General features: G+C 32.6%; 3 protein-coding genes and 1 long non-coding RNA gene across 4 annotated transcripts; all 4 read right to left on the bottom strand.

Moving 5' to 3' along the window:
* Positions 1 to 11173: 11173 nt before the first annotated feature.
* LOC134269065 (neurocalcin homolog) lies at positions 11174 to 17361 on the bottom strand. The gene is made up of 3 exons (XM_062751283.1): positions 17268 to 17361; positions 13688 to 14162; positions 11174 to 11685 (listed from the first exon to the last, which is right to left on the bottom strand). The coding sequence occupies exons 2-3, from the start codon at positions 14063 to 14065 to the stop codon at positions 11500 to 11502; spliced, it is 564 nt and encodes a 187-aa protein (XP_062607267.1). The 5' UTR covers positions 14066 to 14162; positions 17268 to 17361; the 3' UTR covers positions 11174 to 11499.
* A 5302-nt stretch (positions 17362 to 22663) lies between these two features.
* LOC134269067 (uncharacterized) lies at positions 22664 to 25177 on the bottom strand. Its single transcript, XR_009992493.1, has 2 exons — positions 24956 to 25177; positions 22664 to 24050 (listed from the first exon to the last, which is right to left on the bottom strand). It is a non-coding gene; the product is annotated as an uncharacterized LOC134269067 (long non-coding RNA).
* A 621-nt stretch (positions 25178 to 25798) lies between these two features.
* Positions 25799 to 28662, bottom strand: LOC134269066 (perlustrin-like protein). Its single transcript, XM_062751284.1, has 3 exons — positions 28315 to 28662; positions 27850 to 27945; positions 25799 to 26222 (listed from the first exon to the last, which is right to left on the bottom strand). The coding sequence occupies exons 1-3, from the start codon at positions 28512 to 28514 to the stop codon at positions 26162 to 26164; spliced, it is 357 nt and encodes a 118-aa protein (XP_062607268.1). The 5' UTR covers positions 28515 to 28662; the 3' UTR covers positions 25799 to 26161.
* Positions 28663 to 41591: 12929 nt separating this feature from the next.
* Positions 41592 to 56102, bottom strand: LOC134269068 (peroxisomal acyl-coenzyme A oxidase 1-like). Its single transcript, XM_062751285.1, has 16 exons — positions 55927 to 56102; positions 51530 to 51692; positions 50871 to 51025; positions 50352 to 50459; positions 49779 to 49898; positions 49130 to 49245; positions 48406 to 48575; positions 48138 to 48300; positions 47477 to 47667; positions 45842 to 46006; positions 45343 to 45448; positions 44116 to 44262; positions 43742 to 43812; positions 43404 to 43539; positions 41734 to 41802; positions 41592 to 41696 (listed from the first exon to the last, which is right to left on the bottom strand). The coding sequence occupies exons 1-15, from the start codon at positions 56084 to 56086 to the stop codon at positions 41737 to 41739; spliced, it is 2037 nt and encodes a 678-aa protein (XP_062607269.1). The 5' UTR covers positions 56087 to 56102; the 3' UTR covers positions 41592 to 41696; positions 41734 to 41736.
* Between the last annotated feature and the right edge of the window lie 923 nt (positions 56103 to 57025).

Here is a 57025-nt window from a genome sequence, read left to right on the forward strand (position 1 = left end):
TTTAATATGACCTTCTTGCACTGAAATTTGTGTCTTAATTAAAAATTAAATTTTTGACGTTTTCCCTCCAATATTTCTATCCAATTAAAGCACGAAACAAAATGAACTCTAAGTTTGTTTTAAAAAAGACACTTAAAAATTGTGACTAAGAAAAAGTTTCAAATTGCTTCGCATAATCAATTACTTGACCTTTCTGCACTAATAAAAAGTGATTTTTCTGGCATTGAAAATTTAATAAGCAAGAAAATTATTTTAAAGTCTTAAACTTTTTTCTGATTTTAAGCAAGTAGGTCAAATATATCTTGAATATTTAGAAAAGAATATCAAAAGTGGGGGTATATGATGTAAATTTTCAGATATTACTATAAAAATGTCAATTTTATGTTTATCAGAATATATTGACTATATTTGTCACACTTTGTTGATAGAATTTATAGGAAATAATTTAATAGATATTTCAGAACCAGCATAACACATTTCACTGCAAAAAACAGCTTTGTGTGCAACCAGGATGGAAAAATAGGAATCCAAAATTAACAGTACTGTTAAAGTTCAAGATGGAAAAACCGATTATTTTCGTCTAAAAAACCTTCCGCCACAAAATATAGTCCCTAGCATAATTCTACTTGAATGGAAATTAATCACGGTTTTTTCATTGGATATAGTTAAATTTGCACTGTAGAATTCAGATTTAATGTTAGAACTTAAAAATGATGCAGAATTTTATAAATAAAGGCCCTGACCAAAATACGCTCAAAATCTCAGGATCGAACGTCCTTAAAAGCATTGTTTATTTTTTGAATTATTATCAAGTCATTAATAATTTCGGTAGATGTAGAAGTCGATAACTGACTTTAAGCGAGGTTTTTGCTCTTGGGGAAAAGGAAGCAATAACGATTTTTCAATTGACAATGAACCAAATTCTTTAGTTTAATTTCTAATTGGTATATTGTTTTCTCATTGTTTTCATCTTTTTTCATGTACTCTAATTTATTGAGTGAAAGAACTGTATGTCAATTTGTCATACCAGTTATGTAAATACATATTATTTATTTGGTTAGGAAAGATTAAGAGTTGGGCTGATTTTGGAATCTACATGCCTCATCCTCGTTCTTGGTGAGGGTTAAATTCAAAGGCGGGTCAAACGTCGGTGCTACCACCACCCCCGTTTAAATTATATTTTACATGCAAAAACACCTCTTTTTGTAAGAATTTGTCAGCTTGAAGTCCCTGGACCCCCCCCCCCGCCCCCCACCATGGCGTTGTCCTGGACCCAGTGAGGGCTTCAGTACTTCCCTTAGATCTCCTGCCTTCTACTGCGCCCACTCTCCTGTTATGAAATTCCTTGATCCGCCACTGCAGATTAAATCATGTTTTTCGAAAAAAAAATATAACAAAAAATAAGTCCAGAACTTTGTTTTTTATATATTTTTTTCAAAGTGCGTTACATATAAGTTTTTCCATGGTAACAGATGTTGATGTACACTCATTACTTGACGTTGATTTTTTTGGTCTCAGATATAAGAACCCTCTCTACACTGCACACTAAAGAGTTCTGATTCTATGGGTTTTTTTGCAGTTAGAGTGATCTGCCCTTAGATCTAAATTCTTAAAATTAGAAATTCACAGTTTATTACACAATTTGTAATCAATTCAGGTATTCTTAACATTTTAAAAGGATGAATTAATTGGACATGTTATTTACATGTATTTTCTCTATGGCAGTAAACAACAGTGATTTCTATTCACTGATACTGTGTTGTGTTTGATTATTTTTCCTGGGGGTAAATGCCATGCACCATATGTTAAAAATCATATAAATAAGCTCAATACTAACACCTTTATAGAATATATTTTTCTCAATATCCAAAAAACATTTTGTACTTGTGTAGAGAGGGTCCATATGGCACTTTGAATTTGTGCGTTAATTGTTTCCTAATTTTAATACACTTTGGAAATTTTTTTCAAAGCGTGTAATTTTTTCAAAGGGCGTTGCCACAATGCTTTCTATAGATAAGCTAATAATAAAATAGTGAAACGGTTATGAAGTATTTAGTTTGCCATTATTATTCATGTAAATGAAAAACATTAAACTTATTATTTATTAAATTTAAATAGCGTAGGTCAATTTAAAACGATTATATACTGAAAAATTATTTTATATTTATTCTGAATGTTTATGACGCTGTCTGTCGTCCTTAATATATTATATTTTTGTTATCATCTGTTTGGATTTTTAGCTCACCTCACGAAGTTGGGGAATAATGGACCAGGTTAAAGTTATGGAAATAGGTCTATTACCAAGAAACTATAAGGCCTATCTCCAAATGTGCTTCGATGATGCATCAAGGGAAGACTACTCTCTAACTTGCTTCAAATACGGATTTCAATCAGATTTTCTTGATGGTGACTAGTTTAAAATTTGGATAAGTCTATTCCAAAGTAACTGCAAACCATATCAGGTGCAGATTTCCTAAATGTTTCATCTTAAGATATAAACATCTAGATTTATTTATTAGTTTGATGTGGGACTTTGTGGTGAGCTCTGTAATCTCTAGTTACCTATGTTTTTCCTTCTTTTTCGTTTTGTACTATATTTTATTGTATTTGCACCTCTGAACAGTTGGTTTGAAATGTATGTATGGTATTGATGTACCTCATGCTATTTTGATTTGGGGAATAAAGTGAACTTCAACTTGAAGATGTTAATTAAGTCATATTGTCAATTGGATTCATGTAAATAAATAAATAAATAGAACTCGATGGTTCCGATTTTATTACATCTCGCCTACAAGGTTTGGGGGGTCTAAACCCAACAGACATTAGTTTAATGTTCTATTTCTGATTATTCACTAACAATTATCTTTATTGATTACTAAAATTTATGCGTGCTATAAGGAGGATTAGTCCAAACTTAAATTATCCTTGTTGAAATTTATTGTTTCGAAACATTGCATTGTCATTATTTTATGTAAGATTTTCTGCTGAAAACAAATAAGGTTTATCTTGAATGAAATATTTGGAGATAACAAACTTTATTTGAGCTCAAAAGTCCATTTAACATTACAAAATAGAAGCAGGGGCAAACGGGACCTACAAAACATTATATAAATATTGCATGTAGTTGAGTGTAACATTGCATATTTTCACCCCCCGAAAACCATTGTCAACCGAGGCGCAGCCGAGATTGACAATGGTTTTCGAGGGGTGAAAAATTGCAATGTTACACTTAACTACATGCGATATTTATTATATTATACTGAATGTTTTATACAAATACATATAACAGTGAACCGTACGCGCATAAATTCTGCGCAGTCGCTATTTTTTGGAATATCACCCGTCGTCAAGCACTGTTGACTGTTGCTACGCTGGAGGGCGTGGCTTCATTATTCAGCGGGTAATAGTGTTTTTTAACAAATGTTTCTCGACCAATCAGATTCAACTAATTTACATGAGTATAATATTACAAAATAGAAGCGGAGCAAACGCGGACCTTCAAAACATTACAGGCGGGATAAGGTGCCATGGAGGAGTGAGTATCCCATGCCGACCGTACACACCCGTCGTGTGCCCCTTGTCATGATCGGGAAATAATGGGGAAAAACATTATATTTATTAACATTATAAACCGAAATATATTTCTACCATGATCATTTTAGCTTTCACTGACGATATCATAAAATCAAAGTTCATTAATTTTGGATGGACATGTATGGTCTACCAATTGCAGTTACTACATAATTCAAAAAGGAACGTTACAAGTATTTTCGTGAAATACGTTAACCTTGATCTTCGATCTTTGTACAATGGACTATATTTTTATGATTCTTTTTTTAATGAAGTCAATCATTATACACATCTTTGATGTCTTTTATTTCGAGTTTAAAAAGGATATATCAACCAAACGTAGGAAAGTAAATGAGACTTGTCCATAAATAAAATGTCGTTGATAGAATGAATATAAGGCCACAGCAAGATAGTGCGATAAATATATATCTGACACATATATTGGACACATTTAATTGGCATAGCCGGTGATAACCTTAATCTTGGAATTAACTTCCAGAAGAAGAGGAAGATGACCACGAACCACGCATGCTGTTCGAAAATCATCATACACAATTAGATTATAATAAGTGAACTGTGATTGCTTTTAAATTATTTAAGCAACTGGGGATTTTCTTAAAATAAAAAGGGAACAGTTTCGTGGTCCAATTGCGATCTCGTGGGCGAAATGAACTGTGTCCAAGTTTAAAATCGTATCTAAGAATTGAGAAATTCCCACAGTGGGATAATTTAAATTGCTTGAGGAAAAATATGAACCTTAAGGGTTGAACACAAATATTATGTCTGATCATGTGAAACTCGGAATATATTTTGATCAGTTCAGTTATTAAAATGAAAATTAGTAGAGACATTAAAATAAAAAAACCTATCAAACCATAAATAACATCAATGTTGTGCATTTTTATATTTTTGACTTTAATTACATAAAATGGAATTATAAGGAAAGAACAGGTTGGATAAGGAATGCATTATCTTTTCGGATCTATCTTAAATGATATTCTAGGGAATTATTATTAGCATTCTGTATATACACGTAGCAATAATAAAGTCTAAGAGAAAAAAAAACATGCCATATAAATTATTAACAGATTGCAACTAGAAACAGGAAATAGCATTGTAATAAAGGGGCGGGGGAAATACTAGTCTAGAGTATTTTGAACAGTTTCTATGTTGTTTTAATTAATGTCAACGAACAATCCTACATTTAAAGTACATACTCCTTTTGAGGTTGATTATTCAGAACCTCTTGCTGATTAAAAACAACATTTCTCAATGATTTCCAGCAAGACTAAATTGGATGATGCAATGCCTCCTATTGCTGGGTTTTTTTTGAATAACTTCATTCAAATATTTTTGACGTTTGTTTTTATGCTTCGTAATCAAGATTGATTTCTTTATTTTTTTCCTCCATTTAGAGAAAAAAATAATGCCAAGAAATTATTAAGCGTTACGCAAAATAATGTGTTTTCTGACTGCATTGTTATTTTTCACTTTAAACCTTATTATTCAATATAAGCTATTGGTGTAGATTGATGTTTAATAGAATAACAAAGTGTATAGCAGTTTCTATTAAACAGCTGTGACAAGCAAAAAAGGACAACTTACATGAAATGAACGAAATAACTTTAATTCAAGCTTGAAATCCCTACTATATACATTGACAAGTCCAGCGAAGCTTTCCAGGCCCCTATCTTCACTCCTCACAAGACTTGTAATTAATGTGCTGTAAAGCAGAACTTTCAGAAGTGGTGTAATGAAAAATGTGGAGATGAACAAAAAAGGAGTTGAGAAAACACGGAACATCAAAATATCAAAGGTAGGATCAGATGCCATTGAGGAATGAGCATCCCCTGCAGACCTAGTAAAGAAAGTTTTTTTTCTTGGAAATATAAAAAAAAAACCTGTATAACTTCAATGTCTAATGCAATTCTCGATCACTCCCTACGTAGACTAAAGAAAAAAAATCAATACTTCTATTATTTTTCACAAATTCTTAATTTTATAATGAATTTTAATGTTAGGTATATGAAACATATGGAGATAACGAATAATATTCAAGTTTTATAATCCATAAAAGAATACAAAATAGGAGCTGAGCAAACATGGACATCCAAAACATCAGAGGTGGGACCATGTGCCATGGAGAAGTAAGCATCCCCTGCCTATCGGTCAAACCCCCCTTGTCATGATTGGGGAATGAAGGAAAAATCCGTCAGCATTTTGAGTCAATGATATATTGTATTTGCTGACAAGGTCATTGTATCGACCATAGAACTTACGAAATGATGACTTTAAACGAGACTGCTGAAATCCTTGTCTCATCAACATGTTTGTCAATAATTTACCTCGTTTTAGAAATTGTTCATACGTAGAGCATGCTCTTGCGTATCGAATCAACTGAGAAGGTATGTAGGTGATAAAGGTATATTGCTGCATAAGTAAGGGAAGTTGACGATAGAAAAGTTAAAGTCATCACATTTATCATAGAACTTCGTTGTTAGATTACCATTAACGTCTTTTTCAAGTAAAATATCCAAATATAAAACAGATGTGTCAGACTCTGTGGTATCTTTTCTCTCAAGCTCAACGGGATCGTATCGACATAAGAATGGAAAATTACCATTGTTAATTGACAATAAGTTGTCGATATATCTAAATGTCGAGTTGAAGGCAACAGCAAGTGTTTTCTTCTTTTCATGCATAAGATTTTGCACAAATTCTGCTTCATATGAATAAAAAAAATTGGTCTGCTAATAACGGGGCGCAATTGGAACCCAGAGGAATTCCAAAAGATTGTTGGAAGACCTGGTCTCCAAAAATGACATAGATATTGTCAATCGGAAACCCAAGCATCTTTCCGATGTCAACTTCAGAGTACTATTGTGTACAATCAGAATGTTTTTTAACAAAATAATTTTGCAAATAACCAATGACAAGGTAAGTAAATTTACGAGTTTCATTTTTATTGAAAAGCAGCTGTCAATTGATTTCAAAAAGCCTAGACTTTAATTTATCGTCGGGAATGGTTGTGTATAAAGTTGAAAGTCGTAAGTTTTTAAGCTGTTGATTTTGTTGAAGTCTTGTGATCTCAATTTGTCCAATGTTCCTTGGAATTTTTAAGTATCCATATCTGATTTACACCACTTCTTGAATATATTTCTGCAGTGTGCTCTTGAAGTTTCTCCTTCAATACTGTTAATATATTAGTGAGGAGTAAAGAAGAGACTTGGTTGAATATTTACTGGAACCCGCTATGTATCTTTGTAAGGATTCTTATGAAGTTTCGGAATCCAGTACGTATATATGGTAGTTCAAATTAATTTTGTTTCTTTTGGAATATTAAAAGTATTCAAAACTGACATATGATTTTGAAGAATTTACTCCTTAGAAAGGGAACTATGAGTATAAGTTGGATTACCACTTGCAGAATGAAATCCAGCTTCTTCTTAACTGCAATTTATTAATGAGCCTTACAAACGAAGACAATGTTGTTACCTGCTTTGTCAGCAGGGAACAGTACGTGATTGTAAAATGAATCTGATACATTTAATCCATTCTGACAAAGTGTCAACGTCTTCTTTTTTATATCTGGCCTATCGACTGGCGTAAACTTCAACAGAATCTATAATATTTATGAAAATCCGACGCCAGTTGAAGGATCGGGGTTCCCTATATTTACGGCCTTTTAAAATAAGTGATCTAAGGTCCTCATTATTAATATATTTATGTCACCTGTAATAACGTGTCCAGCAGGACTATAGTTATAGGGTGAAGAAGAAAATGAACACGGTGAAGGATAATGTTTCAGATACTCAATATCCAAGCCATGCAAAGGTTTCTTGTAATTGAAAAGTTTGGAAGCAATGGTCGATGTATCTTTGTAGGAAATAAAAGATGTAGTTTTTAGCTTGAAATATTGTGGAATACAAGACTGGACCCTTTTGTGATGAAGAATATTACTTATATTAACCGCGTCAATTCCTTAATTGGCATATTGAATTTTAAGGAAAAGACGGATCGTGTTAGCTGCATTTTCTTCAGTGAAACGTGGGGGTTAAAAAGGCTATGATTTACAATATCCATAATCACATATCCGAGCCTATATTCTGGTGTCGAGGAATCAAAAAAATGGACTTTCCTCGACCTTTTCAGAGAAGACTATTAAAAGGTTTCAAAGGGACAGAGTACATAAGAAATACCCTTTTTCATATGTAACGCATTCTGAATCAGCACTTAACACCAATACAGGGAATATTCATTAAATGCAATTGCGTATTTGCTATTGAAATGTGTATTGAATTCATGTTTAGAAATTGTTTTTGAAGGAAAAGATTTTTAATAAAAAAAAATCAATTACAACTTTTTTCTCATAACCTGAAAATATAGCACAGTAAACTAAAGTGTTTCCTTTTTGTAAGGATTGAAGATTATGGGTTAGGTAGGTCATTGATAAATATACGTCCGCGTTTTCCTTCTAATCTATAGTTCACTTGACTTGATTTGAAGTTCGCTTGCTTGGATTATCGTTCCTTGTCTGTGTTTCAGTCTGGGGAACACAGCTCGAGGGTTTGCATCATTTTCGGTTAACCTGATAGTACTATGATTTTTTTCTTTTAACTGAGTGATGCCCTGCATCACTTTCAAGAGATGAAAAATTGGTGTAATGTGATATTTTATAGATAAGTCACAATTTATAGAAGATTCTTTTAAACAGTTGATGCAAGCATAAAAGGGCTACCTACATTATCATTTAACCTACTTTTCAATTAAATTTATTCAAAAGCATTAAAGAACTTGATCATTAATTCATCTGTTCCCAGGGTTCCCTTTGGAACTGTTTCCGTTCTTATACTTGCAGTAAATATGAGTGCAGCCGTGGCCATAACCGCCAATAAACCATTATAAAAATTTGAAATATGTGTTCTTATGTTGAATTTGATATTGCACCCTAGTAGGTAAGTTTTGTCTTTGATAACCTAAATTTAGCATTGAAATCCGTACAAATATACATGGTCCAGCAAATGCTCTTCCAGGCTTCTTCATTTTCCAAAAAATATTACTACATCTTCTGTAAAAGAGAATTTTAAAGGGTTCGGTGGATTCAGGAAGCGGTACAAAACATTTGAAGATAATGAACAGTATTCAAGTTCATAAAGCTATTCAAGTAATACAAATCAGGAACAAAGCAAACACGGTTCTCTTAAACATCAGAGGTGGGATCAGGTACCATGGAGGAGTGAGCAACCCCTCCCGTATGCTCCTTGTCAAGTGTTCTGGCACACACACAAAAAAGAAGACAAATCATTGTATATCAATTCATTGAATAAATGTAAGATTCAGCTAAAGATCCTTCTTCCCCTTAAATAAACAATATCAATGCATATTTATGATGTGGAAGCATGCCTCTTCCAAAGCTGCGAATTTTATGTCCTTTATAATCTAATGATCATAAAGTGTAAAATGCAATTATTCCTTGAAACTCTTTTTCTCTACCCTTTGGTATTGAGCCGATGAACTTAGTTCATATTATAATGAAGAAGGGTATTAAATATGCTGAAAATTGTGAATTTCATGGACTCTAGGACCAGGGGTTCGGGTGATTAGGCCAAAAGGGTGGGGCTCTAATGTTTATATAGGAGAAAAGCATTTAATCATTCTTCTCTGCTCCAGGATAGTAACAGATGAACTAAGCAGATAGTTATGATGAGGAAGGGTGTCTCTCATCGTCGCAAACCACGGCCAAAATGTACGATCCTCTCCCATTCTGGCCGTGGTTGAATAAGAGGAGAATATTTCGTACTTCATTAAAATATTGACCAATGCGGGTAAAGCATAGTCGGAAAATGAACTTTGTCGCGACCTTTCAATAGCCAATCACTCTTAACAAAATATTTTTTGTTTACTGATGATGTCGATGATTTCAATTGCGATAGAAACATATATTGTCAATGGTTGAACATGACGTCACAGCATAGAGGTGTAAATATTCAAGATTACGACGGTTTATGTGATCAAGCAGCCGCGGGTAGGAGAGAGCTACATGCGGACTCTGAACCGTGGCTTGAGACGATGGGTAGTATGTGGCCTACAGGATAAAGGGTTCCAGGGGGCCTATTTTTATGCTGAGAATAACAAAAAATGCTTTAAAAATTTCGTGTGATTTTTGATGCTAAGAGAATGAAATCTTGAAGCATTTTAAGGAACTATTGTATGTCTCGAACTTTTCTTATTTAAGCATCAATTATTCACAACACAGTCACAATCAGAAACCAATTTACAAAATCTCTGCAGCCAGCTGTGATCGTTCTACGAGGAAAATGTAGCTTTATGACAATTCAATGTTGCCTCTCTTCTAGAAATTACAAAAACATCCACATTTCATTGAAATAAAGCTAGAGGAATTGCCCTTATTCTCTAAAGATATGGTCAACATTAAAGACCATAATGTTTGGTATTTGATATATGTTATTTCCGCTTGATTTCTTTCACCAAGAAGGTACTAGTTATTAGTAAGACTTCAGATATTTTACATCTACCATCGTTGAAAGTAAAAGTATTTTAAAGAAATGAAGACGCCTATGTATATAAAAGGTCAGTGTGAATAAACTTACATAAACTTGTACTTCTGACCTGAATTTATACGCTGTAAATATTTCTCATTGTCCTCGTGTTGTACCATATATTTTAGATGATTTTAAGTAAATAAATAAACTTTAATTCGAGTCCACTCGCCTCAAAACTATTCGACTCAGATGGACAAGATGGTATCCTTAAATTAAGTGGTAATGATCCCTTGTACTTAGTATTGATCACCCTTTTAGTGATTTTTGTATTATTTTTTTTCCCATCACTATATTCCGTATTAATATAATATATAAGTGTATATATTGCTTAATTCTCTATTCTAAACATTAAATAGTTGGATGTCACCTAAACGAGATAGGTCCAAGATTCAATTTAAGACGGGAAACCCGACATTTCTGGTCCTGGACACGCCTCTGAATTCCAGCAACGTTAAGGGTGACGTACTCCTCTTTAGTACTGAGACATGGAGGATGACTGTCACCACAACACAATTCTTTTTGGAGACGAGCGTGTCTCCGGATTAGATGGCCAGACAAAATTAGATACATCGATTTGTGACAAAGAACAAACCAAGCCACCTAAAGAAGATATAGTGCAGAAAAGGTGGAAGTGGATAGGGCATACGCTATGCAAGCCCTGCAATAACATCACAAGGCAAGTCATATCCTGGAACCCCCAAGGCAAGCGTAGAAAAGGCCAAAGAACACCTGGCGGTTAGATTTGGAGGCAGGCGTCAAAAGCCTGGGCAAAGACTGGAAAGAGAAAGTATTGATAGAGGCCTAAGCCCCAAAAGGGGTGGCAGTCATAAGTTAGTAAGTAAGTAAGTATGAAATTGTCTTTTATTTTGTTAAATAAAAAACTTGTTACAGTGCCATACAACGTATTTATAATATTTTTTTTATTTATTTTATTCAATGATCTAAGATACATGTTTCATTTGAGCAAACGATATCTTATAATGTTATTAATATACGTTACATTTTACTGAAATTCACTGAACCAAACACTCAACACAAAAGAAATAAAATAATTTACTCAGTCTTCATAAAGGGAATAATCGAATCGTTATACATATGTATGATTTATAAATTTTTTTCTTTCCTTCTTCTGACTAAATTATGTAAATAAACATATATATTAATAGTACAGGATCTGTAAAATGAAGAAGAGAAGGCATTTTTAATTTTATTGGACATATCTCCTTGATTTTGTAATACAATTTTTCCGAGTGATTAAAAGATACATGCAATTACACATCACATAGTGTGCAAAATAATGTTTAACCAAGCAACAGGAAGTTAATGCATGATAGATGAAAAAAAACTAAATAGTAATTTTGTAGGTTTAAATATCACACTGTAGGAATTTTACAATTGTAGAATCCCCTTTGACACCCTCTATGAATTCCGGAAGTGACAGAAGCTGGTCCATGTTTTTATCCATCTTCCGAAACAGTACTTCCGTTCTCTCCTCTGGCGTTTGTTCCTGTTCGTCTTCTTTCATTGCTGGTCCAACCATTTTGTATATTGCCTGAATTGTTAAAAAAAAAACCCACAGTCATTTGAACATTCAATGACTGACTCGTATACAGTGTATACTATATTATTGTGTTTTAATACGCAAATTTTGTTTTCAAACATGTAGTAGAGTGTAATTCCATTCATCATTTCTACGAATGTTACATAACTAATTCTTTTCTTTAATGGAACTACACCCATTCAAACTAAAATATTTAGGGTCAAGCCTCTCAGTAAAAGAAAAACAAATTTTGTCACTTATACGATGCTATAAGAAAACAAATATAGACTAGAAATTATATTGTTATTTACTTCTACCTAGAACATGTAGAACCCTAGACTGGTGCTAATGTGCTCGATTGGATGAAAACGTATATAACGCGGGTGCTACATGTATGTATGTATTTGGGGATAATTACCGTTAGAGTTATAATTAAATTAAAAATCGTAGATTACAATCGATTTTGAATTGTCATGCTAAGTTTGATTCGAAAATTTATGGCTAGGGTTACATAAAATAAACCTTATATATCATTATATGGCTATAACATGATGCATAAAAATATGAACCAAAAATTAATCAGTGACTCTTTTAAGTACTTTAAATGCTAGTAGTAAATTTATAGAAAAAGGTATTTAGTACTGCATTTGAATAATGCCTTAACTAGAAATGCTACTCTTTTATTGATACCTTCATAAAAATTCCGACTCTAGGTGAAAACTGCCTCATTATCATATTTCTATAATCAAATCACATGAGTAAATTATCCCTTTTTTCTCTTTGTGGGGAATATTATTGTCTATAAAGCGCTGTCTATAAATTGAGAATCGCACTTTTATACTCTAAGGTTATAGCAATTGATGGATTGATTGGCGAACCTGGGAAAAAACAGGTATCTGGGGGACTGTTAAAGGTCAGGTTAGGAGACATATTAAGGTGAGATTAAATTCTCGTTGAGTAATGAAGATCGATAACATTTAATTAAATAACACCACTTGTAAAACCATGCATCTTTTCGTCCCTATAACCTTTGTTTGAAAAATAAGACTGATTAAACTAAAGGTGAAGATAGGGTACGGTGATCGATCTAAAAAATAAAAGCATCTGTGAACAGGGGCTGGCTATAGAACAGTGGCTGACTATAGAACATTGGCTGGCTATAGAACAATGGTTGGCTATAAAACAGTGATTGGCTATAGAACAGGGGCTGGCTATAGAACAGCGACTGGCTATAGAACATTGGCTGGCTATAGAACTGTGACTGGCTATAGAACATTGGCTGGCTTTAGAACTGTGACTGGCTATAGAACATTGGCTGGCTATAGAACTGTGACTGGCTATAGAACATTGGCTGGCTATAGCTACACCCTTGGAAATTCCAGAGGTGGGTTCAGGCGCCCTACTGATCAGTTAAGACCGCCACACACCCTTTAGATATTATATATATTGGTTGGATACTTGATATATTCCTATGTCAAATTCAATATACAAACAAAGGCTCCAAAATGATATGAGACAGCAAAAATACTACCCCAATGGATGCTCACTCCTCCGTGGCACCTGATCACACCTCTGATGTTTTCAGTTGGAGGTCCGTGTTTGCGCTGCTCCTTTTTGTATTGCTTAATAGAGTTTTTAGCTTGAATACTGTTCGTTATCTCCATATATTTCATAGGTTCAATTTGCTATCAAGGTCACTATTTAACTGGTAATTAAAGCATTTTAAAGGTTATACGGAGATTATCGGATATTGCGTAATAGCATTAAGAATACGTGTCATTAACTTTCAAGATTCAAGATATTCATAAATGGGGGAATATTTAATAATCATATAAGCTCACTTTCATCCATTATCAACAGTTTTACGCGCGAATGGTGTTATTCGATGAATACTTTTAATTTATTTCCATTTGAACAACGTTGATTTCTCAATCTCCAAGTGAAACATATAGTTACAATTTACAGTATATTGATTAAAGTGCAAGTAGTAAAATATTTGAAGTGATAATCTTACTTTGATGATTTCACACATTTCATCTTTTGAAATATAACCATCGCCATCAAGATCGTATATCCGGAATGCAAAGTGTATCTTCTGCTCTAGGGTTCCTCGGGAGGATACGTTTAACGCACACATAAACTCCCGAAAATCTAGTGTTCCATCTCCATTCTCATCAAATGCTCTAAACACGTGTTCTGCAAACTTAGAGGCGTCTCCAAGAGGAAATAATTCAGAGTATATGTTTTTAAATTCGTTTATGCTCAAACTTCCGCCGGGACAGTCATTAATGAAGCCTTTATACCACTCCTGAATTTCTTCTTTGCTGAAGCTCGTGTTCAGGTTTAGATCTGCCAGTACTTCCGGTCTCAGTTTACTGTTCTGTTTCCCCATCTTGGTTAAAGGTGTTAAATGATACAGTGGAATCTTTTCTATACGTGAGGCAGTCCAGCCAAATGTCGGTGAACAAAATAATGCAATTATGAGTTCTCTGAAATTAAAAATAAAGATCGTCTAACACAATTGGTTAAAAATATATCCGTGTTTCCAGAGGAACCATGTATGTTTAGGATTTGAAAGGAAACGCATATAAATGACAAATCTATAAATAAATTCTCCTGAAACATTTCACTGCTTTATAAATTATTCATTTCAAATTCCTCTTACGGAAGTCATAAAGCAGCGAAGAGAGAGAGACACAGCGAGCTTACAAAGACAATAGGCAATCGTCAGCTGATTGGAGTCTCGTTTTAGCTGGAATTACCGGGGAGCTTTACACAGGCAGAGCCGAGTTCTACAATGAATGCTCCGTAACTCCACCGTATCCCAAAGCGCTCCAATATTGTCAGGATTGTAACGCAATAGACTCCGTATCACGATTCAAAGGCCAGATAGGAAAACAACGATGTTTAATGCATTTTTATAAACGATTGAAAGCCGTTGTTCTATGAGAAAGTAGATCAATGCAATGATTAAAAGAAATTAATGTCGGGATAAAAATTATTCAGATCAGTGACTGCATTTTGAATCATACCTCTCTCTGCTTTGTAGAGCAGTCTGTCCGCCACCACCGAGGCAGCTGATGCACAAAGTACCAACCTCCTCACCCAATTAAACAAAGATATAATTAATCTTGTTTTTAAAATAAACATGTACACGGTGATGGGACAAAGGTTCAATCATTGATTTAAAATTCCCCAATGAACCAATTTATGATCTGTCATTTGTGATCACAACGGGAACGAACTTGAGTCCCGGTGAAGATTGTTTACAAGGGGGCCCCCAGTTCAATACTTATTTCAAAATTCCTTTATCAATATCATCTCTTGAATAATGAAACACTAAGGTAATTAAGGCCTCTTTGTCGCATAAGAGGTCCTTCCGTTTATTTGAGGCGATATTAATCCGCTGTTGATTTTATAGTATTTATATTACAATAAGCTTATTATATTTCCCCGCAACATAACGTAAAGTAAGAGATTTATCTACAAGAAAGGCAGCTTAAAAAAAAATTTGCATTCTTTCGACCTACTGGTTAAAGTACGGTTTATTCTTCTTGTGTTTAATTCCGAAACCAATCACGATCTATTTCGTTTAATTCCATTAAATTGTGAACATGCAGGATGCGTGTTGAATATTTCTAATTAAAAACCATATCTACCTACTTACTTATTTTATTTATCCAGAGTCGGGAGTTTAGACAAACATTGTTTAAATAGAAACACAAGATGTAAATTTAGAATTGGTCGTGATTATTAGCTACTTAGGATTGTCCGTTAAAATCGACTTAGATCAGTGTTAATTTTTCTCGTATTTACTGATATCTCCCGAGCAATTTACGGCTATATATTTAACAAGTTTTCCCCTCACTCATTTGGGCATTTGCTAATGGCATGAAATCGACCACTCGTGACAAAATGAGTTTCTGCACAAGCAAGAATCTGCCGCAGTCAGACTAATAATACAAGACATTTAGAGAATTCTCAAATGTATTATTTAACAATGTCTTCAAATAAGCATCCGATCAAAGCCAGTTTTCTCGCAGTTGTTAGGCTTAGTTTCTCATTTAGTAAATGAATGTTGCATTACAGTCGTAGATCCTGGCAAATCTTTGTCTGATCACACCTTTATCATTGCGCATTGACAAACTGGCGGAGGAAGATATCGATCATAGGACTGAAAATATTAATGGCAATTCTGACAATAATTTGTTTCTTTATCTGAAGCTCGAACGACAGTGGGAAATAAAGAATGAAATGTGCAAAATATTACGCAATAGATCTTGATGTAGAGTAGCTATTATACAAGATATACAACTCCGTGCTTATTTAAGGGGGCCGACTATAGTTTTTATTGTGTCAAAACTACAATAGCGAAACTCTTCATTTTTATACCATATAACTTACATTATCTTCAGTGTACATGCAAAGTTTGGGGGAAATCTACCGTTCAGGTATTTTTGAGGGACCGTCTCAAAATACAGGAACATTTACTATAGGATTATATGGGAAAATGCCAAATTTTAGAACTTTAAAGTAAATTATACAAATACTACAATAGACATTTTGTTCAAACTGTAATATTTGATGAGTAATACTATATTATAAAATATATGTAAGAAACACAAAATTCTACCGTCTTGTTACCAGGGGGGCATCTCAAAATGCAAAAAATAGCAAATTTTACTATTTTTGTAGTGTACTACAAAATATGACGTACACAATAGATTCACTTGAAAACATATTAATAAAAATATTGGAGATATTCTCAAATTTCTATGTTTTAAATTTCAAGAGCGTATGTTTATTACTTTTTCTTTAATAATATTTTTATTACCCCTTTCTTTAAGAGGTTCAGATTATCATAACGTCAAAAACACAGTGCAACGACGTCAACCTACCTATCAATCGCAAAATCGGTTAAAAAATCAGATATATCAAATTTTGTTACATTTTTATACCTATAGTTTCTTAATTTTGCTTAATTTTAATAATTAAGCGAAAAAAATTCCAATTTAACAGTAAATACGCTTCATTTTACTATGATGCGCGAAATATTGCGCAATGAAAACTATAGTCGGCCCCCTTAATGATGAATTTTTGTCAACAGAAAACAAGAACAATCTTCAACGTTTAAAATGGTTTCTGTTTGAACTAGGTTTAACACAGTTTTTGTGTTAATGGTTTGTGATTAATATGACTTTTTCCCTATTGCGAGTTTTCTAGGAAACAAAAACATTAAGATATATAGAAATATCCAATGACAAAACACCGACAGATTTATTTATCACTTTTTCAAATCGAGCGCCAATTTTACTTTTAAGGTTTTTCATAGTCGAGGGAAAGACTAAACATTACAAAAATAACGATAAAATCCAGAATTGTTTCCGGGCTTTCTGTTCTATTAGATTGTTTTGCACTGGGACCAAAACTGAGATCCTATTCCCTAGTTCAATATACATGTTTTGACTGTCCACTCCTTGTATCTTATCATTGGTTCCGGGACCAAGTTCCTAATATACCACACGGGTACTCAACAGCTCTTCATTACAAAGTTCCAAATGAGATTTAATTCTTAAAATACTAGTATACATTACCTCTGACACTGATATGTGACATTCGCCAATAATCAACTTTTAAGCCTTCCTTTTCCACGAGAAGACTCCTATTCAATTTTCATTACCAGGACTAATTAACTGTATGTGAGTATGTCATCTACATCTTTCCACGTTTTTTCCTCGACAGAAGATGGCAATCAGTCAGTTACTTCCGTGGTAAGATCTCGAGCTGTGACTCTGATCCGGGCTACGGCGAAGGATATAGATGTTATCATCCTTCATTAAAAATAAGAAAAATTAAACATCCGGGTTATAATATTTTGTTTGTCTTATCATCTTATGTATGCTAAAAATTCAATGATTGTTTTACAAAACAAGAATGCTATATCGTTTTTTGTTTGAAATCATAGCGTTTTATAAATGTCGTATATTTAAGGCATTTAATTTGCTAAGTAAAAAATATTTTTGAATTTGAAAGAAATGGTAATATTTTATTCAATTTCAAATTTAAATAATAAATACTTGTAAATATATGACAATTTAGTGTTACCAATTCATTTATAAAACTTTTACAGGAACTAACTGAACTTAAGGTCGGTATACATAGTACTAGGATTTGCATTAGAATACCGTTCTTTGTGAAAAGGGGTCTTGATGACAAAATTTTCGAAATAAGCTTTTTGCATATTTCAAATCTATATCAAATTTAGGGTACATAGTGAAAATTTGCGCATTTTATTTGCAATAGTTCCAAAGATATACCTGCTTGAACATCGTTTGTGTTGTAATTATACCAATGACGTCTGACGACGTTATTATAATATTTTTACAAAATGACGTACATGTTAACATTTATAACATATGTCAATTTGATGAGGAGAAAAAACAGAATAATTTGATTTTTTTCAAATATTATATAGAAATAATTAAGATCACAAAGAAGAGTAAATTTCATTCAAAAACAAAATTTCTTTTGTCATTATGTGTACGTCATTCAGGCGGTGGATAGGTCATATTTTGTTGAGCCGGTCGTACAAATGGTCTTACTTTCGTGAACAAGTACTACTTGGTAAGATATCAGGCTAACGATTTATTTGAATACCTATGGAACACAATGCTACACTGTATTCGCTGAGAGCATTGTATCAAACATAGAATATAAGAAATGATGACATATTGAAACTTGAGATATAATATATTCTTGTTTCAGCAACTTGTTTGTCAATAACTTATGAGAGATATAAATTCGTATGCAGGTGATAAGGGTATAATGGTGCATTAGTAAAGAAAGATGAGGATTGAAAAGTTAAATTTATCACGTTTAATGTCAAGTTTTCTTTTTACATTACCATTACAGCGTTTTTTCTAGCAAGATATTCAAATATGAAAGAAGTGCTATTTTTCATTTCAAGCTCACTTGGATACATTGGATTTAACGAGGCCGAGTATAATTATTTCTACCCAGGGATTTTGATAATTTTTCGTTAGTTGATTTTTACTGTTATATTTATATTTATTGCATATATAAGATTAAAAAATCGAATGATCTAGAACATTCTTAAATTTTTTACCAGATTGTTCCAGTAATATCATGTTTTAATAATTTCCTAGATTTTTACTATATAAATATGGGGCCACTACTGAGATATAAAGATATATTTTCACAAATTTTACGGACACTCTGATGTATGTATTTTTAGATTCTTGCTAAGTTTGTACTTTATGATTTATATATATTACTGTTAATAAATTATTGTTAAGTTTACTGTGTGATTGATTGGCATTTAGGGTTATTCTGACCCATAACACTTTAAGATTAAAAAATCGAATGTTTACCACCCCGATTTCTTATGGGGCCATCTCAAAAGTTGTCAAATTTTACTATTGGACCCTATGGGAATTTGTTAGAATAGCGCACAATTATTACATTTTTTTCCCATATTTTTGTATTTCTGCCCTAGAGATTTCTTTTTCAGTCACATATATGAAAACTATTGTAAAAAGTCACCAAATCAAAGTTAACCATCTAGGTTGATCTATGTCTTAATGTTATTATTACGAAGTTTATTTTTTTGATAAATAATGTCTCTAATTATACCCCATTCATACGACGAAAATTTGCTTATGTGTGCAAATTTACATATGAGTAAATATACACACGTAAGTAAAAGTTAATTTGCTATGCGTTCAGACGTGATTTATGTACTTTAAGTAAATCCTTGTATATTCATATAAAATAAGGAGATCCACAGATTCAAAACTGTGGATTTTTATAGAAAGGTTATTTTCTTACTATTTCGGTATAAAAATAACTTTTGAATGTTCCTCAAAGAAACTAGGGAGAAATCCTATCCATTTATTTTTTGGTACGGATAAAAGCGAACTTTTAGGAAAGGTTTACACACGAAAAAAAAATTGAGTAAAATCATTGTTTAAAGTTGCATAATGCTTTGGTCTCGGTCCTTAAGACTTTAGAGCGTTCGGTGTTATGAAAAAGATTGCTGACTACTGGTTGGCGTCTTCAGCACAATAAAGGACGACTGGAAATCTTTTTAGTGTTTGGAAATCTACAGTACATCAAGTTTGCGAGTTCATTATGAAGTATCTGCTTGAATATTTCATATATTTTCCGGAAGAATGAAATGGGCAATCGATTTTAAAAAAATTAAAACAAAACAAATACGTGAATTGGAAATAAATACGAATCCCCATGAATCATGGAATACTAAAAAATGCTTATTTTCAACAGTGCTATTGACATTCCTGTAACATCAATTTATATGTCAGTATATGGCTCTGAAATATGGGGTTATGAAAATCTAGATGTTATTGAACGTTTACATTTGAAATTCTTAAAGCATGTATTTAATTTAAAAAGTTCCACGCCATCATATATGGTTTATGGTGAAACAGGTCGTTTTCCTCTTTATATCTCAATATACAGTAGAATGATTTCTTACTGGGCAAAACTTTTTTCCGGCCTGCAAAATAAAATTGTAAATGTGTTATACAAATATACACTAAAACTTTATTGTGATGGAAATCTAACAAATCCTTGGTTAAACTGTATAAAGGAAATCTGTAACATGTGTGGCTTATCAAATTTATGGAACCTACAAGGTGTTTGTATTAATTATGAATGGATAAGTGCTACTGGTAAGCAAACACTACAAGATCAATTTATTCAAAATTGGTTCAGTGATATAAATAATTCCTCAAAAGGACAAAATTACAGAATCTTTAAACAAAACTTTGGATTCGAAAACTATCTTTGTAAATAGTATCCCCTAAATTTAGAAAAAGTCTATTGAAATTTCGCACCACAAACCATCATTTACCAGTAGAAACTGGAAGGTGGTGTGGTATACCACTTTCTGAAAGACTTTGTACACTTTGTAGCAAAGGTCAAATTGCTGATGAATTTTATTACAATCTAGAATGCAAAGCTTTGGAAAATGAAAGGAAAAAATACCTAGGTAATTATTATTCTAGTAGACCGAATATTATTAAATTTACAGAACTTATGTCAACTCAAAACGAACAAATTCTGAAAAAAATTATGTATGTTTATTCTAAAAATTTATGACGCTACCTGTCCTCCTTAATATGTTACTTATTGTCTGTTTCTCCCTCTTTTCTCATTTTTTCTTCATTTTGTAACATTTTGTATTGTATATATTATATTTTTTGTACCTCTGACCAGTTTGTTTAAAATGTATATATGTTTTACTGTACCCCATGTACCAATATTTTGGTTTGGGAGAATAAACTGAACTTGAACTTGAACTTGTTGTTTTTAAGAGTGAATTCATTGGCAAAGACTGTAACCTATTCTGCTGTGTTCGATAATAATCAGTTTTTAAAAATGCATGAAATATTTGAAAAATAACGTATTAAAAATTCTCTTTGAATTAAAACACACGTCCGTAACATTTTTATCCAATTTCTGATTGGTTTTAGAACTCTTTTTTTTAGTATGGCCCTTCGTATACTGGGTTATAGCAGATCCTATGATTTCCTGAAATTATTTCTTCTTTCTGAAAGGTGTTTTTTTTTTCAAGTTTGGAAAATGAACCAATTCAAAAAAGTGACATATCTGGCTAATATTATTTTGTGACAAAATATTACCTTAAGTTTCTGTTTATCTCCAAAACTCCTTTACTCTTCATAGCGGGTTGGTTTGGATGCTGTCATGAAGAAATTTAATCTATTGGATTCCTGATTCTTGTTCCTTTCTCTCAAAAACCTTTCGATTTTTTTGCAAAAAATGTGCTTTTTAGACTCCTCCAGATATTGAACTGCCTTCCCGAATAAGAATTTGAACAAGACCACTAATATTAAAGAAAATGGCATCTAAAACTGTCTTTGTCCTCTTGTAATTCTTTGCTGTTTTCAGGCCTTTGCTGGTTTTGTCAAGTGCATCTTATTGTAAAAATGTTTTGAGGGCAGTAAAGCAATGGACTCAGGTTTCATCATCTGTTTGCATTTCAGACAAACGTGGATAACAACAATTTCTGATTTTTGAAAATGATTTAGATATTCTTACACGATGTCGTGTTCAATCATTTTTTCCAAACATAGGGTGACCATTGAGTACTTGTTTTTTTTTACTGTCAAATGTTTATCAAAATAGTGTGAACTACCACCAAATTATTGTCTGTGCCAATCTAATTAAAATTAGATGTTAGATCCGCTACACTAACGTTAGTGTAGCGAGTATGCGAGCGGATCTAACATCTAATTTTAATTAGATTGTTGTCTGTGCGTGTGTTGTAAAGTCAATCAAACATCATAAGTGATAATCTGTTGAATTTCGGCAAACAGAACATTGGTTGTTTGAAGTCCTTGTCGCCAAGGACGGTACCCATTTTTGATGCTCATTATATCATTATAGTTCATTAAAATTCACCCGCTCATGTATCTATAAAACAGGCATTGGTTGCTGTAAATTTCACAAATTTCAGTTCACATTTCTTTGGGATTCTTAACAAGTTTTACAGCAGTTTAAATGAAGCGTTTAATTTCACTCTAGTTCACTGATTCTTTACCATTCATTTTAATACAGTGTCTCGAATATCCCTTGTTTTCCAGTCTGTCACAATGTAAATATGAGATGAAAAGTGGTCACATCAACTGCTATCAATTCACAAAAGATTCAATCATGAGAGAAAGTCAAGCTTAATGTCATATGATATCTGTGTTGATTGTCATAGAGTTCGGGACATTATTTATTGAACAGCCCTCGTGTTCTCAACACTTTAAAGAGGATTGTGAGTGTCCCTGAGATTAGAAGTGTTTCTTTTGTATATGAGCTCAACTCATTTAAAATTCGTTTCAAGAAATTCGAATATCCTCATTTATGAAATTTGAAAACTTTAACGTTAACAAGTAAATCTTATTGCAAGTCAATTAATTTTTTATAATAAACAAGCAAAAACATTAATTGATTTTTTAATTCAATATTTAACTTGACATGTACAACAGTTAATGATAAAATGTTGAATTTTTATTTAATTATTTAACTCGATACTGTTAAAATGTTGGTCCTTGTTCAGTTATTTTTACATGTTGATTTAAAAAATTGACACCATCACTGTCTCTTTTTGCTGTGAGAATCAATTTATGCCAAATTAGAGTATCGATTGTGAACCAGTACCGTCCCTTGGAGAATTTGCCTTATTCTAAATGAGACGTTTGATAAAGCATAGGTGAAGTTACACAAATACAAGACCCGATCAAACAGAGTTCAATATGCCATCTCTATTACATTTGTCTATAAAGAAATAAACAGAGGGAAAATAAGTCGCAAATAGGGAAACGGTTTATAGATGTAGCTATATATATATATGAAGTTCCTAGTTCCTAAATGGTAATTTCTAATTCATTAAGAAGTATAAAGCATTTATTATCTATCCATCATTTCAAAAAAGTGGTAAATGTTCATTTTTATTTTTAAAAAAACAGTTCACGACAACTCATTGTTGCTAGGCTATGCAATAACTTAATACTAGTAATAAGCACTTCAAGCAATATGTGGAAGTTGCAGAATTTTATCTTTTTCCGGAAAATTCAAGAAAATGAATTAAGTGAAAATTTAATCGCTACATCGATCTTTTTTGTTTTTGTTTTTTATCAATATTTGATGTGTAATAGACTAAAATATATCACTCGTTGTTTGCATATTTTATCGCTAACAGTATTAGAATTGAATTTTACACAACATATCAAATAATTATAGTGGGCGACGACTGTGGACACTGTTTTCTGAAGGAAATGTATCCTCGAAATGCGTCATTTTGAGGCTTTTTCTGTTAAAAATAGAGAAATGCATCAAATTAACGTCATACTTCCAGAATGGTACTCTTTAATGTCATATTCTTTCCTGATCTTTCACAATCATAAACTCAACTAACATTTAAGCCAGTTTCAAACCTTTTTTGAAAACATCAAATTTTTAGGGCACAATAAAGCTAAATCCGTACCTTCTTCTTTGTATTGTGTTATATTTATAAAAGAAATATATGGAGATGATAACGAACAGTATTCAAACTCAGAAGTCCACAAAACAATACAAAATAATAGCTGATCAATCAAGGAACTCCGAAACAGCAGAGGTGGGATCACGTGCCATGGAGGCGTGAGCATCTTCTGCTAACCGGTCACACCTGCCGTGTGCTCTGTCATGACCGAGAAATAACGGAAAATTCATCGTCATTTCAGTTTGTAAATATTGGACCAACAATTAGTATGAAAAACGTCCGTCAGTATTTGACTCAATAATAAATTATATTTGCTGACAAGGTCATTGTATCAACAATAGAACTTAAGGTAGGATTCTTCTCTGGTTTCTGACTAGATGAAACATTCAAAGTATATTTGCTTATATGTCTTATATATTGAGGTGTAAGGAATTTAAAAGACCATATTTTTCTTTCCTCATCACAATTGTACAACTTTAAATAAAAATGGTAAACTGCGTTTGAAAACTAGCAGGGACTATTTTTTTGGCGGAATGATGGCGTATGAAAATATCTTCTTTTCGGCCTTTCAAAATTATAAAAGAACAATGAATTTAGTTATAATTTTTACACAATCGAAGACTTGGAGAAATTTTCAAATGTAAGTTAGATTAATAATGAGGGACTAAACTTTTAAAATATATCAAATAAATATGATTTTTCAAACAAACTAGAACTTTATTTGCTTTTAAACGCTTCCTATCAAAGTGCAGATTTGAGCCAAAAATCCGTAAAAAGTATTTTTTCTCTCTTAGTAAACGATGAAAACTTTTAGTTTTTGTATTGTTTTGTACATTTATAAAACTACTTTATTATTTGTGAAAATAAGAAAAAGTTAAATATAAGAAGCATACGAAAATAACTAATATATCCTAAAAATTTACGAAAACAGAGAAAATTCGGATTAGCCAATATCCAGTTAAGTTAAATTATTTACGTAAATTTGGTAATATCATGCTATAGATCCAATATAGCAATATGTTTTTATGCAAAAAGAACATTAAACTTTTGAAGTAGAAGTAGGTATCACATGATTGGCAACAGTTATTTTTTACTCTTAATGTCAAGGAAAAGGATAATGACCTTGACCTATAATATAAAACGGTCAAATTTAATTTCACTGATACTATCACTTACTGATATTGTCTTCTTGATTCTGTGAAAATTTCATTAATTTTTTAAATATTAGAAATGTGAGAAGAATCCTACCTTAAGAAATGATGCCTTAAAACGAGACTGTTGATATTCGTTTTTCTTCAAATTGTTTGTCAATAATTTGCCTCGATTTCGAAATTGTACATTATTACGTAAAGCTTGCTCTTGCGTATATTTGAGATATATATAATCCCCGTATACAGGTGATGAAGGTATATTGCTGCATGCAGTGTACGTACGGAAGAAAGGATAGAAAAGTTGAAGTCATCACGTTTATCATAGAGCCTGGTAGTTAAATTATCATTAACGTGTTTTCAAGTAAAGTATCCAATGTGTCAGACTCTGTGTTATCTTTTATCTAAGCTCACCGGGATATATCGTATCGACATAAGAATGAAAATAACCATTGTTAATATACAATACGTCGTCGATATATCTAAATGTCAAGTTGAAAGCCAAAGCAAGTGTTTTCTTCTTTTACGTATAAGATTTTGGACAAATTCTGCTTCATATGGATATAAAAATTGGTCTGGTAATAACGTTGCGCAATTGAAACCCTGGTGAATTCCGATAGATTGTTGGAAAACCTGGTCTCCAAAAACCACATAGATATTGTCAATCAGAAACTAAAACATCTTTTGATGTCAACTTCAGAGTACTTGTGTGTACTATTAGAATGTTTTTAACAAAATAATTTTGCAATTGACCAATGAGAAGGTAAGTAAATTTTCGTGCTCCGTTTTTATTGACAAATCATTCAAAAATAATCAGAAAGGCACTGTTGTGCAAGAGATTTTTAACTGAATAATACGCTTAGCAAGATTTTAAAGTAATCTTTTACTAGTCTATTGGATGTTGACATGGCTAATGCGACGTCAGACATATCTCGGATCCAAATTAAAGAATTTGAATAAATTTTTATTTGCTCTGTTAAAAAAGTAAGAAGGTACATTAATCAACTGGCAAAATGATTACTTTTAGGTTATTTCTCTTTCCGTCTTAATCAACGTAGTACAATTATCTTAACTTACATGAGATCTTTCAAAATTTAAATGCTTTGAAAATACAGGGCGGTAGTTGTAGCATTGTTTGTTATATACACAGACAATTACAGGCAATACAGGCATAATGAAATGCTATTTCTTATGAAATAAAAGGAATAAAATCTAAAAGCATATTTTTAAAAATATGTATACCTTGATACAATTTAGAAAAAAAATGGTTTAACAGTTACATGAATACTTGTGATGTTCCATAGAGTTATATACGATTTCTTCTTTCTGTGACGTCAGTATTTTCCACCACAACTGGTTGAATAACACTGAAAAGAATTACAGTAAAATGAAACGAGAGTAGGGGTACATAGATACAAAATCTAGAGACTTGAAATACTTAATTCTCAGAGACTCATACCTAATTCAACAATCCAGTCCTAATTTATATCAAAGATAAAACATTTTTTGTGGTTTTTGACAAAAAACAGAGATTGACGTTATTCGACACGACTACTTTCCGAAAAGTATACCCCAAATTTTTTATCACATTTAGAGGGAGTCATTTTTTAACTGAAATGAGTTTGTCAAAATTAAAAAGTAACATCCGCCGGTGTATTCGGACAAGAGGGCTGTTGTTTAAAAGTGCCAAATGAATGTTTGTTCTGCTTTTGAAATTTTGAGTATGATAACATTTTGTTACTTTCTCATTACATTATTAAACTGATAATTGAAAATCAAGTATTTTCCTATCAAGGTACGCAGCAATATTTTATTAGCCCTGTTATACGTGAAATACAGCTTTAGTCAAACTGCTTATTAATGTACGTGTAATTATATGCAACGACAGTATCGTCTGTTTAAAATATTTTAAAAGACTCCCAACTTATTCAATATTCAGGAATATGCTCTGAGTATGATCAATTCTTAAAGCGAAGCATGCTACTAGCTAATAAGTTAATGATACAGGGATTTTTACAAATTCGCTTCAGATCTGCAATTCGTAAATTTCATTACCTTGTTAATTAACCTGTAATGAGGTCGTACTTTGTATTTTGGCTGTCCAATGACTTGTTTCATACTTCATGTTAGGCTTTTGTTCTTGTCTATGCAATGTATCCTTGATCAATTTATTGGACTCTCAGTGGGTGTGACCTATCAACAGGAGATGCTTAATTTCCTAAAGCACATGCTCCTACCTCTGGATGTTCCAGTGGTCCGTGACCTATGACCTCATCACATTTGTGTATTGTTTGTAGATTTCTACAGAATGATCACTATTCTTTATCTTCGCCTTTTAAATTCTCTAATAAATGACTCTATGAACACTGAACCTCTTGAAACGTTAACTCTTAATTTGGGTTTCTTACTTGAGTTTCGTCTACGTTTCCATAAATCTATTAGAAGATTAATTGAGTCCCTGCTAGTTGACTCAGAAAAATTGTGCCTAGTTAAAATTAAGTTAGTAAAGTATTCTTATCATTAAAAATTTATTATTTTTTATCAAAATGGAAATTTTGTCAAATAAATAAATAAAATACAATGTTTATGTATTTATAAAATTCTTTTTGAAAAGTTACTGAATTAATTGCTTTATAATAGAAAATAACTTTATGCTTATAAATCTTAATTTAATTACTGTATGATTTAAACTGACAAATCGTGTACTCTGGTGACAATATAAAAGATGTAATGTTCATTGAAGCGTAATAAACCAGGCCGTGTTCGATGAAAATCCTAGATTATCATGTTACAGGGATTATATATAAGACGTCATATACTAGTAGTTTAAAAACTCACATGTATATAGTTTCAAAATGTTCATAGCAATACTAATTCAGTGATGTTAGATTTTTCAAATAAAAAATTATTCTTCATATTAATCAGTTAATGATTTTTTGTTTCGTTTATCTTTTCCCTCTAATTTAAACTGCTTAATTAAAAAAAATTACTCACACAAATTGGCATGTTCCTTTAAAGTAGGTCAAGAAGCGAGGGACATGCACAAGCGCCTCTCCATCATCATTGATGCACATCAGTCCCGAGGCACACCTGTAAATCAAGGACGGGATGTGAACATCACATTCATAGTCAAACATGTATGATTAAAATATAAATAAATGAATGCTGTTATGAACATGAATATTTTATTATGCTTGGTGAAACTTTCTTTTTAACTGTTCAATGAAAAATGATAAGTAATTATGAATGTCCAAACCAAGTATTTCTTTCTTTTATAAGAAATATATCATGACTCCACTTTGTGAGAAATATATGTAAATAAAATCATAAAATCATCGCTGCATATCTAAATTAAATTTATCTGTATAACCCAATTAATAACAAATAGAATGACTGTATGTTACATATTTTTCTCTTATTAAATTCAATGATTATATAAACGGACAAATTGAAACCTACCTGACAGTGGACCAAGAACATTGTTCTCCAACTCTGCGCGCGCATTCTTTGCAGCAGGAACAAGGTCTTGTTACATCTTCACAATCCTTCGCGGGTAAAACTGGACAGTTCACGCCCAATCCACACTCAATGCATTTCTTAGCACACGTGATTCCTAAACCCACAGTAATTAGGAAATTGAAAAATAATACTTTCTCCATCTATTTGTTTTCTTAACTATCCAGTTAAAATGAACATTGGCAAGAATACATAAAATATATATCTTCGTATGATTAAGAGAAAACAAAATGTGCAGTGTGCACCGTTATGTAACTTCAATTACATCATTTGCTGGTTCTGGTACAGTTTGCCATGATTTTTTTTCTCTCAGCATCTCAAACAGTTATTCACTGAGGATAATTTGTCATGAAAACTTTGGAAGTGAAAGGAATGCAGCTCCACTATTAAAGTGCTCCTTGAGAGATGTGCGGTTGTGTGCAGAGGATTGCCCGAAAGATAAAAGCTGGTGATTTACGTTCAGAATATTTACCGAATTCCAATGCAATTGAAACTAGCATAACGAGGTGAAAACAACAACAGAATATTGTAATATTGATAAATTTAAAACAAAATCTTTTTTTTGCTTTGTTCTACATTACTTCCTGCCTTTTTCACTTTTTTAAGTGAAAACAAAGTTTGAAGTTTTCTTTCCTCCATCCTTTGGATATTGAAACTGTTAAAGAGGTATATATAGACCAATAGTGGGGCATGCTTTATCATATATGTGAAATTAATTTTTTTTTCTCAAAATAACAAAACCAAGATTGAATAAAATTAAAATTAGCATTAAGACACTTTAAGTTATACATGTAAATAACATGTATTATACACAGGTCTTTGTTAGTCACTTCCGTTTCTTGTTTCTATATTTTATTTCTATGTGTCTTCCTATCAAGAGAACATGGGCGGTTTGTTGTAAGTAATTCTCAAAATATGAATATTATTAATTTGACAATTGTTATGATATTTACATATTAACCTTCCTAAATCTGTTCAATTTATGAGAATAAATAGCATTCTTTTTTAGAAGAAACATTGCTTCTAACGAAATAATACCCGGTAATCACTGTCATTATTAATTAATCAATCTATACATGTAAAAAAAAAAAATTAAGAAAATGTTAGATAAAAAATAAAATATCACTGGATTAAATTTGATTAGCGTCAATAGTTCAAGTTTGTTTTTCGTAGTTCAAAGTTTTTAATCGGAGGAACAGTAATTAAAAGAAATAAAATTTCCCTTGTTACATCCACGATAAAAAAAAAATGTTACATCACATTTCAAATAATTTTTTTTCAGTGATTATATCTTTTCCAACCACAGTGAACAAAAATAATATCCAACATCATTTTATTGAACTGATTGTGTTATAAACAATGAGTAAGTTTTTTTCTTTAAAAATGCAAAGCCGCTGCATATACAAACAATTGTTTAAAAACTCAAGAAAAAAAATTGTTGAAGAAATTGACATTCTTTAAAATGTAATTACTAACTTTCATTCTTTTATCAAAAACAAGTGTGACCATACTATTTATATGTGAAAACAAAATGTGTTTGTGATAAAAAAAAAAACCCGGTGCACCCTTATTGAAGCTTTCGTTCTCAAATATCCAAACTCTAAATCTCTAACTCCAAGTTCAAGGTTAGGAGACCATTAGTAAACAAAGAACTTCTGTCATATACATTTCAATAGTTCAAAAGTTATAGCCAAGGTTAAAGATTGTCTTTTTTCAAAATTGACTCAAACTCCAAGGTCAAAGTCCAGAGGTCTAATGTGTTTGTACCCGAAGAAAGGTTTTGTCACATAAAAATACACCTGTCAAATATGTTAACCATAGCCCCACCCATTCAAAAGTAACAGATAAGTCTGAGTGAACAAAGAGACAAGCAGGAGGACGGTGTCGCATAATATACGTTCCGGGTAACTTGGCGTTCCGGCCGGAACGCTAAATACCTATAATATTGGTTCCGGGCCATAATAAACGTTCCGGCCCGCGTAAGATTGGTTCCGGCCGTAAAAAACGTTCCGGGCAACCAAGCACCCTATTAAACTCTCTATTTATATTTAATATTGGCTGTTAATTTTAATTTTCTTCTTTCTTTTATACCTTCGTATATGATACAGCAGGATTTAATCTTAAGACAACATATATGTTTACATTTCAAGTCAGAATATGCGGTCTTTTTACCAGAGACATTATATATTTATTGATGCCTCTGATTTAAATATATTAATCCACGAAATTCCAGTTGATTATTTTGATTCTTTGTAAACAAAAGAAGGTGTGAAACTTGTTTACATTGACATACCCCCATCGTGCTGTTTTACGACACACTTGGCTTCATCGATACGAATAATTGCGCAGTCTTGCGAATCGCCGTAAGCACACATGACCACCCTGATCAGATGATAATGTTGATAGATTAATTATATTTACGATAAAATACTTTAATTTTTAGATAATATTTTAATTTCCTTACAATTTTTTTAAACACCCATACATGTAGTTGCGTTTTTTTTAAACCAAATAATTATATTTATAAATTAAAATACAAGAACATAATGGGAAACGAGTGCATGCCGGATCTAAAAAGGGAATTTATAATTTAAGCATTTAATACGAAGGAAAAGTGTTTCCCGTTTGTTGATTATTTTTCTTCGTCAGGTGAAGTTTTTTTTTTTTTTTTTTTTTTTTTTTTTTAATTTTAATGTTATATGTCAACAAAACATGCACATGATCAACTTGGAAATGTTTCAATGACACGGCTAAAAACTTTTGAATAAAATTCAACTCATTTTTATTTATGCACGAAAGTACAAGTACATTTGTATTCATTTGTAAAAATAACACTGAAGAAGAAATGTATTTCAGACACAGATCTGTATTTTACTATTTATATGAATAGCATTGTGAAGTCTGCTTACCCCCCCCCCCCCCCTTCCCCTGCAGTGAACAATAGACAAAAAACTTGATTTGCTTGGTATGAAATTTTCTATATTTTAATTAACAATTTGTTGAATGTATTCAACAAACAAAGGAGTCTTAGTGGGGAAGGCAACCGCGAACGTTTGTTCTATCGCCTACCTGATTTTTCAAAAGACATCTTTGAATGACTTTTCTTATAGATATAATGGGTTTTTTTTACGAACTTTCAAAAACTATAATTATTTGGAAAAGAAGAAAACGTTTCACTTTAATTCTGATAAAACGTGTATTTCCGCTCTAGAACTCTATGGGAATGTAAAATCTTAATTTAAAATGAAAACCTGCAGGCATGCTTATGAAGCTATCGTAGGACTAAGACATCTCTTAAGACGAACTTACGACATATCTTAGTCTTAAGTGAGGCCATCGAAGCTATCCTATCTTAGGAGACCTCCTAATCTTAGTCCTAACTTTAAGATGACTGCGGACATGTCATATCTTAGGTGATTTTAAGAAACGCTGGTGTCAGGAAAACAAGTAAGAATGTTTTTCGTTTAAATAAATCAACTATTTACTGTAAATTAATGATTTCTTTAATGAACTAAATCCATTTATGAACATCATACCGTGTGAATATATGTATATGCCTGTACAAATAGAAATGGAGAGAACAGTTAATAAGAATGCGCTCATTGACATGTATGCATTTAAAGATTAAAACATTGAAAAAGATTTATTCAAGTCCTTTCTAAGTAGATAAAAATATACAATTGTTTTTTATTGGAACAAAAACGGAGTTATAGGGGGGATACATTCAAAAGATCTAAACCAATCTGCTGCGTTTATTGGTTTAAGCCGATGTAAATAATAAAAACAGCAGAGAAACAACACATATTCAAAAAATTAAAGAAAGTTTATAGAGGTGACTTCCTCTTCGTGGAAGAGAGAGAGAAAGAGAGAGTTTGTTGATCAACTTGGACAAAGAACAAGAAAAGATGTTATATGAAACAACTAAGTAGCAAATAGATATGAAACATCTTTCAGTAATTGCTACCGGAACGTTTATTATGGGCATACTTTTTGGTTCCGGGCTAACTTAGCTTCATCAAAAACTGGAAAACAAACAACTAAGTAGCTAAAATATATGAAATATCTTTCAGTAATTGCAACCCGGAACGTTTATTATGGGCATAATTTTTGGTTCCGGGCTAACTTGGCTTCGTCAAAATCTGGAAAACAACTAAGTAGCTAAAATATATGAAATATCTTTCAGTAATTGCAACCCGGAACGTTTATTATGACCATAATTTATGGTTCCGGGCTAACTTACCTTCGTAACAAAATGGAAAAGAAACAACTAAGTAGCAAAAATATATGAAATATCTTTCAGTAATTGCAACCCGGAACGTTTATTATGACCATAATTTTTGGTTCCGGGCTAACTTGGCTTCGTCAAAAACTGGAAAACAAACAACTAAGTAGCAAAATATATGAAATAACTTTCAGTAATTGCAACCCGGAACGTTTATTATGACCATGATTTTTGGTTCCGGGCTAACTTGGCTTCGTCAAAATCTGGAAAACAAACAACTAAGTAGCAGAAATATATGAAATTTCTTTCAGTAATTGCAACCCGGAACGTTTATTATGAGCATAATTTTTGGTTCCGGGCTAACTTAGCTTCGTCAAAATCTGGAAATGAAACAACTAAGTAGCAAATAAATATGAAATATCTTTCAGTAATTGCAACGTTAACCCGGAACATTTATTATGGGCATAATTTTTGGTTCCGGGCTAACTTAGCTTCATCAAAAACTGGAAAACAAACAACTAAGTAGCTAAAATATATGAAATATCTTTCAGTAATTGCAACCCGGAACGTTTATTATGGGCATAATTTTTGGTTCCGGGCTAACTTGGCTTCGTCAAAATCTGGAAAACAACTAAGTAGCAAAAATATATGAAATATCTTTCAACCCGGAACGTTTATTATGACCATAATTTATGGTTCCGGGCTAATTTAGCTTCGTAACAAAATGGAAAAGAAACAACTAAGTAGCAAAAATATATGAAATATCTTTCAGTAATTGCAACCCGGAACGTTTATTATGACCATAATTTTTGGTTCCGGGCTAACTTATCTTTGTAACAAAATGGAAAAGAAACAACTAAGTAGCAAAAATTTATGAAATATCTTTCAATAATTGCAACCCGGAACGTTTATTATGACCATAATTTTTGGTTCCGGGCTAACTTAGCTTCGTAACAAAATGGAAAAGAAACAACTAAGTAGCAAAAATATATGAAATATCTTTCAGTAATTGCAACCCGGAACGTTTATTATGAGCATAATTTTTGGTTCCGGGCTAACTTAGCTTCGTCAAAAGCTCAAATTGAAACAACTAAGTAGCAAATAGATATGAAATATCTTTCAGTAATTGCAACCCGGAACGTTATATATGATCATAATTTTGGTTCCGGGCTAACTTATCTTCGACACAAAGTGGAAAAGAAACTTCAAAATAGCAAAAGATTTTAATAAAATAACTCTCAGTAATAGTCACCCAGAAATGTGACCATAATTTGGGTTCCAGTCTGAGTTATCATAGTCAAAGATTGGAAAAGACAGACAGACAGCCCGAAATACAGGTATACAGACAAAAAACCTTTGAGCTATAGGAAAGAAATTTTAAAAACCTCCTATGGCCTAAAGAAAGCCCTAAAGATTTTGAGGTCAAAGGTCAAGGTAATGAATTCATAAATTATTTTTAACATTTTCGTTTCCACGCGATATATATGGAGAGAAGCCTTTGAGTGGAATTTTATACCACAACTCCCTATGTCCTATTTATGAGGAAGGCCTCTAAACTATTGGTTTTGAGGTCAAAATTTCAAAGGTCAACATCGTTAATTCATATACATGTATTTGTATATTCTTTCTGGGTGTAAAACTTTCATTTCTGGCCATGGACGATATCTCAAGAAGCGTTTACGATTTTGCAATGAAATGTCATACCATAACTCCCTAACACACACCCGTCTTAACCCCCCCCCCTTCGGTTCGTGCATGCTCTTCTTTTCCGTAATGCGGGGGACATAGATTCACTGAATCAGCTTGTTTTATAAATCATGTTTGCATGACCTTGGGTATTAATGAGAACATTTTAAAACATTCTTTCTTTACACTTGTATTTCCATGTTAGCTTCTGTTTTCCCAAAAATCACTCCCCTTAGACACTTGTTTCCGCTATCCCAGTTGGTTCTACGGATCCATTTTGTTCTGCATGTATAATATTTTAATTAAAAAATATAATTTTATTCCCTATAAATTGTGGTCCCGTCTTACCTTCAATTGCCACGATTTGTGCAGACAAGCATCTACAATATGCCATGATCCTGCTTCGTAATTTTCTTCTTTTCTACAACAGTGATGCTCCAGAAAAAATAAATAGAACTCTATTCCATGTTTTGCAAATTAATAATTAAAAATTAAATAAAACTTTTACATTTTTGCAACTGTTATAATTGAAACTTCCCCATAACAAAATGTTGGAATATTGATAAACAACTTTTCATTTTGTGGGGCTGTTGAAATATAATCTCCATTTTCTTTTAAATTGGAGAAGGGGTGAGATTTTTAAAACACGTAGCGCAGCTACATGAACATTATTGCAGTTTACCTTTAACCTACATGTACCTGTGTAAATGTGCATTTTTTAAACCTTCATGTATTTATTTAATATTTTTCTCCGAAGCAGTTGAGATTATTTCAACATAATGACATTGGCGTCAGAAGCAAATTGAAAGGGGGGGGGGGCTTAAGTGAAAGAAAAAAATTAAACCTACAAAAAAATTCTTGACAAGCAAAAAAAGAAAATGTGTCAATTGTCAATACACGAAAATTCTATTTCGTGGGGGTTTAGGTTGGGGGGGGGGGGTGTTATGATAGAACTTCTTCCTGTTCTATTATTTTTTTTCCAAACACTACCATTTCCCCATTTTTAAAACTCAACTGCAACGTGTCGGTTGAAAAAGGGTGTGTGTGTGTGTGGGGGGGGGGGGGGGTTAAACCAACGCCCCAATGTACGATGTCTATATTATGTCTATTTTTGCAAAAAAAGTGGGGGCAAAGCCTCCCTACCCCCACCCCCTCCGGTTCCGACGCCTATGAATGGCATGTATAAAACGATCATATTTTTACCAACTTCATTGTGTTTTATGTATTCAAACACCCATGCAGAAATATTTTTTTTTACCACATATCTTAAGCGGTTGGTGGTTAGGACATTCCTCGAGGTAACACTAATGTGCATTTTAATTCCTTTAAAACAAACAAATAGCAAAAAAAAAAAGACGAAAGAAAAGTAAAAGAAAAAAAAAAGATTTTTTTTAAAACTTGATCGTATTAAATAAAAAGCCAGTGGTGGATCCAGAGGGGGGGTTACGGGGGTTGCAACCCCCCCCCCCCCCCCCTTTGGATTTGCAAAAAAGAAAGAGAAATAAGAAAGTTCCAATTTTTTGTTGTGTTTATACTATAGAAAATGTAAGGTGAAAGGCTAATGTTGTAATATATAAAGAAATTCGGTTGTAATTTAAACAAAATAAAACCCCATCCCTTTACAAAATAGGATTTTCAGGTTCGGAGATTTATTTTGCTTTCTTTTTCAAAAACTTTCTAGTAATAAATACAAGAACCTTTTCCCAGATTAATCAACGTCCCACTTTCAAAAACCATACTCCACCCTGTATCGATATTCTATTGAGTTATTTTACTATATGTATGTGTACAACGTACGTTTTAACTGTTTTCGCCTTCAACCCCCCCCCCCCTTTTGAAAAATACTTCACCCCCCCCCCTTTGAAAAATTTCTGGATCCGCGCCTGATAGCCGAGCCAGTTAACATACTAGTATATTGTCTTTACTTTTCATATCTCAATTACTTTTTTTTTATCTTCCGACGATTAAAAAAATTATCATTTTCATTAATTACACGTGCTTGGCTTTTTTGGTATTAAAGGGAATAAACCATACTCATATTCTTATGTTTTCATGTTTATTTCATTAAAGAATAAATCACATCATCATGAAATACATGTACTGTACCTACATCAGTACATGTAAGTATGAAGATTAATTAAGAAGAAAATAAACCATATACGTAACATTCTTCAACAGTGAATCATATACATATTTCAGATGGAATATAAACCATATTATCATGCCATTTCATCAATAATATCTAATTATGAAAAAAAATCTTTAATTATGAGGAATGGAAGCCGTGTTTGAGCCTCGACTTGGTGAAATGTCAACACGTGTAATATCATTTAAACAGAGAATTTAATTCCGTAAAATATAATTATCAATATTTGTTCTTTACTTTTATCGAATTCTGAAATAAAAAAATTATCAATTAATTAATTCTTTGACATTGTGTTTCTTTAAATGTTAGTCTTTCGTAATCCCGGTCTTAAATTGTTTATCTCCTAACCATGCTCTTTACCTGTCTTTACGGGTTTGCGTGCATTGAAGCGAGAGATTCACACCTGGCATGCACTAAATAAACAAAAGGAATCGAGTTGTAGATAACCGATTTGTATACATAAGATAAACAAAGCCTTATAATGCAACCAAAGTCATATGTATCAGAAAGAGTATCATCAGGCTATTTATTCATCTATTTTTTAAAATTGGTAAGAACAAAACATTGTGCGACGCACGAAAATACATGTAGAATGTCGCTGCGTCATGCTAAAACCTCAAGAAAAAAACCCCACTACTTCCATGACTCAATGTGGAATGAAATCTGGACAGATACCGCGATTCAAAGATTGAACTCATGGCCGGAACCTATATTACAGTAAAATCCGGAACCAATATTATGATTTTAAGGTTCCGGCCGGAACGCGAAACACCCGGAACGAATATTATGCGACAACGGACAGGGCAAAATCTATTTACCTCTAAATCTTTGAAAAAGGGAGCATAAAATTGAATAAATAAATTAAAACTTTTACAATTTTAGCTCTTCTCATGATTCATCTGACGTTCAGACAGCAGTCAACAATCGTGCGAGGACGAGAGATAACAAATATGAACGGGAAGAACGAGAACATCGGGATAGGCAAAGAGATGCCGAGTATCAAAAGGAGAAGAATATAGCTCGCCAAAAGAGTGAAGAACATAGAAAGATGCTTAAAGCAGGAGAGTTAAACAGAGAAAGACAAAGGATTCGCAAAGAAAAGGAGAAGGAAGAGAGGGAAAATAACTTGTTGAAGGGGGTCGCAGACAGCAGGTCAACCCTAACAGATGATACAGAAACATCAGCAAAACATCAAGGCGATATTGAGACACCTGTTCGTGGTCAACAAAAGTTAGTTAACAACAGGGATGATCACGAAATAAATACATCACGTGATATTATAAGTAAGCAGGGTACACAGTCAACTGGAAAAGTTGCGGTACACAGTGCTGGACCAAGAAAAAAGCCTAAGGAACTTAATCTGCAGGAAAGAGAAATCATTCAAGATAGACCACAGGTGCAGAGAGGAAAGGGACACCATACTGTTCCAAAAAAGAAAGAAAAGAATATATCCCACGACATCAGAGAAAACAGCCCTAGAGTAGTACATACGAAAACGACTCACTCACTGGCTCCCAAGCAGCCTGATATACTGGAACATCAGAAAACTTCCCCACAGGATAACCAATCCCAGGAATCCAGACAAAACTCTTCAAGGGAACATAAGCAAACGACCCACTCCATGGCCCCCAGTCAGTCTACCAGTACATAGCAAATATTAAATGGGTGATATTAGACAAAAGAGGACCAATAAACCTTTTCACTTAATCAAACATTCACTTTCATATTGTGTCCAACTAAAAGGATTAAACTACATCAGATGAAACAAAAATGAAAACATTATAATGCACTGATAACTGCATTTCGGGTTTGTTTTTAAATTATGTAGATTATTTTTTCTTTTGGCTGACATCTTTTCATTCTTATGATATTTAATGGATGTACTAGTAACTTACATTTATGTTGCTGATTTTTGTATTTAAAATTACTAGTATATGCTTATTCAAAATATTTCCAAACTTGTGAATTTGTCATTTTGCCATCTATTATTCATTTAATTCATTTAACAATAACTGAGAAGAATGAAAATATATATTCAGTACATTTTCAGTCATTTTAATTATTTTGTTAAAATCAAAATTTGATGTAAGACAAAAACAAAAGGTCGGATACGTGCAGCACACACGTGAACATATACAATGTACAAGGTAAAGGTAACGAACAGTGAAACTCACAAATCCCTAAACAATACGATTATGTAAAGGTGGTATAAAATACGGACCCCTGAAAATCCCACATGTTGGATCAGATGCGTAAGAAGAGTAAGCATCCCCTGTAAACCTGTCGCTCCGCCGTTAGCACCCTGTATTGATCAAGTAGACGAAATTTATCGTAGTGGAATTCACTATAAAAACAATGGCTTAACAATGAGCATGAAACAAGTCACCTGAAATACGATGTAAGGATATATATTTAAAATTGTTAACGATGTCAATATAACGAAAACAAAAGGAAATAATGAAAGTGTACATCTGATTAGATCTTCATTTAACCACAATTTTCTCTCGGATCGCAAAGGTTATTAAATGATTGATTGCGGATGTAAAAAAAAAAAAAGATTTTTTAGAACCGTTAATTGCGAAATTAAAACAAAATATGTTTTTCTATTTTTTTGAAAGAAAAATATAGTAACTGAAGAATGACCTTTCAATACAGAATCCCCTATAATTTAAGCCATTGAAAACAATATACTGGAATTAGATTCTGTTGATTAAGTTTCAATTCATTTTAAACATTATCTCCCAGTTGATTCGATACGCAAGAGCATGCTCTAGGTACGTACAATTTTTAAAACGAGGTAAATCATTGACAAACATGTTGATGAAATAAGGATATCAGCAGTCTTGTTTAAAGTCACCTTTTCCGTAAGTTCTATGGTCGATACAATGACATTGTCAGCAAATACAATTTATCATTGCTTCAAATGCTGAATGCTCAATTCATCATTGATTCAAATGCTGACAGACGTTTTTCATACTAATTCTTAGTCCATTATTTACAAGCTGAATTGACGACGGATTTTGTCAGTTATTTCGTGATTATGACAAGGAGTACACAGCGTCTGAGACCAGAGGGAATGCTCACTCCTCCATGACACCTGATCCCACCTCTGATGTTTTGGAGGCCCGTATTTCCGCTGCTCTTATTTTGAATTGTTTTATGGACCTTTGAGCTTGAATACAGTTCGTTATCTCCATATATTTCCATGATTACAGTTTATATCGAAGATGATGAGACATTCGAAAAGGTTAAAAGGAAATCGAATTTTATAAGTAAGTTGTTATGCAGTAAGAGTTGAAAACACACATACATAGACAAAATCAGAAATTATTAATATTCATATGTATTGTTCCTTTAAATTATTTACAAGATGATGCTGTAAGATGAAACATATAATGGATATAACGAAGAGTATTCAAGATCAAAAGTCTATAAAGCACAACAAAACAGGAGCAGAGCTAACAACAACCTCCAAAAAATCAGAGGTAAGATCAGGTGCCATGGAGGAGTGAGCATTCCCTGCCAACCGGACACATCCGCTGTGTGCTCCTTGTTATGATAGGGAAATGACGGAAAAATCCGTCGTCAATTCATTGTGTATTAAATGACCTAACAATTAGTATGAAAAACGTCAGTCGACATTTGACTCATTAATAAATTGTACTTGGTGACAAGGTCACTGTGTCGACCATAGAACTTACGAAATGATGACTTTAAACAAGACTGCTGTATAACTAAAAACAACTTTTTTATACACACATTCATTATTTTATTCAGTGTTTCCATTCATAAAAATATCAAATTAATGGGTTTTATAAATATTCTTTATTATCTAATAACTTTAAGTGACTAAATGACTTCAAACTATTTTGTTTTATTATAAATTATATAAATTTTATTTATTGTGTCAAGAAATATATGTTGGTATAACAAATTAAGCTAAAGTTACAAAGTTCAAAAATATGTTTCTATATATATTTTAGAAATGATAGTGACAACAAGCAATAGGAGTACAGTATCAGCCCTGTGTCAGAAATCATTTTCTCATTTACATTAGTCTTATTAAGCAAATCAATACAAAACGATTTTTTATATCCTTAAAGAATAAACATGTGACACATGCTAAAAACTAAATGCCAGCAACAACTAATTTTGATCCCTTATTTAAACAACCTCTATTCTATATGGCATATGTTAATGATATGTTTTAGTACTAAATATAAAGGCAATTGAGAATCAGTCATCTACACATAATTACAAGCACCAAGTTCATTATAAGTGTGACCCCTATAACTCTTTTTTCCTGTAAAACTTAAATGTCAAAAAAGACTATACTTCATAAACACAGGAGTAAACTGTTCATTAGTGGTAGATATCTTCTTCTCCAAAATAATCATTTCCTTTTTCTTCATATAAATTCATGTTACAGGCATGAATAAAAGTGAGTAAGCCGACAACATAGGAAATTAAAAACAAAATTAACATAATCAACAACCAAGAATCAAATTCAATATTCATTGAAAAATCTAAAACAAAACAATTATGCTAACTTTTTAAAAAGTGACAAGAAAATTAATGACAGAGCTAAAAATATCACAGATAGTCCAACAGATCATCCTTGTCTTTTTTCATTGTCATTTAGATCTTTCTCATCAAATGTGTAAGAAATTAATGCTGCAAATCTTAATACTGTAACAGAAAACCTCCCTTATTCAGGATTATAACTTTAGATATTTCCATAAATTGTATCCCGTAAATCGTTTGTCATACAAAATCAACATGGTAGCTATTCTCTTGAATCGTAGTAACAGCATTAAATACATAACATTAAAAAACATTTTTAAGAGGGGCACCCATTTTTTTCTATAGGTCAAATTGTAAATATCCTCTTTATCTTAAATCTTTTTTGTGGGTAAAAAGTTAATTTCTCCATTATGTTAATGCAGCAATCAAGCAGAAACCATGTAAACTGGAGATACATATACCTTTATAAACACAAATGTTCTAGTATAACACATGCTCCAGTATATGCATAGTAAGTGTCCTTTTTAGTTTTGAGTGATTGTTCCTCTGTATATGTCCTTTTTAGTTTTGAGTGATTGTTCCTCTGTATATGTCCTTTTTAGTTTTGAGTGATTGTTCCTCTGTATATGTCCTTTTTAGTTTCGAGTGATTGTTCCTCTGTATATGTCCTTTTTAGTTTTGAGTGATTGTTCCTCTGTCCAGTAGTATATGCACCAGTAAGTGTCCTCTACAGTTTTGAGTGATTGTCCTTTACAATTTTGAGTGATTGTTCCTCTGTTTGTGCCCTTTACAGTTTTGAGTGATTGTTCCTCTGTAAGAAGGGTTTCAGGTGTTGGTGATAGGAATAGTGAACCTACAAGATGGAAGAATACAGGTATAAAATTAATATTTATAATTGTCAACTTAAAAGCTCCATATTATCAAGCTAATCAAAATATGTGTGAAGTGCTTAAATATATCTCCTTTTCAAACTACATGTACACTTTAACCAGAATATTTAGCAATGTTTGTGGATTTCTTAATTAAAATTTTGATCTGAAATCATATCAGACATCATACAGTCCAGTCACACTCAGAAACTGTCTAAATGATAAGAAATCAAGATTAAAAGCCTCCAAATTAAAATACTGATAAACTGAACGCATGGAAAAAATTTTCCCTCGTTTAATTTTCGCCACTTTGTCCCTACCCTCATTTGGGCGAATTTAAAATGGGGCGAGTACAAAGAATACAGTATAATTACTTAAAAAAAACTATAACACGGCCAATTTAAAATGGGAAAAATTGTCCGCAAGTGTGAAAGGGCCGAAAATAACTGTATACAGAATGTCAGCCCTCTTTGGGACAAAAATATTGCCCTCCAATCCACATTGGGAAATATTTCATGATTGTAGGCTCATACTGTATAACGGGTATTTTCTGCAGTTGGAAATTTTTGCTATTTAACCCCCAAAAGGTAGCGAATTAATTTTTGCATTTTCCATTTCTGCGGTTGCACTATACCGCAAAAAATTATTTAGGGGGTACGGTATAGTATCATCAAACTCTTTGATTTATTACAACACTGCCATGATTACGTTTTGTAAATTCACTCAGGCACATGAATGAAAGGTGCATGAGAACATGTTTTACGCTATTAAACTTGATTAAACTATTATAACTTTTAGTTACTCTGAAAAATTATGCCTAGTCCCAAATGAAAATAGTTATTGTTGTAACAGTACTAGTCCTTTCAAACAACAATTAAAATCTTTATCAGTTCTAACACCGCAGACATTAATGTTATATGATCTATCTCAAAATAATATAGATAATTTATAGATAATGATAATTAATGCCTCCAAGCGATAGTCTAAAATACATGTACACTTAAAATTAATTGCTATCAAAATTAAATTGGGATTTTTATCCTTAGCTAAAACAAACAGTTGCATAATCAACCACCCCAAAAACACACGTTTCACATGCATTGAGGCGTTAATAATGCTGTCAGTCGTCTGATTTGAATGAAATTCACGAGACAATCAAGCCATATCGTATGCACAAGCAGTTATTTTAATTACGGTCTCAAGACAATCCACAGGATTAATATTGAAAAGTGGAAAATAAGGAATCAGATCTTTATATGTAGCTGTCACGGAGTTTCGATGTCACCCGAATTTTCTCGCTAACGAAGACACGTTCACGCATGCGTCTGCAGATGCACCACTTATTATATTTGCATGTATAAAATACCCGAAGTCATATTAAAAATATTTTGCGATTGTAATTTTTGCAGATTTGTTCTATCCGCAAAATTCCGCAAAAAATGGACAACCGCAGAAAATACCTGTTATACGGTAATATACTGTACCAGTAATCAATTTTGCCTAAACCCCAGTAAGTCAATATTTGCATATTGCTTTGTTTTTGGACATGTACACTCTATAAGACAGTCATGTATTTCTCACTTACATCAGATTGGTTGAGAGGTTCATTTTCCGTTGATTTCAGCATTCTCTCATAGACGTTTCCATCATAGCACCCAAGTACTGACCCAAGGGTGTCATCATGGATGTCAAAGGCATCAACTAGTGACACAGCATCTGGTCTGTTAAGGTTAACAAGTTAAATGTTCAATGTCAGTTATCTAGCACTTTCATACTCTTTTCCCAAGTTTAAAGACATATTTTACAAAGCTACAGTTGCTCTTTCTGTGTACATGAATCTTCACATCTCAATAATAATTTGTCTATAGTATGTTAATGTTTGATAGATTTAATTTGTGTACTGCACTGATACAATAAATTTACCTGATTTTAGCTAACATTTGAAGCTCTACTTCTTTCAGCCATTCCATCTGTGATAGACCAATTGACTCTGTCTAGAAAATACAATATCATAATCACTTTCCAGATCTTATCTCAGTTAATGTTTTTTCCTAAAAGTTGTTATGATTTTTAGGAAACTAAATTTTCCTCAAACCATGAAAATTTGACCCCTCAAAAATTTGTAATTTTACAGTAGTTCTTTTGCAAAATTTTACCCTATAAAATTAGCTTGTACATTATTTTTACAGTATACATTGAAAATTATATAATGATACATTTACTCAATTAAATTAAAGTATGATACATGATAATTGTTGCAATGGTTTATCTACATGTAATTTAATACATTTTCTTACTTCTAAGAAATCTCCTGCATTTTTAACCATGTTGAATACAGTGAAGAAGATGTTTAGATTGTGAAGAGCATTGGAAACAGACAAGCTTGTCTGCAGCTGACTCATACTCTCTTTGTAGTCTTTAACCATACAGTACATGATGTGGGCCTACAACCAATCAAAATCCATGATACTTATATACATTGTAAATACTACCAATCAAAATGCATGTACTTGTGAATCCACAAATGATCCATAAATGAATGTACACACAAACAAACAGTCTATGCATGACATAGCAAATACATGAAGTTTAACATTTACCCAGTGTGATCTCTGACATGTGAAAAACATGTAAACTAATACAATTATAGTTGTAACTGTGTATACTAATGTATATGTGAAATTTCAGATAGGAAAAGGTATATATTGGCAAGCCCTATATTCATTGTATGTACTTTGACAAATTAACAAGAAACATTTTAAGGACCTTCTCTACACCAATACAAAATGTTTTTTTTGGAATTAGAGAAAAATTATATATAGCATTTAGGTGTTAATATTGTGATTATCTATTTAATTTTTACCATATTGTACGTTGCATTTACCCCAGGAAAAATGTTAAAACACAACAGAGTATCAGTGATTAGAAATCACTGTTGTTTACTTCTATAAACAAAATTAATGTCAATAAAGTGATCATTAAATTTATCTTGACCTTTTAAAATGTTGAGAATACTTGAATTGATTACAAATTGAGTAATCATACACTGTAAATTTACATTTTTTAGAATTTAAATCTAAGGGCAAATCACTCTAATTGAGGAAATTATCATAGAATCAGAACTCATTAGTGTTCTGCAGTGTACAGAGGGTTCTTTATCAAGAATCTGTACATGTTTTATACCCTCAACAGATGTTCATATTTGTATAAACATTTTTGATGCATCACAAATTAATGATCAGCATGTCTTAATGGTTTAAAAGCTAAAGACAGGTTCTTACATGACAAAAAGATTGTAAAATGTTGAAAAAATAATCTTGTTAAATTCAAGTAAATGAAATATATGAGGAATATCTCCCATATCATAGTTTAGCTTGGTAAAACAAGATGTATCAGGACTTTAGTTCCACTTACTGCAATGTCAAGATTGACAAAATAAGAAGCTCTATCCATAACTGAAGAGATATATATAGACTACATGTAATGAAAAACAGAAATGTAAAAAAAGTATGAAAAAGTCTGACCTTTGCTGCACGGACCAGTTGTACTAAATTGTCATTCATAGCTACAGCCTGTTTTTTCCCTGCCTCTATATCACTTTGTAGTTTTCTTGCAGTCTTGGCTATCATTCTGTAAATTCCATGAAGAACAATAAAATATTATAATATAAATGATAACTTTATCATTGTGTGTTCAGTAATTTTCATTTAGAATAACAAATATGTTCATTAGGACAATTATGAATCTGAAAAATATCATCTTCAATAGCCTTTATCATTTGCTTACTGAGACAACATAAACAAAATGTATATATTAATGGATGGTCCATAGTTTTTCTTAAAAACAATGCTCAGCATTATAATTTATTTAGCCAATTATCTTCAAATATTGAGAAGCAAAACATCTATTGTCTTTAAACTAAGTATTACTGATGTTAATATTCTATACTTTATTTTTTCCAATTTTGAACTGTAATAACATTAACCCTACACTCTACATTTCCAATTATAAATTGATACTGACAAGAATGCTCTGAATCTGTACACATCACACAGTAGTTCCACATTTCTACAGTCCCTGGAGGATTTGAGGGGACACATGTATTTACTGGGGTCCATTGTAAGGTAGTCAGTTGACCCTGACAGTGTATCCCCACTGACAGCAGCAGCAAACCTCTTCATCAGGTATCTGCCCAAGCACAAATGAATTACTTACAAGTTTGTACACACTGTAAATTTCAAAGAATCTATCACTTACATGCAAGGATAATTTAAGTGAACAAATTAAAATTACCAAAATGACATGCATACCCTGGTACAGTGGACCTTCAGATATCCGGACGCCAGGTATCCGGACGCTTCACCTTCCGGACGATTTTTCTCGGGAACGGATTTTTTCAACGTAATTTTGACTCATTTATCCGGAATTCCGCGTTCCGTATCCGGACGGCTCTTTTTTACTACAAAATGTATTTTTACGTTATAAATTGATTCATTTATCCGGAAATTAAATTTTAATTTGTAGTTCCATTCTAGTCAAAATTCACGCCTGAACTGAGTGATAATTGTTATCAAAACACTGGGCGGATTGATTGTTTTTACAAGACGATCACCTGTGACCTGTTATGAATGACTTACGATGATAAGTCCACAGATTAAACATGCTAAGTGGATATATCATAATATACGAGAGATAGATACACAAATGAAAATAAACAATTAACTGTGTTGGTAACAGAAAACAACTTTCTATTCAGTTATTTGTTATCTTGAGATATTTATAATTTTAGCACAGATCTGGTTTTAAATATTTTTCTATTTATAGACGGGACGACATAGTTTCATAATCTCGTAGTCTACACATGGCACACACACATCGGTATTGTGTAATTTTCATCGGAAGATGAAAAAAAACTAAAACATTTAATCAAATTTAAATAATTTTAGACAATCAATGATTTCACTTGGGATGACTACTGCGTGAATTTTTATTATGTCAGATTTAAGGTGGATGAGTGCATGTTCATATTAAAATTAGACCCGATACTGACAGCTCGCTTGGGTGTTATCAAAGCTGCACATGAGAGAATTGGCTTGGCTATGTTCATCAATTTATAGGAAATACAGAGTAAAAACTAAGCTGGGTAATGAAAAAATCTGCCCATATAAGCAGCGTTATATCCAATGTTTGTCTTTCTGCTCTCCAGCTACAGTCATGTCTACACCATCGACAAAGAGAGCGCGAGTCGGCATCTAGTTTTTAGCTATAAAAAAATTTATTATATTTGAAAAAAGTGTAAAAGTAGTGCTGATATATACTAAAGATAAGTGTTTTAAAAAAAATTAATTATTTCTAAATGATAGCATTTTAATATCTTTCTTTGTATATAAGAGTTACAATACAAATACAGTATATCTGGAAGAGAAATCAATAGAATTCAGATATCCGGACGCTTCACTTATCCGGACAATTTGCCTGGGAACCAAAGCGTCCGGATAAATGAGGCGCCACTGTAATCATAAATTGCTGATGATTCCTTTAAAGAATAAGTGAAATTATAGTTTCCGTAAATTCACAGTACTTTTAAAATTGTTTTAATATCTTGTTCTTAGTAAAGTGTAAATGACTGATCTTTATGATTTCTTAATGACAACACACCTGGCCACCTGTAGATAGAGTACAGTGTTCTCTCCTTCTACCGTGATGAGGGACTTGGAGGCTGCCACAGCGTCCCCCAGGGTAGCGGCCGCCAGGTAACCGTGTCCCCCACAGGCCTGTCTGCTGACCTCCATCACCTCCACCGTCATTTCCGACGCCAGGGCCTTCATCCCCGCCGACTGACAGTGGATCTACAAACAAGGACAAATATGTGTACCTCCACATGTCTGATTTACAGTACAGGTATAATACAGTTGATTCCTTATTTTTCGCGAGTACTTATTATCGCGAATGGGCTCTTCAACAGCAAATCATGAGAATTCGCAAATGGACGGTTGATCAAGAGACTTTACATAGATTTCAGCACCATAAAAATAAAGGCGAGTAATTATATTTGGCTTATGTTGCTTCTCGCAAAATTACGCGATAATTAATTCTACACAAAAATTTAGGAATCTACAGTATACACCATTCTTATGACTAACAGTGGATCTACAAACAAAGACAAATGTTTTTACATGTATCTCCACATGTCTGATTTACAAGTACATGTTTTATATAGCCGTGCATCATTTTTATGACTAACAGGAACAAGATGCACTTAGGATATCTTTTTAAGTTGTTAACAATGTATATTACCATTCACATTTTAATAAAGTACCTCTGCTAAGTTTTGATAATTGCCTTTCATCATTTCAGCATGGATTCTCAAATAGCGGTTACGGAGAGTCTTGGAGACAAAGAACATGGCGTAGGTTGTAGCAAGAGCTGGGAAGACCTTATACTGCTGTGTCTGGTAGTCAAGGATCTTGGTCTCCTCCTGACTACAAGGATTAAATTCAATTTTAAAAATTTTATAAATTCTTTAAATTTTACAATTTTAATGGATCCCAGTCTTTTTCAAAGTTAAAACTCACATAAGTTACTACCTTGGATCAAGCTTGGACTGTCGTCTAATGGAGGAGTATCGTATAGTTATTGTACTGGTGTTACTAAGGGAGGTAAAGCACCAGTTTACTATATTAACTCGGACCAACATCATGGCAGCATAATTCCCCTTGTTTGGGCCTCTGGACGTAAAATGACCTTCCCTACTGACCTTCACAAAGAAAAAAATGAAAAATTTATATTAACATGTAACTTAATATTTCAATAGTTAAGGGATTCAAGATATATGGAAACTATGTAGCTGAGCTGTTATTTGAAAATATTTGCTTTGTCTTAACAAACTACAAGATAAATTATCAGAATTTCCAATTATCCAGGTTGACAAATATGCACACCCTAATAAACAAAATGTAAAACAAGTGGGCTTTTTTATTGTACCAAGGCCTGCCAAGACATGGGATCTTGTTGTTTTTTTTAAAGGCCTAAAACAAAAGACCTGCAACCTTAACTACAATGATACCAAGTGCTTGGCAAATGAACAGTAGCAACCTATTCTTAGTGAGAGAGAGAAGTAAACACTCTTAACTTCACAGTGCTCTCTCTTCAGACTGGATTACCATGCTATTAACCTGACTGTATAGTGAAATGATATACGCACCCAATCCAATTAAAATTACATCTTTGATCCGCTCTGGATTGATCACTTTGTGTAGCGATCAAACTGGACTGGATCAAAGATCTAATTTTAATAAGATTTATACACACCTGGGCATTCTTCATTAACATATTCTCCCTTGGAATCCTGACATTATTTAAGATTAGAAATCCATTGTCAACAGAATTAATGGAAAGTTTGGGTCCAATATCTCCAACCTTAATACCTAAAAAAAATATATCATCATTTATCATATGCATGTAATTGTCTTTAGTTCAATCTGCCTCTTTAGTTCTTTTATTAATTTTGACTTTAAAAGAATATTCTTTTTGATCATACATGTCATAGATGAAGAATACTCTTTAAAATGATATTCTTTGTGAATGTTCTTTTCTATATCTTAGCTGGTACATGTAGTGAATATAATGTAAAACACAACACATATTTCATAATCTATGTGTTTAAACAAGAAATCTGCCAGGGCTGCTGTGTTATATCTTGTAAGGGTGTTTGTCAGTTAGAAATCTGTATCATATAAAATCATCACTAAGTCTTTTTATTTGTGAGAACTAAATTTTGAAAAGCTGTATAAACCATATACTTATGAAAACTTCATAATTCTCACTCTTCTTTGCATTAAACCGTTATATCCCAATGAACAAATTTCAAGAAAATTGAGTATTACCAATAAATGCCAAACCATCATCTCCCCTTAATAAGATATATTGCAAAATATTTGTTGATCTACATAATTTATACCTGGAAGTGGCTGGTGATCCTCCATGCTCCGTAGTGGGGTCAGGAATGGATGCATACCATACTTTTTTCCATCGATGATCAGTGTGGCCAGAATTATAGCTATATTTACAGACTTTCCTACTGAAAATAAAAAGAAAAAAAACACAAATATATGGTATACAAGAGAGAGAGCAGTAGTTTTGCCCCCTAATTCTACATTCTACCCCACTAACATAAAGTTTATAGTAAGTTAGTGAGTAGAAAACCTGAGGTCTGTTCAACAGATCGAGCGCTCGCGGACATTCTATTTGAGGTACAAGGAATTCTGGCAAGCACTTGTGAACATTCGCTCTGTTCAACAGGCCTTTGATCTCCAGTGTTTTCCTTAAGAACTGGCTACCAGCCAAATTGACCACTTCAATTGACAGAAATCCGCTTTGAAATAAAAATTTGTTGTAAGGTCCACAGAGATTCTGTTCATAAACCTCAGTCCCTAGCCTGTTACAACTGATCTTTATAGCTAACCCTTTACTTTGAAATAAAGTGAAATCACTGGCCATGGATCTCTATCATTAGGGTATATATAAGACTTACAAGAGCCTGGCCACCATTTGATGGAGGTCACTTTTGGGGTATTAAGGACAAACTCCTCAGTCCTGGCATCAAATGTTGCTGTGGTCTCCAATCCCTGCAGGTAAGTTCCTATCAATGACAAAAACCTCAGATAAGAAGTTAATATTCAGCTTTTTTTTTGGTGTGCAATTTATACAGACTTGTCACCTGGGCATATTACATACATGTATACTGTATACAGGGAAATTTTCGCACCTGTTTTTTTGCCCTTTCACCCTCTTCATGGCTGGGTGAATTTAAAACGGGGCGAATTCAAAGAACACACTCAGCATAATTTTTTAAATAGAACTATAACTGGGCAATTTTAAACAGGGCAAAATTATTCGCAAGTGCAAAAATTACCCTATATATAATAGCACAATGGGCATAATAAGTACATGTATTGTCATTATATAAAAAGGGATAGATTTTGAAATTAAAATTATTTATTTTACTTCTTGAACATATCTGTTTCTTTCCCATCTTTCATTGATAAATTACCATGACCCATCTCTGTTTGTGCATAAGTGCCAATAATCTTGTAATTTCTTGCTAGTGGAAGCCATTTTGCTTTCTGTTGTTCTGTTGCAAGTCTCTCTAAGGCAGGAATAAACATCACGTTATGGAGTCCCAAAGTGTGGTCTTCATTTATTGTTCTGAAATCAGCCAAAAGTAGAAATTTATATATATTTAAGATGCACTAATAAAAAATTAATCTTTACAAAATCATTTTCTTTCATTTCCTATTATATTTACAATTAGTAATAGTAAATATTGTGATCAAATCTTTCAAAGCAGTGTGTTGATTCAAAAACAAATTTATAAAAGCAGCTATTTTCAGTGGCAGATCCAGGAATTGAAGTTAGAGGGGGCGCCAAAAGTAGGCAAGGGGTCTGGATTTTAAAGATTTTGAAGGGTAAAAATTAGGTCTCCCAAGTAGACATATTTACATTTTCTAGACGAAACTGTGATTTACGCTAACTTTGACAATTTTAGGGGGGGCGCACGCTGGGTGTGCCCCCCCCCCCTTACATCAAACCAGACACTTTCATCCATTCTTAAAAAAAATCACACTGTATTAAAAATGGCTGCCCAATTAGGGTGTAATGGCCAATGATTGTGTATAAAGAAAAAAGGGATCAAAAGCAAATTAGGCTTACTTTAATGCTAATCCAAATTCCACATCATTCCAGTTGTGTTCCTGCTTGAGAGTAAATAACCTGACCGATCTCTCGAGTCCCTTTGCATACACTTCTTGTCTTGATCTGTACACTCTGTCATTGGAATACTCTCTAAACAGGGACTCCTTAAATAGTATTTTCTCTGAAATAAAAAAAATCCTCTTTTTTCAAATATGTCTAATTAAAAATAAGGCCTGTTCAGGAAATTAGAAGATAATCTATTTTGATACATGCAAAATACTGAAATAATGGTCTCTGATGTATGTGTCCTCCAAAGCATGGAGAGCAGGGATTTTATATTCAGGTTTTGGAGGAAAATACCTTTTCTTGAGACAAATTGAATTTCTATGGCAAATATGTCTCATACCTTCTTATAAACATGATAATTTTTACTTTTAATTTCCTGTTTTGATGAAGAAAAAGAAATATTTAAGCTTTTCATGTGCATGTTCATTATTGTAAGGGAAAATTTTTACTCATCAAAAGGGGAAAACAAGAAAACATTGATGTAACCATCAATTGTTCATTTGTTGCCCAGTAAATAAATTAAGTAAACAATGGAAATGAGTCTTGACCATCAAACCGCTTTGATATGTGTGAAAAAGGCATGCGTCTAAATGATGGAGAGGATAGCTGAGAGAGAAGATTTTGAAAACTTATAATCGGATAGAAACCGAACAAAAACATGAAAAACAATACCATTTTAAATTTTATCAATTCCTCAAGTAAATGTTGGCTGCATAAAATGTAAATTGAAACCAGACACATGCATCATCTATTTTCAAAAATATTGTAATGATTAGTGGTAACTATAAACGTTAAGAAGACCAAGAATAAGGGTTAAACGGAAAAACCTGTCCTCCCTTGAAATAGCTAGACTTGCCCAAAAGGGGTATATATAAAAACACAATAAGAGTTTCAGGGTCAGTCGAATGCTGAGCTGCAGCAGAGAAGCAGTCGAAGAAATTGGTAAGAAGAAGAGAAAAGGTGAATTAAAAGAAATTAGTATACATTGCACCAGTGGCAAGAAACCCGGGGAATTGAGGCGAGATACTGGGGGCTGTAGATCTGAATAAGAACAAAACTCCTAGTATCCGCCATCAATAGGAACCTGGGGCAAGGTACACGGTGCTTTGTTATAAAGTTACCAAGACATAATAATTTAGCCACGCTTGCAATTGTTTGATGAAGAAATAATAGAATAACCCAGATAGGTTAAAGGAAAATTATTACACTGTAAATGGTCTCAATTATTAGTTCAAATACTCAGATAGAGTAAGAGAAAAATTCATCCCCTTTAAGAACCCTATGCAGGGGTACATGTTATAATATATTTCACTTTAAGAATATAAACACGAACTGTGTTAAGTATGTTTTTATGCAATAAGTAAAATTCGATGTTCTAAAAAAAGGGACCTGTCATTTTTTCGATAGTAATTGATAAGCAACTTAAATTTATATATTAGATATGAAAAACATATATATTTTTAAAGATTCTCTTTATGGAAGTAGATATATTGTGTATATCTTAATTTATAATGGGAAAGAACGTTGTGAATAACAATGATTTTTTTAATGTTTAGTAAACCTTTAATTTTGAAGAACTTCTCCCACCTCAATCCCCATACACCAACACTTAAACTTATATGTATAAAGCAGCTCAGTCCTCCGGGCTGCAATGAAATATTCTGGGGATTTTTTGGGGGGTGGGGTGGGGTGGGGGGTGGTTACCGAATATTGGTAGTAAATATACCCTAGATGAATTCCTGGAGAGGATAAGTAAAGTGAGTATAATGCTTATATAATTTGAAAAAAAATGCAAATCAACATTATCAATGCAAGTAAAACTTAACAAAAGCTACAGTCATTTAAGGTATTCCGAATCACCCCGCATTAAGCGACACTCGGTAATTTACCTTATCGCTGTATCTTATACGACACATGCGCACATGTGACAACTAAATAGTCATTAAAAACATGGTTCATGCTTAAAACATACAAAAAATAAAGAGGTAAACTTAATGCGCTAATTAAAAAAATAATTAATTCATTCGTTAACTAGCTATTCTTCTCGAAGAAAATTTCCGTGTATAAACGTTGCGGAATATTTCTCATTGATGTCGTGGCGTTGTTGGTGGATGAAACCTAGCATGTTAGGTATTGATAGAACGGCAATTTTATGAGCTTTCATGACCATTAATAATTTTTTATTATATCTCAAAAATGTATATGTTACAACCGCATTTGTAGCCCCCTACAGTTTGGGGTATTTCGAATCACGTATGTGCATGACCGCAATTGAAGAAATTGCACACGCTGCATACTTGTTAAATATGCCCGATATTTTGAAAACATTGGTTTTCTTTACATGCAAGGGACCCATGAACGTTATGAAATGGAAAAGCTGTGAAGAGTTAATGAGTAGATTGACCAGTGTTGATCCTTTTATCATACATGTGTAAATATGGACTTGAATGCATACACAGATCTGTACACATATATGTACAGTGTGCACGTATGCAGTGATTAATGTCTATTTAATAATTGTGATACGTATATCTAAACATGAGCTAGTTTTTATTCCTTTTCACACATTTCTTTTATTATCATCATCATGACATGTATATGATCTTTTTTTTTATTTTAGCCGATTCATAGAATTATGATATTTTCAATGTTAATTGTTTTGCAGCAAAAAAAAAAAAAAATCATAGGGGCAAAAAAGTGACATAATTATATTTACAGGACAACAATTTACAGTCATATAATTTCTGAAACCCCTATTTTCTTGGTAATAATTGCTTTTCTGCATGATCCACTTCTGAAAGGCTGTTTTATAGTACGAATAAAGAGGGGGGTGTTAATAACTTTCAAATAAACAAGAACAATCAAGAATTTTTTTTTTTTATTCTTGGAGCTTTTTATAAACAATACTAACAAGTTCATTAATTATAATGATGTTATCTGACCGTTTTCAACCCATTTACCTGGTGATTCGAAATACCCAGAAGTGATTCGCAATTCACTAAAAAGGTGATCCAAATATAACCCCCGTCAAGGTCGCTGTATCGAAGATAGACTCGTTCTCTAAAGTAGATCTGATTTTTCACTAAATTGGCTTTCCTTTGATACCAAACAACCATATGAAAAGTTTTTAATAAAATCATCTGCAGTCAAAATGTAAAAGGTGATTCGGAATACCCTAAATGACTGTAACAAAATGAAATTGGTGTACTGCATGCACATGTAACTTGATCTAGAATAGAATTTGTTTTCATCCATGAAATCATATGAGGAATAACAGTCCAGTCCAATACGAAAAATCGTAATGTTACGAAATATAGTAATATTACAAGAAATCGTAATATTACAAAATATCGTAATATTATTCTTATATTACTATTTTTCGTAATATAGTTAAATTACGGAAACTCGTAATATAGCAAGTTGAGAGAGACTATATTACGAGTTTTCGTAATGCAAGACAAAATAAAGCATTGAGAAACTGAATAATGTTTATGGAAGTATGACGTCAGAAATACATTATGTCCCAATGGTACTAGTATCACGTGGTCATTTTGGTCAGTGATGTCTATCGAAAAGTATGGAAATGCAAGAAGAAAGTAACAATGGTAATGGGTGAGTGAACATTTTGTTTTATTATTCTTATATAAGAATTTTCCCACGGATAGGAACAATTTTCCATAAAATTTCAATGTATCCTCAAACTTGTCACAATGGTCTATAATCCCCGAATTCCCTATATTTTTCCCGAAGTCTACCCTGAAAATCAGACCCTCATCTCAAACAACGAGATTTTACGAGAGATAACTTGTAAGACTCTCACTAGGCTCTGAATCCACTTGCACTTGGATCAAATGCACCAAAACAAAGAAAATGCACTAACCATACATATCCACGATATCATAATGATGAAACCAGAGACATATAATCTCTGATGAAACATAACAAAGAGGTTGAGTCAGAAAAAAGGGAAGTAACTCTTAGAAGAGTTAGAAATTGCTTATATTACGAATTTTAGTAATATTACGATTTTTCGTATTGGACTGGACTGAATAAGTGCTACTAATAAAAATGATGATAACTAAAATGTATACACATGTCCTACGGACAAAGACGTTTAATTCCTCTATTTTCCGAAATACTGCTTGACCTTATCAAAATGTAAACACTGGTAAAGGGGCTTGAACAAGATTAGATCCAACATTAATGCGCCATTTTCACTCTAAATAGTTCAGGCTTGGTTATAGTGCCCTCCAAATCCAAGTTAGTTGATATCGTGTCGGTGATCATTATCTCAGGCAGAACAGCTGCAGAGACTGAGAGAGTCCCTTTTTATGACCTTTTAATTTTACCTATTTCCCTCCTCTTTTCAGTCAACTGGCGGCCACCATCAATAAAATGTGTTATTTCAGAAATATATGGAGTTAATTGCGATCTGTCACGTTCAATCTGGAGGTCAGGATTCACTTTCGAAGGTATCTTTCCAAGGTTCGATACAATTGCAACCGACATTTTGAACGGAAGTCTCTGCTCTCGTAACGTCACATGACCAAGGCGTGTGTAAACTTTAAAATGAAATGGAATTTTTAATTCCGTAGAAAGAGCCTGAAAGGACTGTACATAATTAACAATTTAAACAGGACCCTGTGCTAGGAGTTATATGTTTGTTTATATCCATATTATGTGATAATGTATTTTGAGCAGTCTACACAAATTCTTACAGTGTATAATAAAAAAAAAAATGATTTATTTATGTTAACCTCATAGGCGCTTGGTTTCAGGGTGGTGTATTTTGTGTATTATGTATTTTTCTAGGTGTGTCTGAATACCATCATCAAAAAAAAAAAAAAAAGAAATAAAAATTCGCTGAAATTAGCACGTTTTAAGAATGTCATATTTACTGTATTCTTTAAACATACATTTTTAAAACGTGCTAATTTCAGCGATTTTTTATTTTTATTTCTTTGATGATGGTATTCAAATACACCTAGAAAAACACATGTATAATACACAAAATACACCATCCTGAAACCAAGCGCCTAACCTCACACTTATTCTATTCCACCAAAATTATGGAAAGAATCAAGGAAATCAAAGTACATGTCAGCACGGTAAAAGATCTCTCCCCCCCCCCTTCCTTTCCCCTCTTCCCCGTACTTCTGTTTGTTTTAATTTCATTGCCAGTGCATTAAATTCTTTTGAATATTCTTTTAATTAAATATTTCGACGCAAAATAACTTATATACCTGTGACGTAACGTCAGCTGGAATATTGCTACTTACAAAAAATACTTAGTACAGTGTAGTACTTTTAATATGTTCAGCTTACTTTTCTAGTATACAGACACAGGCACTTGTTTCTGTAATAAATTTTGACCCGTAGTATAATAATAACATTATTATATTATGGGTCAAAGATTTATTACAGAAACAAGTGCCTGTGTATACAGTG

Source organism: Saccostrea cucullata, unplaced genomic scaffold (assembly GCF_032062105.1).
Source record: "Saccostrea cucullata isolate Sc308-1 unplaced genomic scaffold, CSIRO_AGI_Scuc_v1 ctg463, whole genome shotgun sequence".
NCBI classification, from domain to species: Eukaryota; Metazoa; Mollusca; class Bivalvia; order Ostreida; family Ostreidae; genus Saccostrea; species Saccostrea cuccullata.

Coding starts and splice junctions, on each gene's coding strand:
- LOC134269065 (XM_062751283.1), bottom strand. CDS start 14,065: ATGGGGAAACAGAACAGTAAACTGAGACCGGAAGTACTGGCAGATCTA. Junction 11,686..13,687: donor AAATGTGTGAAATCATCAAA/GTAAGATTATCA, acceptor TTAACAATTCAG/GCAATATACAAAATGGTTGG.
- LOC134269068 (XM_062751285.1), bottom strand. CDS start 56,086: ATGTCGGTTGCAATTGTATCGAACCTTGGAAAGATACCTTCGAAAGTG. Junction 48,576..49,129: donor TGTTAATGAAGAATGCCCAG/GTGTGTATAAAT, acceptor TTCTTTGTGAAG/GTCAGTAGGGAAGGTCATTT. Junction 48,301..48,405: donor CAGTCCAAGCTTGATCCAAG/GTAGTAACTTAT, acceptor TAATCCTTGTAG/TCAGGAGGAGACCAAGATCC.
- LOC134269066 (XM_062751284.1), bottom strand. CDS start 28,514: ATGGAGAAAGTATTATTTTTCAATTTCCTAATTACTGTGGGTTTAGGA. Junction 27,946..28,314: donor TGTTCTTGGTCCACTGTCAG/GTAGGTTTCAAT, acceptor CTTGATTTACAG/GTGTGCCTCGGGACTGATGT. Junction 26,223..27,849: donor AAAGGAACATGCCAATTTGT/GTGAGTAATTTT, acceptor AATTCTTTTCAG/TGTTATTCAACCAGTTGTGG.